Source organism: Pinus tabuliformis, chromosome 8, assembly GCF_031772625.1.
Source record: "Pinus tabuliformis cultivar Carrire ecotype Pingquan chromosome 8, CPIR1, whole genome shotgun sequence".
NCBI classification, from domain to species: domain Eukaryota; kingdom Viridiplantae; phylum Streptophyta; class Pinopsida; order Pinales; family Pinaceae; genus Pinus; species Pinus tabuliformis.
Genome location: NC_142294.1, coordinates 1,859,583,273 through 1,859,655,361, shown reverse-complemented (window position 1 = coordinate 1,859,655,361; position 72,089 = coordinate 1,859,583,273). Strand labels below are relative to the sequence as shown.

General features: G+C 38.3%; 1 protein-coding gene across 1 annotated transcript; it reads left to right on the top strand.

Moving 5' to 3' along the window:
• Nucleotides 1-35,787: 35,787 nt before the first annotated feature.
• LOC149243722 (TMV resistance protein N-like) lies at nucleotides 35,788-65,706 on the top strand. Its single transcript, XM_089371287.1, has 5 exons — nucleotides 35,788-35,932; nucleotides 36,636-36,692; nucleotides 64,302-64,545; nucleotides 64,810-64,960; nucleotides 65,167-65,706. Exons 1-5 carry the CDS (start codon nucleotides 35,788-35,790, stop codon nucleotides 65,704-65,706), a joined length of 1,137 nt encoding a protein of 378 aa, XP_089227413.1.
• Nucleotides 65,707-72,089: the final 6,383 nt, after the last annotated feature.

Below are 72,089 nucleotides of genomic sequence, written 5' to 3'. Positions count from 1 at the left end.
TAATTTCCAAGTAGATTTTTGCAAGCTGCAGATTTTGTTTGCAAGCTGAAGGACACAAATTAAATGAATTTCTAAGCAGGAGTACACATCAGACCATTCTGCAACACACATCAAGTAATTAATAAGGAATGTGTAGTTAATGAATGGAAGGAATGTGTATTTCATGAATTGTTTGTAAAAATGTATGGGCAAACATTGACTCCGCAACTATTACTTACACTCTGAAACATCTGCAAGTTCCTAAAATCATTTATTTTTTACAAGCGCCCATACTATGTCTTAATACTTTGACTTTGTCATGAATTATTGTGTTTAAATGTATGTTTTGAATATACATGTGTAGAAGTTCTTAGTTTAGTAGAAAGGGCCTAAGTCTTAGAGGTGAAGAGGAAAAAATCGTGGAGCAATTTATGGTGAGCGCGTAAAAAAATCTTAGTTACAGGTTTTACTTGGAGCTGCAGCTTCCATTTATCATGCGAATGTATTTTCATATGTTTTGATATCATAATCTAAAGTATGGTTTGTTGTGATATTGTTTTAAAATTTCACATATAGTTTTATCGCAACCACTCCTTTTTACTCTGTTCTATCATGAGTCATTTTCTGTGTTTTTAAGCCCCTGTCTAGTTGCGATTTGATTGTCAGAACTGAATATTTGATCTCCGCAAGTGATTTGTTAAGGGAAACTCCTCTTCTTTACCCCTTGTAAGATATTTCAAAACAACCAATGTCAAAGAATACATCCTTCTCTTCGGGGTTCAGGGCTTCGTAACTCACTCTTAACGACTTTATTACTTCGTGTGGCAGTGTAATAGACAACTTTTTCAACTCAAAATTCCAGTACTTTTTGCTACAGTAACAAAAAAAGAGTCCTCCCAAATCATTCAAGGACAACGGTAGTCCCCCAAAATTTTTCAAGAACCCCTTGACCAAATATTCAAATCCTTCACATGGTAAATGTTGAGAAAAAGCATGCCGACAGAAGAGCTCTCTGGCATGCCTTTTACGTAATGGATTTATATTATAAACTATATTTTTTGCTGAAGACTGCCTTAGTACTTCCTTATCATGAGATTTGATCAATATGAGACTCCCGAGTACCACGAAATCCACATATAGAAGACTCTCTATTTGATATATACTATCAATATCATCCATAGCTATAAAAACTAGAGGAAGACATTGTAAGCAATCAGTAAAATACCTCTCCCTTGGGAGGTATTGTCAATATGCCACGAATCATAATTACCCAGCAGATCATGAAGGAGCTTTTTCTACAAACATGGAAAACTACCTGTTCTGATTTCACATAAAATACTTGATCTACTAAAATCGATACATTTCAAGTTGTAGAGATGTTTAGCGAGAGTTGATTTTCCTACATCACTCATTCCTACAATCCCCACAATCATTGTAGCGTTTGAATGACCGTATTGTGAAATTTCATTTTGAAAATCTTCATCTGCTTGGTCGAGGCCGACTGGGTATCTTGCAACTTCTAAATCTTCCTGTTTATATACCTCTTTTAGCACACTCTCCATAATTTCCTCCAAAATATCCCCATAGTCACAAGAAAATCAAATGTATATATTCACACATTTAGGAGAGTTAGAATGAAATTTAATGAATCTAAGGGTGATAGATAGGTAAGGTAGGGTTCAATTTTCATCTTCCTTGAACAATAGGCCACAAGTCATGGATGCTTCAACCAGGGCTGTCTTCTGTTTCTAGATGAATTCCATGGTGACTCTGCCTTTGTTTTGGTATTCCTCAAAGGCCATCGCATAAAGGCCCCTCTCAATGTAATGTAGGTCTTTAGGATCAACACCAAAAAATAGAGGAATAATCATAGTTTTTCACTCATGACGTGATCTCAAAATCTACTCAATCTCAGGCACCAACTTGATTTAGCATAATGGTGAGAAAAGACAACAACATGAACCAAGGCACTCTGAATGGGATTGATGGTGGCAAAAGAAAGAGTACCTCTTGTGTGAATCTCCTTTTCATCGACGAAAACACACAACCTGTGACATTTAGTGATGGGATGGTAGATGAGGTTGGCGAGAGTTAGAAGAAATTATAGGGGGCATAGGAGAGGAGGTTTTCCCTCAACAAATCACTTGCAGAAATCAAATCTTCAGTTTCAGTGATCAAATCGCAACTGTATAGGAGCTTAAAAACACAAAGATTTAATGCACAGGAAACAAAGAAAAACTTTGAGCAACACAATCAAACTTTGGATTATAATTCTAATTCATGAAATCCATTCTTATAGAGGTTAAAACTCCTTCACAAGTAAAAAAAAATTATTATGGTGATTTACACTTCACCAGGGGTTACAGAGTAATAGACTGTAAAACCCAGTAACTGTTTGTTTTCACGCACCCACCAATATTTGCTCCACAATTTTCTCCTCTTGACCTCTCAGACTTACACCCTCTCGACTAAAACTTAAAACCCCTTCACATCCATATTCCAACATACATTTCAACACATAAATTTATGACAAATTCAAAGTATTAAGACATGGTATGGGTGCCTGCACAAAATAAATTATTTTCTAAACTTGCAGATGTTGGAGAGTGTAAGTAATATTTGTGGAGTGAATGTTTTCCCATACGTATGTACCAACCCCTCATTAAATTTCCATTTTCTCTTAAATTCTTGATGTGTGTTGCAGAATGGTCTGATGTGTTGTGAAATGGTGAGTTTGTACTCCTGCTCAAAACTTTTGTCCTTCAGCTTGCAAACAAAATTTGTGACCTGCAAAATATCTACCTGGCAAGTATGGTTACTTTCAGTTTAGTAAACACGGTGGTTGGGATTGATTTTTCAATACCCCCCCCTAATAAAAAAATTCGCCATTGACAATTTCCAAATAGTCTTTGAGATAAATAAAATTTTCATGTGCCAATGGCTTTGTGAAAATATCAGCAATCTGTTCCTGTGACATGTAGTGCTGCAACACAATCTCACCATTGTTAATCGACTCTCTAATAAAATGATATTTAGAATCAATGTGCTTGGTCCTCTTATGAAAAAAATAATTCTTTGATAGTGCAATTGCTAAAGTGTTGTCACAGAAAATAGTTGTTGTTCTCTCTTGGTCATGGCATAAATCCCTCAACATCCTTCTCATCCAAATTTATTGAAACATTGTTGTTGTTGTAGTGACATATTCAACTTCTGCTATTGACAATGACACTATCGGTTGCTTTTTGGAGGCCCATGAAATGGCTCCAGAACCTAAATGAAAAAAATATCCTGATGTGCTCTTTCTATCATCGACACTTCCTGCCTAGTCACTGTCAGTGTAACCAACCAGCCTAAAATCATTTGTTGTGGTGTACAAAATTCCATACTCCTTTGTCCCATTGACATACCTTAAAATCCTTTTGGCTTCTTGCCAATGTGTCTCCTTGGGTGTCTCCATGAACCTTGACACCAGGCTTATTGCATACATTATATCCAGCCTAGTTGTTGTCAAATACATCAAGTTTCCCACCATAATTTTGTATAATGTCGGATTGACATTGTTGTTGCAATTTTCTTTGCTCAACTTCAACCCCATGACAAATGCAGCTAGTGTGGGCTTGCTGTTTTTCATACAAACCTCTCCAAAATGTCCGCTACATACTTTTCTTGAGAAATAAAAATACAATTTTATGACTGCTTCACTTCTATGCCCAAAAAATACCTTCACAAACCCAAGTCAGTAATTTCAAACTCAATTTTCATGACTTCTTTGAAATGAGCGATGAGAAAATCATCACTGCCTGTAAAAATTAAATCATCTACATATAAGACAACAATCATAAGCTTACCATCACTCTCTTTGATGCAGAGAGTAGGTTCATCATCACATTTGTCAAAGCCATTGTCCATCAAGTAAGCATCTATCCTGTTATACCATGCACGCAGTTCTTGCTTTAGCCCATAAAGAGCTTTCCTTAACCTATAAACCTTGTCTTCTTGGCCCTCTACCTCATAACCATGTGGTTGAGGAACAAAGACTTCCTCTTTCAACACTCCATTCAAGAACATTGATTTTAGGTCCATTTGATACACTTTCCATTCATGTTACGCGACAATCGACACCACTGTACACACTGTCTCCATCCTCGCGATTGGTGCAAATGTCTCTGCATAATATCTTCCATGTTTATGTTTATATCCTTTGACAACTAGCCTTGTTTTATGCCTTTCAATCTTCCCCTCAACATTTCTCTTTGTCTTATAGATCCATTTCACTCCAATGACTTCTTTTCCTTGCTGAAGATAAACTAACTAGCATGTGTCATTCTTTTCTATTTGTTGGTCATCAGAATTGCCTTATTTTTAACCTCCATTTTACCCAAAACACACTACCTAAGCTCCATGTTTTACCCTTGGAACCTATTTATTCCTGCACTTCTTTTATCCCTTGCACTTATTGCTGCACTTCTTTCATGATTTTCGTTATTAAGGGTTATATGAACTTAATTAATAATTAAAAAGATTAAATAGCCTATTTGCCTTTGCAACTTACACATTTTCTTTCCTAAAGTATTTTGATAGAGAGAAAGTATTAACTGTTGTGAAACATGGGGTTGGTGCAGGAACATTCTTGTACCATCTGCACTCTTGTACACACGACGACTGGCAGCATCAACATGGTTCACCGCCAAAGGCCACTACAACATAGAAATCTGCATACATTCCTCACCAAAATATCAACATCACTCTATTGGGCTTGAAGCACTGGATAAAATACGGGATATGGAGACCAGGGTTTCGATCGAATACCCATGATTTAGTATTTTTATCAAATAGTCGAAAGCCTAAGATTATACTTATGTTTTATTTCTGTTGCGGCCATGAGCCGAATGATGTATATTTAATATTGTTTCTAGTAGAGCTAGGTAGAGATGCTCTAGAAAATTTTGGGCTTATACTATAATTTTTGTATCACCATACTTCTGGGCTGGATATAGCAATCTACGATGTACATTTGCAATTACTGAGTTTAATACAAGGAGTTATGCCAGTTATTCATTTATTTTTCTAATATTTTATGTGATACACTATTCGAGCATTTGATTTTCCCGATCTCGTAAAAGGGAAACAAGTTGGTTGGCTAGGGCCCAACCAACCCAGATCGTTCTCCTTGTTTCGTAAGGTGTGTTAGACATATTTCCTTATGCATGGTTGGAGACAGAACTATTTCATATTTTTATGTAGCTAACAGAGCTTTGTCTTCTTCATAAACTCTGTGACTCGGATCTGAGGTGTGAAGGTGTGGGTGTATTCATTTACTGAAGGTTGTGGTAGCATTCCTTTCCTTTGATGTGTAGTTTTATTTATGCAAAGGGTGTGTTTCAGTTTACTTGCACCAATGTGTTTTAATTGTACAAGTGAGGGTTGCTTCTGCAAGGGTGTTTATTTCTGCAAGTGGATCTATTTTCTTTATACAATTGTGTTCATTTCTGAGTGTGCAAGTGTGTTCTATGCAAGTGTGTTTTCTTTAACTTGGGGTTAATTTATTTATACTTCCTTGAGCATTAATGAAATGTTGTCCACATTATGAGGATCTGTGACTATGCTTATTTTCTTGTGGGAATGGTTCAGTTTAAGACTGGTATTTAGTGAACCTTTTGAACTAAAATCTCTATTCGGTAAAAGTACGGATCTAGTTAATATCACGACAGTCAACTAGGAAAGAAGGGATGCTTTGTGTTTAGAGTAGATGATCATTTTCACATGAAGAAGCTTTCTGTTGCAGTAGAGATTTCCTTTGACTTTTCAAGTACTTTTTACTTTCGAATGAATGATTAGATAAGGAGTCTTTTGATTATATGTGATTATTTTCTCTACTCTGGTTTGCCTTGAAAATTAATTTCTAGTTAGCACACTTTACATTTTATGCAAGTGGTTTGGAAGCTCAGTATAGGAATATTGATTTCTTAGTACATGAATATTTGTCTCATTACAAGAATCGATACCCTAGTACAGGAACCTAGAAATTTTGTATGAAATCCAAAATACTCAGTGTAGGAACATAACATACTTCCGGTACAGGAACATTGTTTTAGTATAGGAATATCGTTCCAGTGCAGGAACTCTGTTCCAGTACAAGAACGTTGTTGCGGTGCAGGAACGATGATTCAGACCAGGAAGGAAAACTTGTAACAAAGACAAATGCACTTCACAGCCTAATTATTTCTCTGTCTTATGACTACACTGACATTTAGTCTCAGATATCTGCTTTTCTTTCTTTCATTGATCAGGATTGTTTATGCTAATTTGAAGTTCCTTTCATTGAGTTTTTGCAAAGTATTTTCCTTTTGATTTTGGCACCAGAATTCTTTTGGTATTATTTTCTTTGTAATTATTTGATTATGCAAATGTAATTAGGGAAGATAGGAACAAATTTGGTGAAAGTTTATACCATTAATCTTGGAAATTCCTATGCTATGCCTCTAAGCTTACGTAGCCCTAGGTTGACAGTTAAGTGTTGAAGGAGTTTGGTGAACTGCAACTCCAACACCCAACATTTTGGCGTCGTTGCCAGGGAGGAATTTAAGATTGGTAAGAACTTTCTGGTTTTCTTCTATTTGCAGTAGGGGTAATTCTGCTATTATTTTTTCTGTAGTGTGCTTCTATTGTTTGAAGGATTTCTTAGTGCTGATACTTTTATTTGCAACATTTGATTTGAGATTTTTTTTGTAATTTTAAAGGTTCTATCATTCTTTTGGTTATAATTTTAAGATGAATTCCTGAAAATTGTAAGGGTCCTAAGCCCAATAAGGGCGAAAGAAACACTGATAAATCTGAATACTTTTCTCATTTTGGGCCTTCTTTTGCATGTAGAAAGTTCAAATAGACATAGACTCACCACGCAGGAACTGTCTACTTGGATTCTGGAAACAATAGTTTAGGTGTGACACAGCCCAAAAAGGGGAAGAAGGAAACTAGTGGTGATCAAAAGACTAATCTAAACCATATTCAACCTTCTGATTCTGTTGGGAGTGGTTCTATTGGAGGTACGAAAATGACAGAAAACAAGGACCATACTGAAGGGAATTATGAGAATTAGGTAAATGAGGAACAATCCACCTTTGGGTTTCCATTCATGAATTCAGAAATAGCTGTACAAATGAAGAATATTTTGCCATCATCTCTCCCTCATTTCCATGGCAAGATTACTTCGGGGAAAGCTAGTGTCTTGTCGAACGACTAGCCCTCTAGGTTTGGCAGCTGCCCTAGAAACAACAGTTTAAAGCAATTCAACGATTTCTTCTATGTGTAACAAATAAGAGAAAGACAATGGAACCAACATGGAACTTCCGCTTAATCCCTTGCTTGATCTCTCTCCCCCTTGATAGAGCTTGTAACTCCTCCCCGTACTTAACCCACTTGGAGAGTACCTACAGAAACGCATCAACAAAGAACCATCAAAGCATCTTGATCTATTACAACATAAGCATTACAGAATCAGATATATAATGAACAAATGACAATATTCACAAATGATAACATTCAAAATTGCACAATCATATGGAAGAAAACTTGAAGAATTTTATTAAATAGAAGGGAGAATTACAACCCAGTTGTCTGATCTAGCATCATCCTCCCAGCTTCAATCCCTCTTCACCTCATGAAATAGAAATATCACACCAACAATACAATTCTCTTTTCCTCAAATACAAACTATCAACACTTCCTTGCAATTCACAATATTCCAACCTCCGGATCTCTTGATGAGGGATCCATTTATAGATGTGTGCAAGGGTGTGTGTCATCTCTTGGGGTTTGATTAGTGTCATTCCACTTGTTGTAATTGGTTCCACTTGGAGATTTCTTGGATCTCTTACTCATCCCTGGGCAAATTCAGAGAGGCAAGTGGCATAGGAGAAGTTTCTAGAAGATTCCATGAGCAACCACCTAGCAAACTGTCTCGGACATTTGTCCATCCTCGCCCATCGCACCCTATAGAAGGCCTAAACAGTATGCATCACACCCTAACAGTGTACCACTTAGTATGCATCACACTCTGCCAGTGGAGCAGTCAGTATGGTTCAGTTTAGGCCATTTCTGGATGGTTTCTCAGGTGGAACTTTTGGGGAATGATGTAATCAGATGACTAAGCTCTTTTAGGGTATGAAACAACTCTTTTAGGGGTCAAAGAGCCCTAGTTTATCGACATATAAGTTTGGGGTTGATGTGCCCAAATATGTCTATAACAGTTTCCCCCTAAAGCATGAAGTCGTAAATTTTGATGTCAGGTGAAATGCTTTATCATGAGGATCCAAGGTTTTGAACTGGAAGGTGACCTGCATAAGTTACAATATAATACATCATCATAATATTATTTTCATGATCTAGCTGAGGGAGGCATTCCCATGCTCAAATTTATAAATTCATTTCATGTACATAGATCAGATAGTCGTCCGTAGATGCAGACTAGTGATTCTTTAGATGTAGAGTCATCATCCGTGGTTCGGATGACCATCTGTGCAGCGCCTTTATACATTTGATGTTTTTATATCCCTAAATATATCACAACCTGGATGGATGAAACTAGATCCGGGTATTCAAACTCATTCAATCTTCACCCGATGTACAAGTCAATCCATGTGAAGAGATGTTCTGAAGTCGAACATGGAAAGACATCACCTGATTACCAGCCAATAATGTGAGCTGTTAACAGGCGCGAGAGGAATCACCGATAATGATAATGACCCTCAAGGTACTACAGTACAATTCACGTGGTGTGAATATATGATCTGATGTCAAACACCACGCAAAATATTTCAGTCGAAGGCCATTGATGTCAACTTGTCGCCAGAAGTGAGAAACTTTCCATTGAGGCATGCAAGCTTCAAAGCACTGAAAGGGGTGTTTCTAAGTCAACTTCTTGGATAATGAGCTGATGTCAACAAGAAGTGACCTGTCGTAGGAGGGCCTTAATGTATCCCACATCTACGACATGAAATGAAGCAAATGATTTTTGGAGGTGAAAACGATCTGACGACACAAGGTATAGGAATGGCGGTCATGAAAAAATGAAGGTTGGAGGTATTGCAGTGGATGAGGCATTAACTGGATTTGTGGTTTCTCAACTGAATGACTTCTCTTGAACATGTCAGCGACACTAAGATGGATTGGTAGCATTAAACCCAAAAGATGGATGGTGTGAAAGACCAATGATGAGATGACCGGTGAACGGAATAACCCAACCCGACTCAATAATGGTGATGGAGTGAAAGTGTCATGTTCAAGAGCAACCTGGTACCATACGTTCTTCAAGTTTCTTCCCTTTTTCCCCAGTCATTGCTGACCAGTACTCTTTATTTTTGTCAAGCTTGAGGAGGATAACATATGGTTGTTCTATAATTTTCCCTTCAGGCAAACCTGTCGCAATGTTTTAATGAGTCTAGCGATAGTGAAACTCAGTCTCGTCTAGAATGGACAAGTTTGTCGCTATTGTTTAACAACATGGATAACTCGGTCCTTTTCATGTTTAGAGAGTTTGAAAAGGGACGAAAAGAAAACTCCAAGAGTTATTTTTCATAAAATAATCCCTCAAGTCCGAAAAAGTATAAAATAATACAAAAGGGATGACTTTTCCAATCACTTTAACGAGCCAAAAAAGACAAGCACTTGACATTTTTGTAGGATAATCCCTCGGGTCCGAAAAAGTATAAAATCATACAAGAGGGATGACATTTCCAATCACTTTAACGAGCTGGAAAGGCCAATTTCTCAACAATCTTTTCATATTTAACGAGTCTGAAAAGGGTTTAAAGGAGACTCGATTTTGAGGAACGAGTGGTGTCTAGGGTAGCAATTGGTTCCGGTGAATTTGGAACTTCTCAAAACATGGTGAATTCTGTGAAGAGGCTGGCTAATAAGACCACTCATCGCAACTGTTCCTCAAAAGGGGTAAAACAACCAAGTGGAAGTGTATGATCGGCCAAAGGGATGGTGGTGATGAGAGGTACACAACCAAGGTTCAAAAGGCTGATAAAATGGCAATCACAAAGGTTATTTAGTTGAAGGTGGGTTCATTTTTGACAAGCTTGAACCATGGGGGAACTATGCTTGGTGTCAGTTTCATTTTTACTCAAGCTTGAAATGACAAAACTGTGCTTGGAGTGGTGGTCAAAGATGTTCAATTCACTGTTTAGCACATCAGATTCTTTCTTCAGTCGTTCAACCTGCTCAATCACTCCATCAAATTGATTAGAAATACATATATATGTACGAAAAAGAACTAAAACTAACATTTTACTTGAAGTACATGAATAGTAAACACAAAAAGTAGTTTTACCTTTCACTTTCATCATTTCTTTTCAAATTTGGGATTTTGGAGCTCTGGAGCAGTTTTCCCCCTCAAATTTCACCAGTTGATTTCAGGAGATCCTATGGACCATTTTCCACGCCGTCAAGACTAGGTAGGAGCTATCCTTGAGCTCTTCATTTTCATTCCATCTTTTCTTGATTCTAAGCTAGTTTTTCCACTTTTTTGGGCCCCTGGGATTTGAAGATTTCGTTCCCCAATCATCGCACCTAGCCTATATCAAAAGGTGCGATGCATACTGAGTTGTACATTGGCTAGTTAGTATGCATCTCACCTTGCTCAAAGGCAGGGTGCGATGGGCGTAGAAAGGAATCTTTACACAGGGTTTGTCATCAAATTTTTTCCTGTTTTTGCTCAAATTTGGATTCTAACTCATCTTTTGTCTGCATTTCAGATATTTTTTGGATCAAGATGGTTGTCACGTGGCGCAAACAAGAACATGAAGAGGAGGATATGATTTTTTTACATGACCAGGGTACAGTTGATGCATTAAGAAACTGTGGTTTGCTGAAGTTCTTCCGAATATCCAGCATGAGGCAACAGATCAATTTGTTGCAATATTTTCTCAATGCTTGGGATCATATTGACCAGGTATTCTAGATTAGAGGTAAATCCATTCCTCTCACGGTCAAGGATATTTACTTTCTGATGGGGTTGTCGAGGCGTGGTGCCCCTCTTTCACTATCAGGATTTGCTCGTGGGGGCGAATCTGTGAAAGATTACATTCGTCAGTTCTGCAGGGATGGATCTCAACCCAATAGAGATGGTAAGATTAATATCCGGGATGTCACTGATCAACCATTGAGGACCATTTTATTTACCTTTTCTAGATTGGCTGGCAGCACAGCCTTACATTTGGCAAACAGATCTTACATGCAGTATGCCCTAGAATGCCTGGAACCGAAGGTGTTCAACTGGTGTGAGGCGATACTTCCTGTCATAAAAGAACAACTCTCCAAAGTAAAGAATGGAAGAACCAAGAATTTTGGCTATGGATCCATATTGACTACTTTTGCTTTGGAGAGGATTCCATTGATGTAGCCTCTAAACATTTCACTAGGATTGCCAACACCGAGGGAACCACGGATGCAGAGATGGGTTTATCTTATGGCCAGAAATGTCGGCCAGTCACATATTTCCTTCTCTGATGCCTTTTCCGAGTGTTTCAACCGCCAGGAGATGGTATTTGCTGAGTATCCATACGTCGGGATGGATTTCCGAAGCGACCCGGGTTTGGCGTTACCAACTAGTGAGTAGTGGAGTGCTATAGGTAAAATGATTTGACCACATATTTGTTTTTTAGTTTTTATAATGTTTTTGTGTTTTTTATGTTACCAAGACTAATCAAACTTATATGTGTGTGCAGATAGTGGACCAGTGTGACCAGTGGCACACCCACGGGCGGCAGATGACGCTCCAGCAGGAGAGGAAGTAGGGAGGGCCGTCCTTTAGGATTTGAACATATCAGAGACCCTAGCAATGTTGCAGGATCAGATTAAGGGCCTCACTCTCAGCATTCAGGATGTCAGGACCAATGAGTTACCTTTGAGGTTACATCACCATACTACTGGCATGCCAAGTCGCTGGACTAGGCTCTTGTGCATGATAGCACAGGTGGTGACATGTTATCACCAACATCACTAGTCTAGGATGTTTTTCTACATTCGCTTTGAGTTTCTTGGTCAGATAACCGATTTTGCCTTGGACAAAAAACGTTTTGTAAAAACTATAAACAATTATCTACTTTTGATTTTTGGAGTTTTATTTTGGCTAAGTGATGCAATCCTAATGCAAATGTTGATGTGAAATTCTTTCTTTACAAATGCTGCAAATTCCTATTTAACACATAGTTTGCTAATGAATCAGTCAATGTGTTTAAGTTTCTGGAAATGTGTTGATATTGAATGGAATCAAAATGTCTTTCCAAAATCTTAACTCTTAGGAACATGTGATAAATAGCTGGGTTCCGAACTGAATAAACACCAGTAAGTTGTAGAATGATGAATTGTGAATCTAGCCTGACAATGAGTTAGCGTATACCATGTGAAATAGCATCAGAGAGAAGTTCAATCAATGCGCTATACCCAGTGATGTTGTTCATTGATCGACCAGTACATATCCCCCTGAAACTCACTAACTCGCCGCTTGGAGAGAAAATGACCCAGGGCGCAGAAGATAGGTTCTGTGTACTATGACTAGCTTCGTCGGCATACCCAAAAAACAGTTCTGAAAAGTCTGACATCTGCAATAAATGTGAAGTGGATTACCTAACCAAAATGACAACTCTAAAAAGAAACACTAAAAAATGCAATAAAAGCATATGTACAATGATTTTACTACACTTAATCAGGCATAGTAACATTTAAGATACAACCCGTTTCAGGGCTGTGACAGTGGAATCCCATCATAATCGACCAACTCGTAGGCTCCTTTTGTCAATACTCATTTAACAATGTAGGGGCCCATCCATAATGGTTCGAATTTACCTGCTCCTAATTTGTCAGAGTCCTGATCGTAAAGCAAGACCAGGTCACCTTCTAAGAAGACACGAGGCTTGACATTTTTGTCATATTGCGCCTTGATGCGTTTCTTATGTGCTTCGTTAGCCAATGCGGCATCACGACGGGTTTCATCCAGATGGATTAATTCCAAGAAACGAGACTTCTTCAGAAGTTTCAGGAAGCATATCAATTGCAAGCTTGAGGGATGAGATTTCGCACTGAATTGGTAAGACAGCTTCCAGACCATACACCAATTGAAAGGGCGTAAATCCGGTCGCATTTCTCACCGAAGTCCTATATGCCCATAGAGCTGAGTACAGGATTAAATGCCAATTCCGTTTGTGGACTCCAATCATTCTTTGCAGCATGCACTTAAGGACATTGTTGATTGCCTCAACTTTTCCGTTAGCCTGCGGATAATATGGAGTAGAACTGTCATGGGACAATCCTAATTTGGGAGTCAATTAGATCATCATGTGATTGCAAAAATGAAACCCATGATCTATGACTATAGCCTGTGGTACACTAAATCTAGAAACTACATGACTAAAAAAGAAAAGAGCAGCCATTTTGCCGCTGTTGTTTAATATTGGCATCGCCTCGTCCCATTTTGTAAAATAGTCGATCACGACTATAAAATACCCATGCCCCTCGGCCGAGGTGGGGTTATATGTCATGAAATCAATGCCCCATTTAGCGAATGGCCCAACAACAAATACTGGATGCAGTGGTGCAGGTAGTAATCTGGTTTTACGATAAAAAATCTGACAAGCATGACAACTTCTGACTGCAATTATGCAATCTTTGAATATTGTGGGCCAAAAGTAACCAGCTCGTAAGATCTTTTGTGCAGTAGCATAACTAGATAGATGCCCCCCACAAGCACCTGAATGATAATCATTCAAAAAAATTTCGGCCTCCTCATGTGTGAAGCACCTTCCTAGAACTGTATCGACACCACGACGGTAAAGTGTATCACCAATGATCAGATAGTATTTGGCTTGGTATTGAGTACGTCACTGTTCCAAGCAAGAGGTGTTAGGCATAAAATATTGGGTTTGGAGATAGACCAGTATATCCCCATACCATGGATCACTTGACGATATCAGAAACAGAGTCTCATCCACGATTGATGCTTTGGATGTTAAATCGTTGGATGACGAGGGAAGGTCCCAAAGTAACTCTGCAAAGACAAGAGATTTCTTTGATTTGGATTTGGTAAATTCTAGATCAAACTCTTGCAAAATGGCTATCCATTTGGAATATTTTCCCCCAAGTAATTGGCGTGACAAAATGTAGGTCATAGGGTTGCAATCTGACATAATGGTAGTTTTGCAAAAGAGAACATAGTGTCGAAATCTTTGTATTGCTTGAATAGCTGCTAAAGGAAACTTTTAAACATAAGAGTACTTGCTTTCTGTATCATTAAGATTGTGACTTAAATAATATATAGGATGTCCAATTTCATTATCTTCTTGCACTAAAACCATGGCGATGGTTGTATTTGCAGTGACGAGCCTTTTTGATACTAAGGAGCGTACATTAATGATGCTTTTATCAGGGAATATTTTAAAGCATCAAAGGAAGCTTGCGCAACCTGATCCTAGTGGAAGGGTACTCATTTTTTCAAAAGACGTGTATAACCTTTAGCGAGCTCAACATAATGTTGAATGAACCTCTTCAGAAAGTTAGCTTTCCCTTGGAGTCTCTGAATTTGAAGCAAATTTGAAGGTGGAGGCATGTCAAGGATTGCCTGAACCTTAAAAGGGTTGAGTCAAATTCCATCCTTAGAAACTACAAAACCAAGCAATCAACCAGAACCAACACAAAACACACATTTGTGCGGATTGAGTCGTATCTTGTAGTGTCAGCAACGTAGAAATATGGCTCTCAAATGTTATGGATGATCAGTCCGTTTTTGCGAATGAGCCAGAAGATCGTCAAGATATGGTTGAATGATGTGTTTGATGTCATGGAAGGAATAATTCATTGCCCTCTGAAATGTTGCCCCTGCGTTCTTCAAACCGAAAGGTAATTTACGATATGCGAATGTGCCCCACAAACATATAAATGCAGTTTTTGACTGGTCCTGTGGGCAAATATTGATTTGATTGTATCCAGAAAATCCATCCATGAATGAAAAGATTTTGCATCCAGCACATTCATCAATAATCTGGTCGATGAAGGGTGTAGGATAGTTGTCCTTTGGACATGCTTGATTTACATCCCCATAATCGACGCACACTCTAATCGCTCCCTATTTTTCATTATAGGAACAATATTCGATACCCAATCAGTGAGAGGAACAGGGTAAATGAAGCCAGCATGCAAAAGTTTTTCAACTTCTGCTTTAATGGCAGCGACTTTCTTCGAATGGACAGGTCGAAGCCGTTATCGTACTAGTTTGACATCTAGATACATATTTATTTCATGTTCAACAATTCTTGAGTCGATGCCTGGCATTTCTTCATATGATCATGCAAAGACATCTTTGAATTCGTGAAAAAGAGCGCAAGAATTTCTAGTTCTGATGGGGAACAATATTTTCCAACGTGAATATTTTCCACAATATTAAGTTTGGTCGAAATATTAATGGTGATAATTTCTTCAATTTTGGACATATTTCACTCAGTATCTACTGTATTTAAAGAATTTAATAAAAAATAAAAAATTAATGGATGATTGAGGTCGTTTGAATAATCTTCCTTGTCATCTCGAAGGTGGGAATGATGGTGGTAATCTTCCCACAACGTCTCTCCTATCATCATTGATTGGATGATTCCTGCATCTGTAAAATGTATATGAGACCAAGGATCGGAAGAGGTACCATATTCTAAAGACCTATCTACCCAAACACTCGTCAAGTGCTGATTTGGGTTTGTCGCCCAAGCCCAAAAAATTGATTGCTACAAAGATTCGATGGGGCTTGGTGGCAACACCTCACGATGATCCTCACTATCAAAATGGTCGGAATTCTTCTTAAACTCAGATGATGTAGAAGAGATCATTTGACAGGTTTCCACTGTGGCCACTTCTACAAAACCAGATGGAGGTAGGAGGGCAAAAGTACCCATTAAGGACGAGTCTTTTAGGAGACCTACTCCAACATTTTGAAGCAATTGCGAACTTCCATGGATCAATGGAATGCTTCGAGTAGCTTGTGAAATGTTAGGAAAAAAAGGTTAGTTGGTCAACGATTGTTATTCCACCTTGGAAGGGAAATGCAATCTTTCTAAAATATGTAGACACAATGGCAGCCATAGCATAAATCCAGGGTCTTCCTAGTAAGAAATTGTAATCAAGGTTTCCATTAATGACCTCGACTTCAATTTCTACTATCTTGCCCCCCAGTTCAACTTGCAAGCTACTTAAAATCCCATACAGGGTGTATGTTCTTCCATCGAATGCTTTTAATGTTGTTGATGATCGTGACAAGGGTGGTGAACCAAGAGTTTTCCAGCAACTCATTGACATAATACAGGTAGATTCCCCCTCATCAATGATGGTTTGATGAACATTTTTATTGAGGGCTTTTACCTATATAAGGAAAGTGAGTTGGGTTGGTAACTGAGGTGTATATCCTTTATGATTAAAGGCCTCAAGATTGGAATTCGTTGGATCAATCCCACCTATTGCTGATAACAGAGCCTGCTTTTGGGAGGGACAACTTTGCAATCCCTCAAGTGTCGACATAGCGGATGGTGATTGAGCTAGATCCTCCACTATATTATAATTCTGAGTAGCTCAAGCATGAGGATTAAATTTTGATTTATGTACGACTCCCTTTGGTACCTTTATAGTTAATACAGGAATAATGGATGGAACGACTTCTAGTGAAGTTATTGTCGAACCAATAGGTTGATCTGTACCCTGGTTGTTTGACAATGATGGATTCCCATAATCTTTATTCCTTGTTGATATCAAAGCATCATTTTTCTTATTTGAGATGGATAGCATAAGAACTTGGGATGTGGAAGCATGATCAATAGAAACCAACTTAGTTTCTGGGTTTCGAAATGGATCAGTCAACATCGCTGAGGTATTCAAAGCCTTCAAAAGTTTTGAAATCTCATATCGATGTGGACAATATTTCGTATAATGCTCCTTGTTACATATCAAACATGGAAAACGAGGAGGTTCTTTGGCCCAGTAGGGTTCTCAGAAGATTTTTTAGGAGTTGAATTTTCCTGTTTCTTCTTATTATTTTTCCCTTTCTTCTTGCCCCCTGGTTTTTTTGTATTTTTGCCTTTGTCAGATGATACGACATTAATCTCCGAGGCAAGAGGTTTTTCATTTGCATTCTAACTAGAAGCAACAAGAGCTTTACCAGATGGAGCCCTTGTGGTTTGCGTACTTGAGGCACTGATCACGTCATCACCAGCATGAGAGTCCATATTCGATTTAGGAGGAGGTGGAACAAATAATTATGGTCTAGGAGCGTTAGGAATTTTGTCGTAGAGTGTGCCAGACTGAGTATATATTAAGTCTAAATATTGGGCACGAGCAATGACTTACTCTTTAGTGACAACTCCTCCTTTTGCCACATCCTCAGTGATAGATGGTAATAAGGACTTAATAAACCACTCAGCTAAAAGCTGATCAACAACATACGTCTTTACCATTCGATGATGACGCCACCACTCATGAATATGATCAGATATGTGAGTGGCTGTGGTCTGTTTAAAGTTGGTAAGGAGTCCTATTCCCGTTTTGTACTTGATGGGTAACTGAAACTGGGTTAGAAAAGTAGTGGCAAGTGTGCTGAAGTTATCAAAAGAAGCTCTAGGCAATTCAATATACCATTTCACTGCCTGATCAGTGAGTGTTCTCTGAAAAAGGAGAAACCTAATCGAATCATCATTCAAGGTGTTAGATGAGCACCACAAATGAAAAGTTATTATGTGATTCGATGGATCCTCACCTGGATTTCCATTGAATTTAGGAATATCAGAGGGAAGTGTATGAGGAATTCCTGGCCACCAAGGTGTGTATGCAATTGGATCATTCATCAACCGATTCAAATCTCGTAATTCTAGAGTTGCTACAAAAGGCAACTGTTGATTCAGGTTTGGTGAAGCATACCCAGGATAAGATGGAATTTCCTGAGCAGTAGGTCTTTGCATACAAGCATAATGTATATGATGCTGGTAACTTTGATAAGGTTGTTGGACATAACCAGTATAGTGTGGTTGTTGATAACCATTTTGAAAATGTGGCTGTCCATTACCTACAAAGCCTTGTTGCTCAGGTCCTCGGTAGGCTTGATATTGACCAAATCCAGTTTGAGCTTGTAAACCAAGCCCAAACTGAGGTTGGGTTTGCTGGAATTGTGGTTGTTGGTATTGTACCAGCCATGGTTGTTAGACCATTTGTTTTTTCCTAATACTGGAGGGTTGTCAAAGATGTAGATTGACAATACCTGTTTGTGCCTGAATTGTTCTAGATAAGGAAGCACTAACCTGAGGTTGCAATTGAGCCATAGAGACAAGTGGTTGTTGTATCACAACCTGAGAGACTTGAGGTTGAGACACAACAGGTTGTGCTTATGCTTGTGACACAGTCATAATAGTAGGTGTAGTGGGAATATTCGACACAGGTTGGATCGGTTGCGTTGTATATACAACCCTTGGTTGTTGTGGTAGTATTGGTACCCAACGCTAGATGTAATTCCAGTTTGACCTAAATTTTTTGGAAACTCTCATATGGTTGTTCCCCAGGAGGGAACAATGAAAAGGCATAATGCGCTTCATATGGCAGCAGTCTAGTGTTTAAAGGATATATCAGTCTTTGAAGACTGGTTTGCCTAAATTGATACTGGCATGTAGGATCAAATTGCTGAGTTTCAACATAAGAAATACTAGATGGGACTCCGGATGAATAAATAGGAGCAGACCATGTTGCCGAAGCAGCCCCTGAGTGGACTCCAGCTAGTGATTGATAACTAGCTGGAATAGATGGTATACCAACAAACATTGTAGGAATGGCAGCAGGAAGTTCTGCCATAACTGCATCAGATGACACATTCCTAGATGTTGATGGTTGCTCAGACATGTTTAATCTATCCAAAATATTTCCTAGCAATTTGATAGGAACTTGCGATGAAGGAGGATTAAAAGAACCAAATGCAGGAGTAGAAGGATACAAATGAATCCCAGTTCCACAATGTAACGGGGTACTAGATGGAGGATCCTCTACTAACTCCTCTATAGCAATCAGACCAGGTGGAAGAGGTAGATCGTCAAGTCCGTAAAATATTTCTGGAGTCGAAGAAGGTATAGCTTCTGTAGTGATAGATACTGGAGGGGTGACACCTTCTAAATTCTGAAACTCTACTTCTAGATGTTCAGGTAAGTGAACTTTAGTCTCAAAGGGAGGTTCTTGAACAAATACTGGTTCAAATGGAGCCTCGGTTTGAACTGAGATGGGTTCTGGATCAACTCTAGATGGAATTGTTTTAGGTATAGAAGTGTCTACCATTACAGTAGGATTAGTTCTAATGTCCTCTTGTAACTGCGAAACTTCTTCTCTAAAGGTAGATGTACCAGAAATGATCAGAGTCACTGTAATCTCTGACGATGTTGAAACAAAAGTTTCAAATAAATAAGATGAATTGGACTCAATTAAATGAGACCATTTTGCTCGGATTGGCTTTGCTTGTGGAGTCAAAGATGATTGACTCGCTAGTCTCCACGAACGACGAGGTTTTGATTGAATTTCTTCCATGATTGCAAATTACTTGATCAACTCAAAATTAAGGGGAAAAGGATGTTATTCCAAATTCAATTAATTTTAATGACGCTTTGACACACCTTTGCTTTTTTAGTTTTTAAGAGTCGAGAAGAAGCTAAAGATGACTCTAGTCTCCTTCGATTTTTAATGAGCCTAAAGTGACAAATGATCAGATGGACCTTTTCTTTTAAAGAGTTGAAAAGGAACGAAAGTGACTACTCTGGAAAATCTAGACAGAGGGATTACCAAACCAACCGTAAAACTGAAATATACACCTTGGTGATAAATTAAAGAGAAATTACCAAGGACTTATGTACGACAGTCAATCTTCCCGAATGCTGTGTTCAGTGCGTTGCGACCAATAAGGCGGTAGACTCGACTTCCTATGGATAAAGGATATAAGCCTATTGTGGTCTCCCAATATATACGCAATGGTACGGGGAGCACAATTCCGTGCTAGCACTTGTCGTATCAAGGAGGAGGAATCACCCAACCTTCAATGAAAATGATAGTTACTAGTTTTAATGATGCCAGAACACGTCTCTAGCCTAGACCTCTAGATGTGTTGCGTTAAGTTCCAAAGCATTGTTAGGTTCATTGAAATTTATTTTAGAGTTGATCTTGTTTAGAGTTTGCCTTTCAATGGTTCACCGCGTGATGATGATTTTGAAAATTCCTAAAATGCAATCTACAATGATAAACAATCTTTGTTTATTTTGAGCAATGAAAATCCTAGCTACTAGGGAAAGAAGATTACAATTCTTTCAAACAAAGAGCAAAGAGCACACACTAGTGCATTTTCCTAAATCATTTTTCGCACACAAACTACAAAATGCTAAATGCAAATGCATGTATTTGTTTTTCGTTCCCCTTAATGTGAAAAATGCCAAAAAGGAAAACTAAATGTAGCAAAGATCTGAAATATTTTACTCAAAGCGACATTTTCGACAATTTCTTTTTCAAAAGAGAAAGGAAGACTAAACAACACTTTTCAATTTTGAATAAAAATGCTTTTGACACTTCGAATAAAAACAAATAAAACCAAATACATGACGAAAAGTTCAATCGACTATCCAGGGAAGGAAGAATCCATGACACTTCTCTTTTCGACACAAAATGACAATTACGACACTTTTTGTACCAAAATGATAGATCAATTTAAACAACTTTTCAACAAAGGATTGTAAATGATGAAAAAATACAAAAAAAATTCACTAATCCTAATCTAATGGAGGCTGATCTATGTGATGCAAGTAGGCTTCAGTAAGGAGGTACTGTTCATAAGCAACAAAACAACTAAACAAAACTGAAAACAAGGTCAAAAACCCCCAATTTCTAGAATGGAAAAAGGTTCAGTCAGTCATCGCACCTGGGCTTCACAGAAACAGGGATGCATCACACTTTACACACTCAGGAGGTGCGATGCATACTGGGTTACAGTGACAGACAACGTGATGGGCCAGGGAGTGCAATTGAAATGGGTTTTGGCTTAGATGTGCAACTGCTTTCAGTGGGTTAAGCTGAGCTTTGATGGAAAATAAAGAGAAAAGTATTAAGGAATGTCTTGAGAGGTTACTGAGCTACCAAAAGGGCATCTAGAATGATTTTAAGTCAAATGTTTAATTCATAAACTAAACCAGAGATTGACTGAAGAAACATTCATCTACTATGCAATTGCAGAGCAAGAGCAGTTCGAAGGCTACCTGGCTGACTTCAGGCTCTGTCTATAGTTTATAAGACAAACAATAAAAACAAACAAACATCTATTCGATCCCCAGTGGAGTCGCCAATTTGTTTTGGGGAAAACTAGTGTCTTGTCGAATGATTAGCCCTCTAGGTTTGGCTGCTGCCCTATATACAATAGTTTAAAGCAATTCAACAATTTCTTCTATGTGTAACAGATAAGAGAAAGACAATGGAACCAACCTAGAACTTCCGCTTAATCCCTTGCTTGATCTCTCTCCCCCTTGACAGAGCCTGTAACTCCTCCCCGTACTTAACCTGCTTGGAGAGTACTTGTAGAAACACAGCAAAAAAGAACCGTCAAAGCATCTTGATCTATTACAACATAAGCATTACAGAATCAGATATATAATGAACAAATGACAACATTCACAAATGATAACATTCACAATTGCACAATCATATGGAAGAAAACTTGAAGAACTTTATTAAATAGAAGGAAGAATTACAACCCAGTTGTTTGATCCAGCATCATCCTCCCAGAGTTAATCCCTCTTCACCTCATGAAATAGCAAGATCACACCAACAATACAATGCTCTTTTCCTCAAATACAAACTATCAACACTTCCTTGCAATTCACAATATTCCAGCCTCCGGATCTCTTAGATGAGGGATCCATTTATAGATGTGTGCAAGGGTCTGTGTCATCTCTTGGGGTTTGATTAGTGTCATTCCACTTATTGCAATTGGTTCCACTTGGAGATTTCTTGGATCTCTTACTCATCCCTGGGCAACTTCATAGAGGCAAGTGGCATAGGAGAAGTTTCTAGAAGATTCCATGAGCAACCACCTAGCAAACTATCTCGAACATTTGTCCATCCTCTCCCATCGCACCCTATAGAAGGCCTAATCAGTATACATCGCACCCTGACAGTGTACCACTCAGTATGCATCGCACCTTGCCAGTGGAGCAGTTAGTATGGTTCAGTTTAGGCCATTTCTAGATGGTTTCTCAGGTGGAACTTTTGGGGAATGATGTAATTAGATGAAGAAGCTCTTTTAGGGTATGAAACAACTCTTTTAGGTGTCAAAGAACCCTATTTTATTGACATATAAGTTTGGGGTTGTTGTGCCCATATTTTTTTTTAACAAAGATACATGAGGATCCAGATTGTTTTATGTTTGAATTTGATATATTATGCAGAAGCTATGATTACTCTACAGATGCCTAGAAATTATAATTATTTCCTTCAACTTTCAAGGATTCGGCCTTCGTTGGTTCATATGATTAGGAGGAAATTCTATAAATTCTTAGGACCAAATGAAGAGAGTGTTTTTGGCCCAATATGAGGAATATTGTAAAACTAGAGAAATGCAGGATGAGATCTTCACTATTGTGCAAGGTCATGATGAGACATTGGAAGATTATTTGGAGAGATTTTTATATATCTTCCAAAGGTAAAAACTTAAATTTGACATAAGTACTATTATAACCTTGTTCTTACGTGGGCTTACTGAAGATTCTAGACATGATTTGAATTTGTTAGGACAAGGGGATACTGCTCAAAAAACTTTTGATCAAATTTGTGACTTGTGCAGGAAGTTCTCACGGAATAAATCTAGATCTAGTAGAAGAAGTCGAAGTAGAAATAATAAACTTGGACCTACATATGCTATGATCATTGGTTTGGAAAATTAAATGGACAACATGAAAATTTAAATTATGAATACTTTTAGCAAACAAATAGACTCTTTGAAATTTCAACAGAAATTGGTAGAAGAACAAGAGTCGGTGTCTATTTATTGTCCAAAGTGTATGAAAAAACATATTTTAAGAGAGTGTCTTGTTGATGCTAAGAGTGCTAATAAATATGTAATTTGTGCAGGAAAACATGCTAACAAAGAATGCCCCTCTATACCAGGATTGAAAGCAATATTTGAAGGAGAGCATTTTGAACTTGAGTCATTGCATGCTATGGGAGTGTGGAAAAATTTGTGTCAGGTAGGTACATGTATGGTTCCTGAACCTTCACAACATTTTTATGGTTATAATGCATCACCATATTCCTATCATACAAATCACTCTCAACCTTGGTAGCAGGGGAATCACTTTCAATATGGATAACCTCCTCAACCTTGCCAACAAGGATCAAGGGGGTCAAATCACTCTCACTATTCCTATCCTGCACCTATGCAATCATATCCTACTACATATACACCTTATCCCATGTCACAACCATCTTTACCCTCCTTACCCCATCAAAGTCAACCAATGCCATCATTACCTTTATCACCACCCTTTTGACCACCCCAAATACCTTCTCAACCAGTACCAAATGCTAATAATAAGGTGATACAATTGATTCATTCCATTGGAGCGCTTCCTTCTCCCATTTATCAGACCTTGTCATTGGGATCCATGAGCTTCAATTGAGATCGAGAAGGGTAGTAAAACCAGAAAAACAAAAATAATCCACTGTGATTATCGAGGAGAGAAATGAGGAGGAAACTCTTGATCGTTCGAAAGAAGATGTTACCGTTCGATGCATTCCCACACATTGGGAGTTACCATCTTCTTCAAAACAACCTCCCTATCCAGAGAGGCTAGTCATGGAGAAAAATGACCGCACTCCTGAGTTTAGTCTGGCTTGCTAGCTTAGGAATCTTTGCATAAAGGTCCCTTTGCTACAAGCTATTAAAGAGATACCCAATTGTAAAAAAATCATTAGGGAACTCTGCCTTAAGAATCCAGGAAGGAATAGAGTAGAACTCCAGACCATTCAGTTTGTTGGAAGAGAAGTCAAGTTGATGACAAGATGTGCACAAATGGAGAAATATACTGATCCTTGAAACCCGGTTGTTTCTGTCCAGATAGGTGATATCCTTGTCCCCAATGTGTTAATAGACTTGGGGGCGACCATTAATGTTATGACCAGGAAAGCCATGGATCAACTTATGTTGAACAATATTCGTCCTACCCCTATTGTGCTTGAGCTTGCAAATAGATCTAAAATGAAGGCAGAAGGTGTGTTGGATGATGTGGTTGTTTCAATTGATTCTTGGGAATACCTTGTATATTTTATTGTGCTTCAGCCAAAAAATCATGTTGGTGGACATCCCTTGATTTTTTGACAACCATGGATTGCCACATCCGATGCTCATATTGGATGTAGCTCTGGTGATATGAATATTTCCCATGGAGATGCTACGAAGAAAGTCACCTTGTATCCACCTGTTAGATCTGTTAAGGAGCTCTGAGATACCTTATGGCTAGACTATGATAGTAGTGATGAGGAGACTCGATCTGTTTATTTGATCCACCATTATACCGAGTCAACCCAGGAGGGGGAGATACAGGACTTCTTGATTAATCTAGATACAGTGACAAATTTTGACATGCTTCGTCAAATATTTAGTTTAGATTTTCAAGAGAGTTACAGTTCTCAAACTTCTTCATCACAGACTTTATCAGCACCTCCCTGTACTGTCGAGCCCGTGACCACTCTTGTTGAGATTAGTCTAGGTAAATTTTTACACATCAGCTTAGACCTAGATTCATCCCAACAAGAGCATCTTGTTAGTTTGTTGCAAAACTATCTTGATGCCTTTTCATGGAGTTACGAGGACATGAAAGGCATACCTCTTGAAACTTGTACTCACCATATTTATATTCAGGAGGGAGCCTGACTTGTTTGACAACCCCAAAGGCACATTAACCCTGCACTAAGAGAAATTGTGAAAGAAGAATTACAAAAACTCTTAGACGCTAATTTCATTTATCCTATATATGATAGCCAATGGGTCTCTCCATTGATTATAGTCCCAAAAAAATATGGGAGATGACACATTTTAATTGATTACAGAGAATTGAATAAAGCCATTCTCAAGGACTACATTCCCCTTCCTTTCAATTGATCAGGTGCTAGATACCCTTGCCAGTAAAAAGTACTTTTCATTTTTATATGGCTTCAGTGCATATAACTAAATCCAAATCGCATTCGAGGATCAAGATAAGACCACCTTCACATGCCCATGGGGGACATTCGCTTACCGAGTGCTTCCCTTTTGGCTATGTAATGCCCCAACTACCTTTCAAAGGGCAATGCTGGCTATTTTTCTGATCTCGAGTGTGTAGAAATTTATAAGGACGATTTTTCAGTATTTGGTAACTCACTTCAAGATGCCCTCAAAAACTTAGAAAAAGTTCTTTTTGTTTCCAAGAAGCCCACCTTTCTTTGAGTGATAAAAAATGCAGATTGACGTGCAAAGCATGAGTACTTCTTGATCATTTGATTTCTGATAAAGGTATCGAGGTAGACCCAGCTAAAATAGAAGTTATTTTGCGTCTTCTTGCACCCAAAACACAAATGGAAGTGAGAGGATTCTTGGGACATCCGGGCTATTACCGGAGATCATTAAGAACTTTTCTAGGATAGATACCCCCCTTTTCCGATTGTTAGCTAAGGATAGTGAGTTCTCTTGGTCCATGACTTCCCAACATTCTTTTGAAATATTAAAGGAAAAGTTAGTACATGCATCAGTTTTGAGAGGACTTAACTGGTCCCTTCCATTCCATATTTCCTTTGATGCTTTAGATACTTCCATTGGTGCAACTTTAGGATAGGAAAATAACCAGCAGTCCTATGTTAATTACTTTATCAATAAAAACTTATCACTTGCCGAACTAAACTACACAGTAACTGAGAAGGAGTTTTTAGCCATGATTTTTGTTATTAATAAATTTAGACACTATATTACAGGATATGAAGATTTTGTACATACTAATCATTCTGCTATGAAATATTTGATGAATAAACCATTGATTAGCTGTAGAGTGACCGCGTGGTTACTTTTGTTATAGGAATTTAATATTTCCATTATTGATAGACTAGGAAAACCTAATGTTGTAGCTGATTATCTTTCTAGCTTGAATAATCCTGGTGAAGTAATTCTTGTTGATGATGATTTCCCAAATGAACATCTTTTTGTTGTGTCAAAAAAATCCTCATGGTTTGCTGACATAGCTAGTTATTTAGTAACTGGGAAAATAACACCACACTTATCCGCTCGTGAAAAGCTGAATTTCATACAGAAAAGTGCTTCATATTCTTAGATCCAAGGGGACCTCTTTTACATTGGACCAAATCTCATTATTCGTACATGTGTAAGAGAGGAAGAAGTGTTTGACATTATGAAATATTCCCATCATGAACCTTATGGGGCCCATTTCGCTGATAAGAGAACTGCATATAAGATTTGAAGAGTTGGATATTTTTGGCCTTCCTTGTTTAAGGATGCCAAACAATATGTCAAGTGATGTGATAGCTGTCAGTGAATGGGTTAGCCTGTCCAAGATAATGAAATTCCTTTATTTCCTTAGGCTATGATTGAGCCCTTTGAAAAATGGGCTATTGATTTTGTAGGACCTATAGATCCAACATCTTTGAATAAAAAGCATATCTTGGTTTGTACAGATTTTTTTTGAGAAAGTGGGTAAAGGCTAAAGCTGTTTCTTTCGCTCGTAAAACATTTGTTGTTGAATTTTTGTTTGATGAAATTTTTATTAGATTTGGTCTTCCTAGAGAGATTGTTACTCATAATGGACCGCAATTTGTTTCTAATCTGGTTCAGGGTGTTATGGATCAATACAAAATTTGGCACAGGAAATCTACACCGTATCACCTGCAAGCAAATGGTCAGGTGGAGTCTACCAACAAGGTGATCGAATCCATCCTTACCAAAACACTAAATCTGCATAGAAAAGATTGGGCCAACAGGTTGCCTGAAGCATTATGGGCTTATCAAACCACTATGAGGAACAATACGGGGCATACACCATATGAGCTAGTATACGAGAAACAAATCCTTTTGCTGATTGAGTCCCTGATAAAAAAATTCGAACTGAAATCCAATTGGGGTTAGACCTCTCAGAAGAACAACAACAATGTCTATTGTAGTTAAACAAGTTGGATGAATTCCAAAGAGATGTTGTTCAACAGAATGTGTTAGTGCAACAACAACATAGGAAGTGGCACGACAATTTGATCAGAAAGAAGAAGTTCCAACCAAGTGATTGGGTACTCCTTTCTGACTCTAAATTTAAACATTTTAAAGGAAAATTCCATACATGTTGGTTTCCAGGACCTTATGAAGTGATTAAAGTTTATGAAAATGGGGTAGTGGAAGTTAAAACTATTGATGGGGGAGAACTAGTAGTCCTTGTGAACATGCATAGACTTAAGGTGTATTTTCAGCCCCTCACAAAGGAAGATTTTATGCAGTAAGTACAACAACAATATGAACTAAAGATGGTAGGTGGTTGTGCCAACCTATTGAAAATTTGATTCTTCTTTTTCTAGAAATAAAATAAAATAAAAATAAAATCCAAAAAAATGACAAAAATTAAAAAGAAAAAAATCTTTTGCCTGTGGTTGTGAAAATCAGTTTACTGACATGATCACAGAAGGATCAACCTGAAAACCAGCATGCTGGCAGGAGGATCATTTTTTAATAAAATGGGAATGTTGCTTGATCTTCATATATGTTAACTCTCATGAAGAAGAAGCTGGTTTTTAAGTTTATTTGTGCAAAAGAATGATTAAGAACCGAGCCCTTATCCAAGTTCGGGACAACTGACATGGAAAATTTTATGCAAGCAACACTCAATTCTTACTGTAGTTATTTTGGTTCGACACTATTTGGTAGAATTTGAGGTGAAACTCTGCCCTTCTTCTTATTCATTTTTTGCAAATTTCCCTCTACAATTATGTTTTTATGTCCTATTGAGATTGACCATCCCTTTCTTCAAAAGAAATTTTCCCTATCCGATTTCATTTTTTCCCTCTTTTCCATGGAAAATTTTTCCTATCCCCTCTCCTTATGTCCCTCTTAGATTGGTCTCACTCTTGAAATCCCTGATGATTTCCTTCCCATTCTGAAAATTCACCCCTATCCCACTTCTTTCTTCCCTCATGAATGTGATTGCAGGATCTGATGAAGTATCAAAGAATTCATGGATCAGACCATAAAGAGCATGATAATACTAGGAGTTGGTGAATAAAACTCATTTGAAACTCTGTAAAATTTTTAGATTCATCCTGTATATTATATTTTTATTAGATTTATTTATTTATTTTTAATTTTTAATTTATTTATTTTTTTAATTAATTAATTAATTAATTTATATTTATATTTCTTTATTTTTTATTTTTTATCTTTTAATTTTTTTTTCTAGATATGTCACAACACTTTTGAGTGTAGGAACAAAAATGTTCCGTAGTGCAGGAATGTGTATCTTGGTGCAAGGACCTCATAATTCTTGGTGCAGGAATACGTGCTATTATGCACCACTGAGCACAAGAATATGTATTTCAGTGCAAGAACAATGATATTCCTTAGTGCAGAAACAAGTATTTCAGTGCAGGAATCATAGCACTCCTTGGTACAAGAACACGTGTTGTAGTCCAAGAATGCATGCGTAGTACAAGAATGCATGCTCAGAACAAAAATATGGTCAAGGAACTGGGATTTTGTTCAGTATAGGAACATTGTTGCAAGCATAAATGGATGAATTATTTTGAATCATAACATGTAATGATGTTTTCTACATTCGACTAGACTTTTGTTTTATCATTACTTAATAGGAAATACATTTTCAATGTACAAAGGCATTTTAGATATTAAATGTGACCTTAATCTACATATTGTATACACCCTACATGAAATCATCAAGTGATTGGGGATATATGTGAAATATTTTTATAATCTACCATTCACCCCTAAACCTGTCAATAATTAATTATCGACCTGATATCGTATGACACCTTGTGTTGTTTTGATAACAAAATCCTTCCTATGACCACCGCCTTTACCAATCATCATTACCTTATATACGTCGTGATCATGCCCACATTTGCATCCTTTTCAAGATTGATTTTTTCATAATGAAGGCATGACCATTGAAGAGCGTCGATATAGGAGCATGCAATTAATTTGGTAATCATGAACTCCCTTAGACATATTCCGAAATTTCTTGTTTGGTACTCTTCAGAGTTGTAAAGGAACCAGTGTAATTTTGAACAGTTATGGCACTTGTTCGGATAGAGACTTGGTCTGTAAAGGAGCTGGAGCAGACGGTCGATTATAGGGACAGTTTATCTTTGTTACGGAAATCGGGATTTCTCCCCTTCCTACTCAAATTCGATGGTTATGAATCAGTTGTCACACTCGAATTTGCTCGCACTTTAAATGGGAGTGGTGGGCTCCAGTATTGCAGCAATAATGCTGCAACTCCTGGGACTCCCTTCTTTACTCTTATCAACCCGGTAGTTCGTAACAAACTTGGAAGCGACGGTGCTATATGCACAAGTACTAGCTCTTGCCGCAGCTGTCACTTGGTCAGCTGGCACAAGTCCACTAGGAACTCAAGCCAACTTCTATGAGCTCTGAGAAGAAGCTTTCTAACTGATGGATGGAAGCTAACTCAAAGGAGGCTAATCTACTTGCAGAAAGAAACTGAAAAGCAAAAAGGAAAAGCAAACCCTAGAAAACCCTAATTTTACCAGCTAATCCTACTGATGCGGGAAAGAGGATGAAAGCTACTGAAAGAGATGCCATTGACTTCTAAGAAGGTGAAATGCATGTGTCTAAGCTACTTCTACAGTAAAATCTGAAAAAAAAAAAAAAAAAAAAACTTCTTTTTGTATTTTTGAGTAAAGTGTCAGAATTGTCACGCATGTGCTTTAACTGGTTTTTGACTGTGCAGAGGTGGATTGGTGAGAGGAAATGCTTGCAAGAGGTTGGGAAGGTTAGAAGAGGGCCTAAGGGGTCCCTAGCACCCTTCCAAAGAGTTTCACAGAGTTTGGCTATCAAGAAACTACTTCCGTGAGCTTCTACAGGAAGTCTGTAGGGGTTCTACAGGATGTTCTGTATTTTCTAGAGGATGTTCAGAAATGGGATTTTGGAGGGCGGATGGAGAGAGAAAGGTGGAGAAGTGAGTATGGGGGTAGGATAAGGGTGTGAGGAGGTCTAGGACTTGGTGGATGGAGCTGAGGAGAGATGAGGATGGCTGGATTTGTTCAAGGAGGAGTGGAGCAATGTTGCACAAAAATATGGAAACTAGGTCAAAGTGAGGGAACGTAGCAAATGTGAGGCAAGAATCAGAGGTAGGGGATGGAGTAGATGGGATGGATGGAGTACAGGTAGATGGAGAGGTATTACAGGTGCTCTGCAAGTTATTTCTCAAACTGAACAAACAATGACTTGGAAAACCAATGACCTAGCTACTTTACTCTAATCTGGCCTAAGTAACAGCAAGGGAAATGAACAGAAGTTTATTGCAATGAAATCACGTGAAATAGCTATGAAAACTAAGCAATCATGAATCTGAATGCTTAACCACAACTGGTATCAACTTCTGCAAATGAGAATCTAACACTAATGATTGCATGGTGAGGCAAAGACAGTGTTTTTGTTGGCAGCAAGGTCACCTTTGTCCCAGCTCATGATCCCACTGAGGGAGAGGTGAGATCAGAGGTGCTTGATGGCATTTTTCTGAAGATCTTCTCTATTATTAACCTATCAAATCAATCTAAACATAAAAAGCCTTTCTAATCATCAACAATGACCTAGGTAACCAACAAGATTTTAATCTACTTAACAAAAATTATTTTGCAAAGACATAAAAGACAAATAACAGTATACAAAGGAAGCATTGGCACTTGGGTTGGGCCCAACCCCAAGAGCTATAAGCTCCTAAGAAAAACTCAGAACTGATGCCAAACAGAGATGCTTCCCATTACTCAAAAATGATCATGTCACAAGAAAGTTATACAACAGTAGCTACAAAAATGAGCTGAGAAAATGACAGCACTATAGTGCAAAACCCAACAGTTCAAAAAGTAACCTACGAAGGCTGAAGCCTTCCTATTTATGCACTACGAGGGTCCTAGCAGCCCTCCTTAACTCAAGGGGCTCGGCTGTTCAAACTGCCAGTAAACAGTCACTCTTCACAAAGCTGCTCAGCTGCCTTTAGGATTCGTTTTGGTGGCCTGCTGAGCTCCGAGTTGAGGGTGGAGATTTCGAGGAAGGGCCATTTAATGCAAGAGACACCCTTCCTACGAATCCTCACCCTTGTTCCTTCATGCTTGGCTGTCATCTGGCTCATAATTGCTTGGCCTTGTTCCAAAATTTGTCCAAAAAACCTGAAATAACCACGTATTAGCCTCCTTGGTAAAGTGACCACCCTCATTCGTTCAAATAACATAAACATACTCAAAAAACATGCATAAACTATGAAAAATGGTGGATTGATGAAGAACAGTAGGCAAAATGAGCCCAATAAGTTACCCATTTTTAGGGCTCATCAGGGAGCACAACCAGAGTAGGGTCCTTGGAATTTGAGGTGAACAAACAGTCCATCTCACAAGCTATGGGGTTATAATCTACATGAGTGTAATGGTTTAAAAAGGGAGAGCTCGAGAAGGGAGCATGGCACCATTTTGTGATTGACAAGAATCAAAAGGTGGACTGGAAGGATGGGTTGCAAAGGAATGTGATGGTAGAAAAATGGAAGCATCTATTGTACATCTTGTAGAAATTCCTCACCTACGAGGGGAGGTATTCATTAACCTTCCTGTACCATATTTGGTTGCTACTTCATTTTGAATCGGTTAAGCTGATTAACTTCCCCTATTTCATGTTGAAAAGTTTAGAGAAGATGTCGAAAAGCATTCAGAAGAGTCAAGAAAGTCAAGTCGGGCGTAAATTGTGCCATTACAGTTTGATTACAATTCTAATTAAAAAAGAGTTAGAAGGAAAGGAGACGACTTGGGAGGAGTTTCTAAAATCATTTCAAGGAGAGGGTACAGTGAAGAAATCGGGGAAGAATGGAAAAGTTACTAAGGAGAAGCCTGATCGAAAAAGGAAGTTATCAACCCCACAGACTAGTAAGGCCTCGAAGACTAAAGTAAAGAAAACCTAGTCCAAGAAGCTGGTGCTTGAGGAAGAGCAGGAACTTATAACTGAAACCCTTATTCCTTCAAGGAGACTGACCAACAGCTCTGTGAAGAAAATATGTGCAAACTCAAGAGGAGGCCACGTTGTATCAACCTCTCCAATAAACATTTATGATTCGGAGGAATATGCCCCCTCTGTAGATAACCCCCAGTCTAATTCACCAATTAAAGATACTCTCTCTCTTCTAGCAGATGTCGCAGTCCATTCTGTGTTTAGTATAGGTTATGTGGAAGAGGAAGATAACACTCCTTTGGCAACCTTAATTGAGAAAATAAATATAATGGTAATGTCTAATATACATAGTGCAAGTGTAGGAATGGAGCCAGCAGTGGATCAGACTGAGGGTATTGTTCCTCAGAGTTTCGAAACACATTGCGGGATTTCCCTTGATGACACTGGTACTTGTCATGAGTTAGTTGCTAAAGGGATTCTGATACAGGAAGAACCCAATAGGGAACACCCTTCTTTCTATATGCACAACTAGGTCGAAGAATTGAAAAAACGAATTTATGGACTTGAAGTGCTGAACCAGGTAATGAAAGATCAAAACACAATGGTGCAGAGTAGGAATGATGAATTGATGGAAGAGGTGCGAGAGAGGAAGCGACAAGAAAATGTATGGAAATTTTGAGCATCTAAGTGCTACATTCGCCTTAGGAAAGTGATGAAGCAACTTAAGAAGGCTCACAATGAAAATTCAAGGATAGTGAAGACATGGATTAGTATTCAAATTTAGGATTAAAGGGAGCCCTCCATGTTGGCTTTTTGTAGAAATTAAGTTTGTGTGAGGACACACAACGAAATGGGGATGGAAGGATGTTGGTAATCAGAATTTCCTTATTTCTAACCTCCATTTTACCCAAAACAGAATACCTAAGCCCTCTATTTTACCCTCGGAACATATTTATTCCTGCACTTGTTCTAACCCCTGCACTTATTCTTTCACTTCTTTCATGATTTTCATTATTAAGGGTTATATGAACTTAATTACTAATTAAAAATATTAAATAGCCTATTTTCCTACGAAACTTACACATTTTATTTCCTAAGGTATTCTAATAGAGTGAAAGCATTAATTGTTGTGTAAGATGGGGTCGGTGTAGGAACATTTTTGTACCATCCACATTCTTTACCCATGGCAGCTGGCAACATCAACATGGTTCACTTCCAAAGGCCACTACAACTTAGTTATCCACGCACATTCCTTGCCAAAAGATAAATAGCACTATGTTGGGCTCGGAGCATTGGAGAAAATATAGGATATGGAGACCATGTTTTCGACTGAATACCCCTGATTTAGTATTTTTGTCAAACAATTGAAAGCCTAAGATTATACTTTTGTTTGATTTCTGTTGCGGCCATGAGTCGAACGATGTATATTTAATAGGTTTTCTAGTAGAACTAGGTAGCGATACTCTGGAGAATTTTTGGCTTATACTATAATTTTTGTATCGCCATACTTTTGGGCTGGATCTAGCAATCCACAATGTACATTTGCAATTACTGATTTTAATACAAGGAGCTATGCCGGTTATTCATTTCTTATTCTAATATTTTATGTGATTCACTATTCGAGCATTTGATTTTCCAGATCTTGTAAAAGGGAAATGAGCTAGTTAGCTAGGGCCCAGCTAAGCCAGCTCGTTCTCCCTATTTCGTAAGGTGCGTTAGATATATTTCCTTATGCAGGGTTGGAGCAAGAACCATTTCATCTTTTTATGTTGATAACAAATCTTTGTCTTCTTCATAAACCGTGTGACTTAGATACGAGGTGTGAAGGTGTGGGTGTGCTCATTTACTGAAGGTTGTGGTAGCATTCCTTTCCTTTGATGTGTAGTTTTATTTCTGCAAAGGGTGTGTTTCAGTTTACTTGCACCAGTGTGTTTTAATTCTGAAAGTGAGGGTTGCTTCCGCAAGGGTGTTTATTTATGCAAGTGTGTTTCATTTCTGAGTGTGCAAGTCTGTTCTATGCAAGTGCGTTTTATTTAACTTGGGGTTAGTTTATTTATATTTCACTGAGTGTTAATGAAATGTTATCCACATTACGAGGATCTATGACTATGCTTATTTTCTTGTGGGAATAGTTTAGTTTAAGATTGGAATTTAGTGAAGGAACCTTTGAACTGAAACCTCTATTTGGTAAAAGTGCGGATCTGGTTAATATCACAACAGTCATCTAGGAAAGAAGGGATGCTTTGTATTTAGAGTAGATGATCATTTTCACATGAAGAAGCTTTTTGTTGCAGTAGAGATTTCCTTTGACTTTTGAAGTACTTTTAACTTTCGAATGAATTATTAGATAAGGAGTCTTTTGATTATATGCAAATATTTCCTCTACTCTGGTTTGCCTTGCAAATTAATTTCTAGTTAGCACACTTTACATTTTATGCAAGTGTTTTGGAAGCTAAGTACAGGAATACTGATTTCTTAGTACATGAATCTCTTTCTCGATACAGGAATCAATGCCCTGGTAAACGAACCTAGAATTATTGTATGAAAGCCAAAATACTCAGTGTAGGAACAAAACATACTTCTAGTACATGAACATCATTTTAGTACAAGAATATCATTCTAGTGCAGGAACTTTGTTCCAGTACAGGAACGCTCTTGTGGTGTAGGAACGATGAATCGTACCAGGAAGGAAAGCTTGTAACAAAGACAAATACACTTTACAACCTAATTGTTTCTCTGTCTTATGGCTCTAGTAACATTTAGTCTCAAATATCTGCTTTTGTTTCTTTCATTTATCAAGATTGTTTAGGCTGATTTGAAGTTCCTTTCATTGAGTTTTTGCAAGGTAGTTTCCTTTTGATTCCGGCACTAGAATTATTTTGGTATTATTTTCATTGTAAATTTTTGATTCTACAAATGTAATTAGGGAATATAGGAACATATTTGGTGATGTTTTATACCATTAATCTTGGCATTTCCTATGCTACGCCTCTAAGCTTACTTAGCCCCGAGTTGACAATTAAGTGTTGAAGGAGTTTCCTGAAATGCAACTCTAGCAACCAACATTTTGTCGCGATTGCCGGGGATTCATTTAAGATTGGTAAGAAATGGTTTTCGTTTCTCTGTAGTAGTGGTAAGTATGCTATTATTTTTTCTACAGTGTGCTTCTATTGTTTGAAGGGTTTCTTAGTGCTGATATTTTTATTTGTAGCATTTGATTTGAGATTTTTTTTTTGTGATTTTAAAGGTTTTGTCATCTTTTGGCTATCATTTTAATATGGATGCCTAAAATGGGTAGGGGTATGAAGCCCAATAAGGGCCAAAGAAATACTGATAAGTCTAAATATTTTTCTCATTTTGGGCCTTCTTTTGTAGGTAGAAAGTCCAAACAGAGACAGGCTCACAACAGGGGAACTATCCACTTTGATTCTGGAAACAGTAGTTCTAGTGTGACACAACCCAAAAAGGGGAAGAAGGAAACTAATGGTGATCAAAAGACTAATTTAAACCATAGTCAACCTTCTGATTCTATTTGGAGTGGTTTGATTGGAGGTACGAAAATGACAGAAAATAAGGACCATGCTGAAGGGACTGGCGAGAATAGGGTAAATGAGGAACAATCCACCTTTGTGTTTCCAATTGTGAATTCAGAAATAACTGTACAAATGAAGAATATTCCACCATCATCTCTACCTTATTTCCATGGTAAGATACATGAGGATCGAGATTCTTTTCTGTTTGAATTTAATATATTATGCAGAAGCTATGATTACTCTACAAATGCCCAGAAATTATAATTATTTCCTGAAACTCTCAAGGATTCGGATTTACGCTGGTTCATGGGATTAGGAGGAAATTCTATCAATTCTTGGGAATATTGTAAAACTAGAGAAATGCAGGATGAGATCTTCACTATTGTGCAAGGTGATGATGAGACCTTGGAAGATTATGTGGAGATATTTTTATATATCCTCCAAAGATAAAAAAATAAATTTGACATAAGTACTAATAGAACCTTATTCTTATGTGGGCTTACTGAAGATTCTAGACATAATTTGAATTTGTTAGGACAAGGGGATATTGCTAAAAAAAACTTTTGATCAAATTTGTGACTTGTGCAGGAAGTTCTCACGGAATCAATCTAGATCCGGTAGAGGAAGTTGAAGTAGAAATAATAAACTTGGATCTACAGATGCTATGATCATTGGTTTGGAAAATAAAATGGACAACATGAAAATTTAAATTATGAATATTGTTAGCAAACAAATAGACTCTTTGAAATTTTAGCAGAAATTGGTAGAAGGACAAGAGTCGCTGTCTATTTATTGTCCAAAGTGTACGAAAAAGAATATTTTAAGAGAGTGTCATGTTGATGTTAAGAGTGTTAATAAATGTGTAATTTGTGCAGGAAAACTTGCTACCGAGGAATGCCCCTCTATACCAGGATTGAAAGCAACATTTGTAGGTGAGCATTCTGAACCTGTGCCATTGCATGCTATGGGAATGTAGAAAAAATGGCCTCAAGTAGGTATAGGTATGGTTCCTGAACCTTCACCACATTTTTATGGTTATAATGCATTACCATATTCCTATCATAATGCAAATCACTCTCAACCTTGGCAGCATGGGAATCACTTTCAATATGGAAAACCTCCTCAACCTTGGCAACAAGGATGGAGGGGGTCAAATTACTCTCACTATTCCCATCTTGCACCTATGCAATCATATCCTACTACATATACACCTTATCCCATGTCACTATATCCAAAAAATATGCATCTATCCCCCTTGTTGTCCATCTTCTTCCTCAACTTATCCAGGAGGTGTGCATATGCCACACATCCAAACACTCTTGTGTGAGTGACACTATGCTTTCTTCCACTCCATGCCTCTTCAGGAACCACATTCTTAACACTTTTGGTTGGTCCACACCTCTTAATGATATATGTTGTGCAAGCGACAACTTCAGCCCGATAATCATTTGGCAAATGCTTTGCCTTCAACATAATTCTTATCATTTCCATAATGGTCTTATTTTTTCTTTCCGTGACACCATTTTTTTGAGGTGTATACCTTGTTGTAAATTTCTTGTGAATTCCATGCTCCCTACAAAAACGAAGCAAGTCATTTGAGATGTATTCACCACCTCTGTCAGTCCTGAGGAATTTGTTGTAGTGTCCACTTTTCTTCTCAACAAGAGATTTGTGTTGGCAAAAGCATTCAAACACTTCACTTTTCTATTTTAAGAAATATACCCATGTCTTTTGTAATCATCTATGAAGGTCAAAAAATAGTAGTTGCCACCAATTGATGGTGTTTTCATTGGTCCACATAAGTTTGAGTGGACAATCTCCAAAGGTGCCTTTGCCCTTATTAACTTTCCTGTTGGAAATGTCTCTCTATGTTGTTTGTCCAAGATGCATCCTTCACATAGGTTGTCTATTTTCTCTATGAGTGGCAACCCCTTCACCATGTCTTTCCCATGTAGAAAATTCAAACCTCCAAAGTTGAGATGACCAAATATCAAATGCCATAACCAAATTTCATCTTTGACCTCTTCTTGAAAGTTTACTTATGTGATAGCTGCAACTTTTCCTCCATCCTCTTGTGAATTCATTGACAGTTGTGCTTGTGCACATTCTTCCTTCAAATCTAATTTTATCTTTATGGGAAACATCCTATTGCTTGTTATCTGAAATTTTGAAATCAGTTGTCTTCTTGGAGACTTATCCAAAATTGTGCACTCATCATTTTTGAAAAAGATATTGTAGCCCTTTTTCATGCATTTTCCAATGCTTATGAGGTTATTCTTCAAACCAGGGAAAAAATAAACATATGAATGCACTTATTCTCTCCCTTATTTGTTAGAATATTGATTCTTCCTTTTCCCATGACAAATACTTTGCTATCAGTTCCTAATGTCACTTCAAATTTCACACTTTCATCTAAATTGGAAAAAAATTATATCTTCCCTGCAATGTGGTTGCTACACCCTGAATCTCAAAACCATACATCGCTTTGTTTTTATTATGCTACATTGCAAGCTAAAAAAATTGCTATCTTGGATTTACATATCCCTTGAGCTGGTTGGTAAACCCTAAAACGATCCAACTGTTAAAAACTCGAGCTCTGCTCGTATGGATGCCGGGGGGGGCCCTCATCCTCCCCTCCCTCCTGAGATCGATTCGTTCAAACATCTGGTAGCCTCCTGCAGCAAGAGGAAATCAAACTCAGATCAGCAGAAGTTTGTAAAGAAAGTTGAATCCATCCCCTCTTTGGAACTGCCCGCGGAACGCCCGTGCTAGACTACGCTGAACCTAGCAGAACACGGGCTCATTGGTCAATTTACGGGTCTCTGGCCCTCTCCCAAAGCTATTGATGGATGGCTCCAATGAAACTGGAGGCCCCTTGTCTCTGAATGAATCCGAAATCATCTAGTAGGCAAAGACTATTACATTATTGTCTTCGATTTAGTAGAAGACCAAGACCTTATTTTCCGAAACGGTCCATATTTCATGGGCCCCCAAAGGGCTCTATCTGAATAAATGGACGTCGAACTTTGATCCTTCCCAGGATATTCCTTCAGCCGTTCCTGTTTGAGTAAGGTTGCCCCACCTCCCTCTTCATTGCTGGAACCCAAAATCTATGGAAACCATTGGGAACAAACTAGGTAAATACATTGATAGGGTTGAAAGGAGAGAACAATATTCCTGTGCCAGAATATGTGTTGAAGTTGACTTGGAGATAAGGTTTCCCGAGGTGATCAAGCTAACCGTATCTGGCTGGTCTCACATATAGGAACTTGATTATGAACAACTCCCCTTAAAGTGCTGACACTGTCATGGATATGGCCATTTCGCTCAAAACTTCAAGAAGAAAACTGAGGAAGAACCTGAAAAAGAGAAGGGCGAACAGTGGACACAAGCCCGAAAATTAGGCACATCCAAGAAAACCAACAGAGTGAAAGGGAAAGGATGGAATGCAGAGACTGGAAGACCCTCTTCTGGGAAGATACTACCTGAAGTTCAAGCCATAAAAAATGCCACCACTTCAACAAATCCTTTTGTTTTTCTAAACCATCCAGAAGATCAAAACCAACCAGAACTTGAATAGGGAGAGGTGCAGCAGTATATTGAACAGATAGCAGATGCAGAAATAAACTCAGGATCTCAGGAAAAAACTAGAGTAGCCAACTCAAAAATCCCTTGTGTAGACGCAAACCTGCAGGAAACCCATGGCTCTCTAGTAGGCGCCATATCCCCACTCTCTTATGTAGAAATGATCAAAAAGAAAAAGCTCATAGACAGCCCTGGTTCTTCTGAAGAAGACTCTTTTGAGCGATCCATGAAAAAGGCAGGAAGGAGGTCTCGTAAGGAGATTAGAGAAGAAAAGGTAGAGAGATTAAAGATGCAGGGCAGTCAGTCCATAATCGAAATTTCATTAGGCAGAAAAACAAGGGCTCATCCCTACCTCCTAGTCCTTCCTTCCCTAGTAAATAACGTAGATTGTCTCTTGGAATTGCAGGGGTTTGGGGAACCCATTGAAAGCTAAAGCAGTAAAAGATCTATCAAGAATGGAACCCTCAGATATCCTCCTACTCCAAGAGAAAAATATAGAAGAGGATGCTCTTCTATCCTTAAGTCAAATAAAGTGGAATAAGAACTCAGGAAAAGCGGTCAGTGCCCGAGGTTCTTCAGGGGGTCTTGCAACCTTATGGTCAGAGGATATATTTTAGCTGAAAATCTCCTTCACAACCCAACAATGGATATACACAGAACTTCAACATCTTCCAAGTAAGATCTCTTTGGCTCTCTTCAATATTTATGTCCCTGTTAATTTCCTAGAAAAGAAGGAATGTTGGAACTCTCTCTCAGACTTCCTAGAAATCTACACTCCCCCAAACATCATACTGGCGGGGGATCTTAACATCACTTTAGATCCAAAAGAGAAAAAAGGTGGAGTTTGGGGTAAAGATCCCTTCCATGTCTCAGTGGAGTCTTTGATTCTTGCTTGGGACCTCCTTGACCTCAGACCTAAGAAAGGTTGTTATCCCTGGACCAACAATAGAGTTGGTAAAGCCAATATTGCTACTCATATAGACGAGTTTCTAGTCCAAAGTTGTTTGATGGAGGGGAAGCATTTAATCTCTTCAAAAATTCTGCCCAAGGTAACATCTGACTATAACCCAATCTCGCTACTACTAGAAAAAGAGGAAGACTTAGGCCCTATTCCCTTTAGATTCAGTCCTTTCTGGGTAGCGAGAGAGTGCTTTATGGACATAGTGGCTTAGACTTGATTACAACCAGTTGAAGGATCCCCTAGCTTTGTGTGGGAGCAGAAACTTAAGCACACTAAGTACGCCTTAAAAACCTAGGCAAAAAAAGACCCCTCTCCACTCCAACGAGCAATAGACAAAAGATTATGTAGGCTTTAACCAAGATTCAATTAGGCATGGATGAAACTGAAACCACCAAAGCTCAACTGCGCATCGAATAGAATGCCCAGTTCAACTCTTTTCTCTCCATTCACCAGGAAGAGGAGTATTGGCACCTCAAGTCTCACAGCCTCTGGCTGCAAGCTGGAGATAGAAACACATCATTCTTTCACAGACAATGCATAGCTCGTCTCTCTCGGAATCACATCTCAGAAATATCCACCAAGGAGGGGGAATTCATCAAAGGATAGCCTCTTTTAAAACAGGCCGCCACATCTCATTTTCAGCAATAGTTTCAGGAGGATGGTTCTTTTGATGACAATCTGGTTGCTGACTTTTTATCAAACATCCCTTCACTTGTCACTACAGATATAAGTGTTAGGTTATTGAAGCCTTTTAATGAAAAAGAGATAGTGGAAGTCATAAGGTCAATGGAGTTGGATAAAGCCCCTGGGCCGGATGGCTTCACCATCCATTTTTACAGAGCTTGCTCGAATGTAATAAAACTCGATCTCCTCCAAATGATAAAAGCCTTCCAAAAGAAAGCCAAAGTGAGAGGGTGCAACAAATCCACCTTCCTTGCTTTAATCCCGAAATAAGTTAACCCGGAGTCTTTCGACAAATTCCGACCTATCTCACTCTGCAATGCCTCATACAATATTCTCACCAAACTCTTAGCCAATAGACTCAAGCCTCTGTTAGGGAATCTGATCTCCCATCTTCAGGGTGGTTTTGTCAAAGGAAGGCACCTCATAGACAATGTGATCCAAGTGAAAGAAGCCCTCCACTCTAGCCATATTTGGAAGGAAAAAGGCATACTAATCAAGTTGGATATGTCAAATGCTTTTGTTCGTGTCAAACTCTCATTCCTCTATAAAATCCTTATCTCTTTTGGTTTTAGTGCTGAGTTTTTCAACTTGATAAAAGCCTGCACATATAGACCTTGGATTGTGCCCCTGGTCAATGGCAGACCTGCTGATTTCTTCCAAGCTACAAGAGGGCTCTGCTAAGGTTGTCCATTGTCACCCTTCCTTTATATCTTGTTGGCAGAATACCTAAGCAGAAAGCTAACAGTTTGAAAGGGAAGTAGGCTCTATCCCATGCGTTAAGGCAACAAGCGGTGTGGACCCTATAAATCATGCCCTCTTTGTAGATGACTCTCTCCTCTTGGGAGGGGCCTCGATTAAGATAGCAAGGGATTTCAATGAAACTCTTCAAAGCTTCTGCTTAATTACAAGAGCCTTGATCAACAAAATAAAAAGTGTGGTATATGGTTGGAATGTATATCATCCAACTATCCATCGAATCGCTTGCTCCTTGGGATTCCCTGGGTATGACAAATGGGAAAAGATCAAATACCTAGGCCTTCCCTTAACCTTGGGACCAAGCCCTCCCTCCCTCTGGATCGAAGTAATTAGCAAGATAAAAGAAAAAATAGCATATTGGGGAGGCCAATGGCTAACAAAGGCTGGGAAGTTGGTTCTGATAAAGGCAGTCCTCTCTGCCCTCCCCATCTTCTAGTCTTCCCTCCTACTAGCGCCCAAGTCTATCACAGAACAGATCTTGAAGCTCCTTCAGGATTTTCTATCGAACGGGGGTAAGGGAAATCAGAGCAAGTTACATCTACTAAGATGGGATATCCTTAAAAGACCACTCCAAGAAGGTGGGTTACAGGTTTGGGATGCAGGCCTGGAAAATTTGGTTCTTGGTGGAAAAATCATATGGAAGTTGTATGAAGACAAAAAACAACCTATCAGTAAGTTCCTCTGGATGAAATACCTAAAGGGAGGCTCCTTGAGAAACCTTACAACATCATCTACTCCAACAGGAACATCGATTTGGAATTTAAGAAAAAGATTCATCGATCACTTACAGCAGCATTTATACAGAATCTCAGGCAATGGTTAGAGAACCTTATTGTGGGAAGATACAATTCAAGGGAATCCCCCTTTGGCCTCCCTAAATTCCTGCAACGAGTTTAATATCTAGCTAGTGAACAAAGGTATTCTCTAACTTACAGACTTTTTTCTGTTGGGACAACAAAGGGAATTAGGTAGGATGGACTTTTCCAAGGGTCCCAGAACCTCTTCACACCCAAAAAAAACTTGTTGTATACAACTCTCTCTGGTCTCACCCTTGTCCACCGCTCATCCAAGGACAAATGGGGGCGGGGAAGAACACAAATTTACATAGCAGCTCAAGGTTTCTCCTCTTAACAATCTTCTCATGCCCTTTCACTGACACTGAAGTTTTAGAAATCAGTTTGGTCCCCCTTTAGCCTACCAAAGGTGAATTTCTTCACATTGTTACTCATGCATAGAAAGGCACTAACAGGAGAAAATCTGAACAAAAGAGGGTTCCATGGTCCCTTTAGATGCTGCTTATGTAGCTCTGCAGCTGAAACCTTTGATCACTTACTGGTTGACTTCAATTTCACACAAGCAGTCTGGAATTTAGTCCTTCACAGTCTTAGTGCTCCCCCCCTCCCATACATCTGTCTTTTCTCTTTACATCTCCTGTTCAGACAAAAATCCTCAGAAAAAAGCTAAAAACGCAGTCTGGAACAACATCAGGCAAGCTATCCCAAAATGCCTTTGGTGGAAAGTGTGGTTGGCTAGAAATGACAACGTTTTCAACAATAGGCTTCTGAATTCAATGGTAGTGGTGGCCAAAGTGAAAGCCCTCTTGCTGGAAATTGCAGGTAAATTAGCTCTCGCCTCCTCTTTACCTTCAGAAGCTTCTACGTGGCTGGGATCCTACGTGACAGGAGAGAGGAACGATTCAGTTAGCAAACCAATGAATGATCCTTCTTAGCGCTTGCGACTCACTGAAGGCGACTTTCACACGTGGTGGCAGGGGACCTGTTATAGACATATTTGGGCACTGCAACCCCAATCTCATATGTCCATAAACCAAGGGCTTCTAAGCCCCTAAAAGTGTTCTTTCATACCCTAAAGGAACAAGGTTAGTTGATTACATCATCTCTGAGAAGTTCTCCCTGAAAGACTACTTAGAACTGGTCAAACCTGGACCATACAGACTGCTCAGTGCTAAGGGTACGATGCATCTCACCTGCCACATCCAAAAAGTGTGATGCATACTGAAAAGCCCTTCTGTAGGGTGCGATGAGCGAGAGCAGACAAATGGTCGATGCAGTTGGCTAGGTGGAAACCCAGAGAATCTTCTAGAAACTACCCATTTGACACTTGCTTCTCTGAATTTGCCCAGGGATGAGTAAGAGATCATGAAATCTCCAAGTGGAACCAAGAACTATCAAAGAAATGACACTAATCAAAATCCCAGAAGCTGACTCACCCACCTGCAAATATCTATATATGGATCCCTCATCCTAGAGATCCAAAGGCTAGAATTTTATATTTTGTGAGGAAGTGTTGTTGGTTTCTCTGTGAAACATCATAGTGTTGGGTGATCTAGCTTTTCATGAGTTGAATAGGGCTTTTATGCTAGGAGGATGGCACTGGGTCAGACCAGTGGGTTGTAATCCTCTCTTCTACTACTTCTATCAATAAAGCTATTTGAGTTTTCCTCCATATTCTTGTATATTTCTGAATCTTGTATTGATATATGCATTTGTATGGTTAATATACATCTAATCCTATATTGTTTATGGTTATAGATCTCTATGCTTTGATGGTATTATGTTGCTTTGACTCTACAGGTGTTCTTTGAAGCAGGACAAGTAAGGAAGGAGTGGTGAAGCTCTGTCAAAGGAGGGAGGAAACAAGCAAGGAGCCAAGTGAAAGACTGAGGTTGGTACTCTCTGCTTCTCTCTCATCTATCTCTCATAAAGGAAAACACAAGTAACTTTAGTTTGTTTGTTTCTAAGATAGCTACCCGTCTTAGTGGGACTAGCAGTTCTGAATGGACACTAGTTTTCCCGATAACAAAATGGAGACTCCGCTGCGGAATGAATAGTTTTTTTGCTTGTTTCTATTTGTTTTATTTATAAACTACAGACGGAGCTTGAAGTTAAGCCAGCTAGCCTTCGAACTTCTTTTGCTATGCAACTGCAAAGTAGATCAATGATGCTTCAGTCAATCTCCTGGTTAGTTTATGAACTGAACATCTGACTTGCAAACATCCTAAGTGCCCTGGTGGTAGCTCAAGTAACCTCATTATATCAGCCCCTGTACTTTATGTTTACTACCTATCATTAGCTCAGCCTAAATCCCTGAACTAAGCTGCAAACTGTGAGCAAAAACCAAGCTCAGTCTCGTCCTTGGACCATCGCACTGTCTCTCATTGGCAGTCTAGATGCATCGCACCTCCCATGTGCTACAGGTGAGATGCATCCTTGTTTCCCTGTGTTATAGGTATGATGATTGAGTGAGACTATTTCTGCCTCCCATGTGCTGCAGGTGAGATGCATCCTTGTTTCCCTGTGTTATAGGTGCGATGATTGAGTGAGACTGTTTCTGCCTCAAGATTTTGGTTTTTTTCTTCATTGTCTTCAACTTTATTCAGTAGTTTTGTTGTCTATGATCAGTATATCACTGTTGAAACTCTCTTCCTTTGCATTATTCAGCCTCCATTGATAAATAATTGTGAATGTTTTTATGTATTTTTCATCATTTACAGTTCTCCTTTGCAAATAGTAGCTTAATCGAACTGTCGTCTTTTGATTTGAAAGTGTCGCAAGTGTCGTTTTCAGTCAAAGAAAAGAGTGTCATACAGTCTTCCTCTTTTAGATAGTCAATTACACTTTTGCTATTGTATTTGATTTGAATAATTAATTCTTTGAAGTGTCGAAAGTAGTTTTCAAGTCGAAATTGAAAGTGTTGTCTAAATCTTCCTTTCATTTTTGACAAAGAAATTGCTAAAGTGTTGCTTTGAGAAAAGATAGTTCAGATCTGCACTTAGTTTTCTTTTTGTCATTCTCACATTAAGGAAACTAAAAAACAAATACATGCATGTTCATTTGCATTTAGATTGCATGTGTAAATTGATTTAGGACAGTGCATCTTAGTGTGTGCTCTCTGCTCTATGTTGAAAGGATTTTACTTCTCTTTCCTTAGTAGATAGGATTTTCATTGCAAAAGAAAGTAAATGATTGTTTATCATCTTATATTGCATATTTAGGAATTGTATATCTACATCACGCAGTAAACCTTAAAGTCAAACTTCTTAAGAAAGATCAACTGTAAAATAAATTTCAATGAACATAAAAATGCTTTGGAACCTAACGCACATCATTTAGAAGTCTAGGCTAGAGACGTATTCTGGCGTCGTAAAGCCTGGTAACTATCGTTTTCATCGTAGGTTGGGTGATTCCTCCTCTTTGATACGACAGGTGCCAGTACGGACTTGTGCTCCCATGTACTGTCGAGTATATATTGGGAGACCATAATAGGCTATATCCTTTATCCTTAGGAAGCCGTGTCTGTTGCCTTATCAATCGTAATGCACTGAACACAACATTCGGGAAGATTGACTGTTGTACCTTAAAAAGTATTCTGCAGTTTTGCGTTTGCTTTGGCAATCCCTCTGTCTAGATTTCTAGAGTAGTCACTTTCGTTCCTTTTCAGACTCCTTAAAAGAAAAGGTCCATCTGAGCACTTGTCACTTCAGGCTCATTAAAAGTTGAAGGCGACTTGAGTCATCTTTAGCTTTTTCTTGACTCTTTAAAATTGAAAAAGCAAGTTGTGTCAAAGCGTCATAAAATTTATTTTAATCGGAATAATGTTACTGTTCCCTAGTTGGTCTTAGGTTGAGAAAATGGAGTCCACCAATCAAGGATTTCCCCTTGGGGGGAATCCTAGTCCCTTCTCCTCTTAGGGAGATGTTGGTGCACATCATATGGCTACATTGTCCCTTCCAGGACTTAGAATTGGCCTACCAATATGGCTTTTCTGGACCTCTGTCGTTCAAAACACCGTGATTTCTGAGCAATCAAATCAGCAACCAAATGATACTAGAGTTACCCCCCAACCTTCTACTTCATTTGTTTCTCCCTCTCCTTCTTCCTCTTCGCTTGGTGAAGCTAGTAAAACTAAAAACCAAGTAACTGAGAAGAAGAAGAAAGGGAAGGAGAAGAAGAAGAAGAAGCCAACAGCAAAAGGGGGAAACCATGCATCATCTGGCGAAAATCCACACACTGCACCATCCAAACCTAAATCTCCATGTGTCATTTTCAAAGGAGACCACTATCATTGAGATTGTCCTTGCATCCCATGGATCTTAAGGGACTGGTCTCCCCACTTGCACAATCTGGTGTCCTCAACCTCTGACGATCATGTTGAAAGTACACCATCAACTAGTGAAAACGAAGTCAATGGACAAAAAGGAAGATCTAAATTTCCTTGTAGACTGTGTGAAGGCGATCATGCCCTCCACCGTTGTCCCTTCCTAGATGAAGCTAAAAGAGTCTTGGATAACTGTCCTGCTTCACCGCTACGACTTCCTCCTGGATACAAGAAACTCTTGCCGAGTCCATCACTAGTTGAAAATCCAATTGACACACCTTTGTTGTCGATCGAAGCATCTATCATTGGAGATAAACCCTCTGATTCCACATAGGACCAAAGTCAACAGGTCAAGACAGCAGTCAGCCCAGTCTTGTCTTCAGAAGGTCTACCTTCAGATGATACAGTCACCAAAGAGAATGAGAATTACACCATTCAAATTATTTTTGTTAACACAGAGTTCGATGAACCTGGGGGAAATCTACCCGTTCCTTTACTGCAGGAAGGAAGTTCGTTAGAGATTCAACCGGCCATCTATTCCGTCCCTCCTCCAAGCAATCTAGTCGTTTCCTTCGATTGGAATCTACTAGGGATACCCTGCCTACCATCTAATGTACCATTCCGAATCATAGTACAAGCTTACAGAATGATCATGGTTGGTACTATCATAGATGAAGGGGCTTCCGTGAGTATCCTTTCCTCCACTGCTTGGAAAGCGCTTGGTTCGCCATCGCTTCTGCCTGAGATTCAAAATTTGTCAGGCTTCAACAAAGGAACCAGTCGACTGTTAGGGATCCTTCCAAATTTGCCTATAACTTTGAGAAGGAAAATTGTTTATCTGAATGTGATGGTAGTCCAAGGGCCATTAGATTACAATCTACTCCTTGGGCATGACTACATTTATAGCATGGGAGCTATTGTTTCCTCACTCTTTTGAGTGATGTGTTTCCCGCATGAAGGCAGAGTGGTCCAGCTTGTAGACCAGCTTTCATTCCCTGGTTCAAACACAGCTACTAGTCAAGTGCCATCCCTAACTAGTATTTTTACACAAGGAATGTCTCATCAACTTCCAGTCCGTCCACCTAATGAGTGCTAGTGATTCGGTGATTGTGACTGAAACCCAGGAGGCATGTGCCATGGTCTGCTTCGGCAGGAAAACCCCAGATATAAGGTAGGTTTCCGCGTAGGATATATGACTAGTCTGACTCCCCTGTCCATTTAGGAAAATGGAAGTAGACTGGAAAAGGATTCCTCCATCAAAAGTTATGTCTATTCCCGACAGAGCCAAGGAAGTGTTTTGTCTGCAAATGCGGATGAAACAATCTTGCTAATGCAAGAACTTCTGTATGGTAACCTGGAAGCTCTATTTCGTTATACCTGGGGGCATGCAAACCTTTTTGCATGTAAGTGAAAAGAGACCATTTATTTTCTTAGTTTGTAGGCTCTTAACCCTTTAAACTCGTAGGTTGGTCGTTCGTTGGGAAAGCTTCCTAAAAAATGAACCTATTGATGAGACATCCTTATTATACGACTAGCACGAGCAATGTTTCTGCAAAGTTCAAGCTAGTTAAAATAAACCTAGTTATGAGCATATGTTCCCCAAGAGTTTAAGCTCATTAAAAAATGAACCCACTTCCGGTAAATAACCTTTGTGATCACATTACTATCAGCTTTTGAGCCTTGGTCGTGCTCTTACCATCACCTCCACTTTTTAGCCAATCATCCGCCTCCACTTGATTGTTTACCCTTTCGAGGAACAAATGCGAAGAGTGATTCTATTAGCCACTTTCTTTACACTATCATGAATGAAAAGTTCCAAAACTTACCTAGAACCAGCTGCTACCCGAAAATATCACTCATTCCTAAAGACGAGTCTCTTTTAAACTCTTTTTAGACTTGTAAAATATAAAAATATTGACGAGAAATTAGCCTCTCCAGCTCGTTAAAGTCATTGGAAGCGCCATCCCTCCTCTAGATTTTAATCTTTTTGGACCTGAGGGATCATTACACAAAAATATCAAGCACTTGTCTTTTTCGGCTCGTTAAAGTGATTGGAAAAGTCATCCCTTTCGTACCGTTTTATACTTTCTCGGACTTAAGGGATTATCCTACAAAAAGGATTACTGGAGTTTCCTTTCTGTCTCTTTTCAGAATCTCTAAAATTGAAAACGACTAAGTTATCTTTGTCATTAAACTCATTAAAATAGTAGCGAAAAACTTGTCCATGCAGACAAGAGCGAGTTTCACTATCGCTATGCTCGCTAAAACATAGGGACAGGTTTGCCTGAAGGGAAAATTATAGAACAAGCATATGTTATCTTCCTCAAGCTTGACAAAAAGAAAGAGGTACTAGTCAGAAATGACTGGCGAAAAATTGGGAAGAAAACTTGAAGAACTTTATTGGTAGTAGGTCGCTCTTGAACATGACACTTTCACTCCATCACCATGATTGAGTCGGGTTGGGTTATTCCATTCATCGGTCATATCACCATTGGTCCTCCATACCATCCATTTTTGGGGTTAACGCTACCAATCCATTTTAGTGTCACCGATATGTTCAAGAGAAGTGACAGTCACTCAGAGAATTCACCAACCCAGCTAACATCTCATCCACTGCAATACCTTCACGCTCGATTCTTTCATGACCACCACCCTGAACCTTGTATCATCAGATCGTTTTCACCTCCACAAAATCATTTGCTCCGTTTCGTGTCATAGATGTGGGATTCATTAAGGACCTCCTACGATGGGTCACTTCTTGTCGACATCAGCTCATTATCCAAGAAGTTGACGTAGGAACAACCCTTTTAGTACTCTTAAGCTTGCATGCCTCAATGGCAAGTTTCTCACTTCCGGCGACAGGTTTACATCAATGGCCTTCGACCGGAAGATTTTGCGTGGTGTTCGACATCGACTCATGTATTCGCACCACGTGAATTGTACTGCAGTACCTTTAGGGTCATTATCATTATCAGTGATTCCTCTCGTGCCTGTTAATAGCATACATCATTGGCTGGTAATCAGGCGTTGTCTTTCCATGTTCGACATCAAAACATATTTTCACATGGATTGACTTGTACTTCTGGCGAAGATTGAACGAGTTTTAAGACCTCGGATCTAGTTTCATCCATACGGACTGCGATATATTTAGGAAAATAAAGACATCAAATGTACATCATAGCTGCACAGATAATCATCCAAGCTAAGGGATGATGGCTCTACCAGAATCATCAGTCTGTCACACAGACGGTTCTCTGTCATATGTACATGAAAATGAATTTATAAAGTTGAGCATGGGAATGCCCGCCTCAGCTAGATCATGAAAAAATTATGAAGATAATGTATTGTATTGTATCTTATTACAGGTCACCTTCCAGTTCGAAAACCTCGAATCCTCATGATAAAGCATTTCACCCGACATCAAAAGATTTATGACCTCATGCTTTAGGGGGCAAATGTTATAGACATATTTGGGCACTGCAACCCCAATCTCATATGTCCATAAACCAAGGGCTTCTAAGCCCCTAAAAGTGTTGTTTCATACCCTAAAGGAACAAGGTCAGCTGATTACATCATCTCCCAGAAGTTCTCCCTAGAAAACTACTTAGAACTGGTCAAAACTGGACCATACAGACTGCTCAGTGCTAAGGGTGTGATGCATCTCACCTGCCACATGCAAAAAGTGCGATGCATACTGAAAAGCCCTTCTGTAGGGTGCGATGAGCGAGAGCAGACAAATGGCAGAGGCAGTTGGCTAGGTGGAAACCCAGAGAATCTTCTAGAAACTGCCCATTTGACACTTGCCTCTCTAAATTCACCCAAGGATGAGTAAGAGATCATAAAATATCCAAGTGGAACCAAGAACTATAAGAGAAATGACACTAATCAAAATCCCAGAAGCTGACTCACCCACCTGCAAATATCTATATATGGATCCCTCATCCTAGAGATCCAAAGGCTGGAATTTCGTATTTTGTGAGGAAGTGTTGTTGGTTTCTCTGTGAAACATCATAGTGTTGGGTGATCTAGCTTTTCATGAGGTGAAGAGGGCTTTCATGCTGGGAGGATGGAACTGGGTCAAACCAATGGGTTGTAATCCTCTCTTCTACTACTTCTATCAATAAAGCTATTTGAGTTTTCCTCCATATTCTTGTATATTTCTAAATCTTGTATTGATATATGCATTTGTATGGTTAATATACATATGATCCTATATTGTTTATTGTTATAGATCTCTATGCTTTGATGGTATTATGCTGCTTTGACTCTACAGGTGTTCTTTGAAGCGGGACAAGTAAGGAAGGAGTGGCGAAGCTCTGTCAAAGGAGGGAGGAAACAAGCAAGGAGCCAAGCAAAAGAATGAGGTTGGTACTCTCTGCTTCTCTGTCATCTATCTCTCATAAAGGAAAACACAAATAACTTTAGTTTGTTTGTTTCTAAAATAGCTACCCGTCTTAGTGGGACTAGCAGCTCTGAATGGACACTAGTTTTCCCGATAACATGACCTCAAAAGCCACGATCTTCTTTGATGGAGCGTCCAAAGGGAACCTAGGAACTGCAGGTTCAGGGGGTTTGATTCTTTCCTTGGATAGATCGAGTGAAACCGACTACAGTTGGGGTCTAGGCACTAGCTCGAACAATCAAGCAGAGAATTACAGTCTCTTAGAAGCTTGTCAAATTACAACGGAGCTAGGTTATAAAATAATTCAAATTTTCAGAGACTCGGAGCTTTTGATTAAAATTTTAAACTCCAAAGATCATTTTTGTAATCCTGCATTAAACAAAACCCTGCAGCGAATCCAAAACACTTTGAAATAATTTGACAGAGTTGACTCTTACCACATTCTGCGAGATTTAAATAAGAAAGTAGACTCTCTGGCAAATAAAGGTTGTCTGCTACCTCAAGGAAACCTTAGCCTCAATGGAGGACCCTGCTCGCTTCACCCTCTACCTTAACCAAGCTACAACAGGCAGATCTGCATTCATTGGCCTCAACCCTCAGATTGAGCGTTGTACTCAGAATTTAGAAATAAAACCCAAACATGGAGGAGTTCTTCACTTCAGAGCTCTCTAGAGAGATGTTAAGCTTCCAGCCATCTGCATTGCTGCACAAACCTCCAACCATCAACCTCTCTCCCCCTCTAGCGACCACCTTCGCCTCTTTCCCTCCCCCCCATTAGCGCCTCTCCTCCCAATCAGTCACACTCAAGAACGCCGAGCAGCAAGCAACCGTAGCCAACAAAAGGAACAAGCAGAAGGAATGGAACAACAACAGAAGTAACAACAACAAGAAGGAACAACACAACAACAGAAGGAACAACATAATAACATAAGGAACAACAAGCAGAAGGAACAACCGCAACCAACAGAAGGAACAACGAGCAAAAGGAACAACACAGCAATAGAAGGAACAACAAGCAGAAGGAAAAGCACAACAACAGAAGGAAAATCAAGTAGAAGGAACAACCTCGGCCAATAGAAGGAACAAAACAACAACAGAAGGAACAACACAACAATAGAAGGAACAACAAGTAGAAGGAACAACACAACAACAGAAGGAACATCAAGCAGAAGGAACAACCTCAGCCAACAGAAAGAACAACAAGCAGAAGGAACAACACAACGACATAAGGAACAACAAACAAAAGGAACAACATGCAGAAGGAACAACGCAACAAGAGAAGGAGCAACAAGCAGCCCAAGGGGAAAAGAAGGAAGCAAACCAAATGGAATCCAAGACAAGAAAAATCAGCCCTCCCAGGAGTAGTCAGTCTACAAACCATGAAAAAATACCAGAGAATCCATGTTATGTAAATTTAATTTACTAGTAGGACAATATGTTAAACAGTATTCAAGAATAACTACAGAAACATATGAATTTTTGAATATAAGCACAGGAGAAGGGATTGTGTCCCCAACACATTCTCACAACTTAGTTTCCACTTATGCTACAGTTTATTGTAATAGGAGCTTGCTCCACCTCAACTTTTGGTAATATATCCACTAGCCGATCTTGTTAAAAAAAAAAAAAAAAAAATTGCTATCTTGGTTCTGATTTTCCTTTGTGAAATTTATACTTGGTTTTTTACTTATCTCATATTGCTTCTTTCTAAATTCCTTTGCATAATGAAATTTCTTCTTACAAAAATGACATTGAACTTGAGATTTATCATACCTCTGACCTTGTGCTTGATTTTGGCTTGGGCCATGACTTGAATTTTGATTGCTTCCCCTTCCACTTGAGCTCGAAAGACTGCCTCTTCTGCCTTTGTGTGGGCCTCTTCCTCCTCCTCTAGCATTTGATCTTCCTCTGCTTCTACCTTAACTAAATGAAACTTGTGTCTTGAAGGCATGCTCCAATGAGGAGTTTGTTGCTCTATTCAGTCTATGTTCATGAGAAATCAATGATGCATGAAGCTCATCCATTGAAAATTGTGAGATATCATTTGTCTCTTCTATGGCCACAACAATGGCATCAAACCTTGCTGGTAGACTTCTCAAAACTTTCTCAACTATTCTCCTTTCCTCAAGTGTCTCACCATGAGACCTGATTTGAGTAACTAGTCCAATGACATGTGTAAAGAGTGAGTCTACAGTCTTAGACTCTTTTATACAAATTTTCTCAAAGTCTCTCCTCAACATTTGTAGTTTTGTTGTCTTCACTTTTTCCATGCCTTGGTAGACTGTCTGGAGGGTGTCCCACGCTTGCTTGGACTTTGTTGTTGTTGTAATCCTTGGGAAAATACTTTCATGAACTGCTTGAAAGATGTAGTAGAGGGATTTGGAATCCTTCTTCCTGTTGTCCCTTAACAAATCCATTTCTACTCGTGACAAGGCATTGTATGTTATTGCATCTGCTAGTTCTTGGAATCCATTCTCCACCAAATCCCAAATGTCTTGAGAAGAAAACCGAACCTTCATTGTCTTAGACTAGTAATCATAATTTTTTCCATTAAATTGAGGTATCTGAGGATTATTCAATCTTGTTCTTGACGATGCTAGTTCTGACTGTAAAAAGACTCTCACTACTGGTAAATACGCTCCAAAAAAAAATCTACCTTCAAAAAACCTTTTTACTCCCAGTAAAAACACTTGTTTTTACACTAACAGAGTTTAACCTACTCTGATACCACGTGAATGAAATTACAAAGGGTATAGGAAAAGAGTTTTTCCCTCAACAAATCACTTATCTTCAGTTGTGGCAATCAAATCGTGATTGGACTGGAGCTTAAAAACACAGAGATTTAACGCACAAGAAACAGAGTAAAAGAGAGTAAAATTTGAAGCAACACAATTAAATTTTGGAATATAATTCTAATGCATGAAATAAATTCATATGGAGGTTGTGGCTCCTTCAAAACTAAAATAAAATGTCTTGTGGCGATTTACACTTCACGAGACATTGCGGAGAAACAGGCTGTAAATCACGTGCCCACCAATACTTTCTCCATGATTTTATCCTCTTGACTTCTCAGACTTACACCCCCTGGACTAAAACTAAAAACCCCTTCACATCTATATTCCAACATACATTTCAACACATAAATTTATGACAAAGTCAAAGTATTAAGACATGGTATGTGCGCTTGTACAAAATAATGATTTTCTGAACTTGCAAATGTTGTGGAGTGTAAGTAATAGTTCCGGAGTGAATGTTTTCCCATACATATTTACCAAGCCTTCATTAAATGTGTGATGTGTGTTGCGGAATGATATAATGTGTTGTTATGTTGCGGAATAGTCAGTTTGTACTACTACTCAAAACTTTTGTCCCCTGTAATTTATGAAAAATTGGAATGATGCTGCCACTAGCACTATCTTTGGTAATTTCTTCGTGGATGATATGGGATCTGATTAGAGATTAGAGGAACACTTGCCTAGTAAAGAGACAAAGATAAATGAAAAATTGGAGAATATGAGGGAAATGTGGACAGTTTTTAAAGTGGGTTTGCGCTATGTGGCCTAGATTGTGTTAGGCTCGATACATGTGGGATGGTGGATTGATGTTTCGTGGAATAGTTTTGTCACGGGAAGTGATTCTTTTTAATGGTTTATTTACTTCTTCAACAAGTTTGAAATTATGAATTTTGACACGTGTGATTTGATAAAGATTAAATATTTTCTAATTTTGAATTTGTATAAAAATTTACATCTAACAATAAGGAGAGTGAAGTAACCTTATGTTTCTCGAAAGAATAAACACAATTTCAAAGCGTAAGAACCCGGCAAGCAGATAAGATCTCTCTCTCTTGGTGCACCTAAAACTCATTACTACGTTGGCTGTTGTCCGTCCGTACCTTTTCAGATAATTTATCCATAATAATCGGTATTTCCCCAAGCATTACTGCTGCCAATCAGCTTGCGTAGTCCCAGCATACATGGCATATCTCTTTTTCCTCCTCATATACAAGGCACTGGGCACGATGCCCTAACACCACTTATAACTGTTCTCAGCGTGTGTCACATCCACCCACCCAGACGTGATTTGTTTCTTTGGTTAACTGGCAGTTACATCAAGCTCTTCATCCTGGTACCCGTTGCACCATGGCACCCATTCACCAGGAGGGTATCCATACGTCGAGTAGGCTCATGGAGACTCCGTCGTCTGCCTAAAGTACCAACTCACTACGTGCATTTTTGGTCTAGGGTGAGCTTGCCGAAATCTCGACTAAAGGCCGCCATCGCTCCAGATCTCCTTTACAATTTCGTGCAGGTAAAGCCCTTTAAATGGTAAACCAAGCCAAGCAAGCGGGTTGGGTCGGTCAAGGTATGCCCAGGAGAGCGGTTAGGGAACCGGATGCGGGTTGGGGAAAAGGATGCATGGGAACAGCTAGGTTCGGTTAGCTATAGTTCGAGTGAGTAGCCGCTTGGTAGGGTTAGCTATTGTTCCCATGGAGTAGCTTTTGTTCACCTAGTTGATGTAGTCTACAGTGTGGTGGGTCAAGCCATTGTCTGAGCTTAGGAGGTAAGAGCTAGAGCGTGATAGCTACTGAGCGTAGTAGCTGCTGACCGTAGTAGCTGCAGTAAGGTGCTAGGTCTCCAAAACCTGATGCCGTAGGTTCAAATCCTATAGAGCGTGATTCTGTTCCTATCAAATCCAACCCTCAAAATTATCGATAATTCATTCCAACTGGAACGAGCAATGGAATCTGACCTCCCAGGAAAAGTAGGAGGCCAATGAAATTGGAGGATATTCCAGGATCAAATATCCAATTGATCACCACGTCGGTATTGTGAATATGCAGTTACGAATAATCCGACCAAAGTTATAGGAATTAGACCTAACACAATTCCGGATGGCAAAGCCTCAATCAAGCAATGGGATAGCATTCTCACGTTGTTCAAATCTACGGGGATATTATCACTCGAATCCTTCTAAAAGAAAGCAAGGAAGGAAGGAACTACTTGCCCACTCTGATGAATGAGGGAGATGAAATGACATATATAATATATGCATTGTCGAAGGATTGACCGGGCTTATCAGGACCTTACTGGGTTGACCGGCGCCCCTAAGTCATATGGGCTCCTTTTGGTCGAGCGATGCAACATATATAACTTGTATTGCTCTCTCCCTTTAGGGTCGAGAGGGAGACAGATACAACTAGCGTCATATCCATATATCCTTATATCCCTTTTCGGCAGTTTCCTACAAAATGGCTTGAAACTGTCGAATGCCTCCTTCTTACCTGGGCCAATCGACTCCTTTATACCTAGGTCCATATACTAGTAATAGGTCTTAGTTCACCAGGCTTGAATGGTTTAGGCACGAATAGTCTATACATCGGCAAGAAATGGAAGGACGAGGTGCTGAGAGCCTCTAGTATTTGGGTAAGCTGACTGTTGTCAAGTTGATACTCATCCAATCTCTTCTGTTCGTTGTGAATACGATATAAGTCCTTCACTTCGGTGATAACACTGGGAGATACATTGACGAATTTGTTGGAAGACCTGGTGAAATAAAGGTCCTTATGGTCGAGCCTGCTTGCGCATCCTGAAAGGCCCTATTTGGTCCTTGCCCGATGCGGACAACCGGGTCAACCTCCTCTCCCTTATGGTCTTTAGGCCTTACGACTCCTTGCTCTCCTTTTGTCGAGCAAGCAATCAATTCCTTGCACTAGGAAGCACAAACGCCACTTTCAATGTGAAGTTGGGTTATCCCATATCACGAAGCTGCTCCAAACAAGCCAGATTGATTGGCCCAATGCATGAATGACTAACTCCCCATTTAGGTGCTTCCGCTCTACAATCCCACCTTTATTCCGCTTTTCGGCGGGAAAGAATTACCAGTCGAGCACCTAAAGGTCCTTATGGTCGAGCACCTCTCCTCTCCCTTGGGGTCGAGTACAGTAAGCAGGTAAGTGAGGGGGAAAATAGAAGGCAGTTAGTTAAGTGGGTTGATAGTGGTAAAAGTTAAGGCGAGTAGGCTTATCAAAGCGCATCACATGAGGGTAGAGGAAGCAAGCAGCATACCAATGGGCGGGTAAACGGTCGATATTGAGACCTGCAGCCCATGGAAAGCGGATGGATGGGTGGATGAAAGGGAATAAAGACTCGAGTCTATTTTGACCGGACCTTACCGAGTAGCCTGGGCCATCCAAGCGGAGTAGTCAAGCCAAGCGGCCCAAGCGAGTATCCCCGCCCAACAATCGATTCCATCCCGGGAATTTATTTTCCCTAGAATAATCACAATTTAAAAAAAGAATAATTTATTTTCCCAAACAATGAGCACCACAGAGAAATCGATTAAATTCCACTACCTAAATTTCTATCACACCTTTTATACAAACCCACCTTTTATACAAACCCCTAGACATTTCATTGGTTAACCTTTCATACAACCCATTACACTTTGATGGGTTAACCATGACTTCACCACACCATGTAACTCTCTTTCATTTAAAGGAACTCACCGGCCATATCACTCTTTTTAAACAAATGATATTTTTGATAAATTAGCTAAATCGGTTTGCACAGAGTGAAACAGGAATAACATCTGTAAGTACATTTCTTGGAAAATGCATAGGCTATTTGTGAGACCAAGATACAATTTTGGTCGAGATTCGCTTTCAACTAATCAATTTTTTACATTTTGAGAGGGACGTTGAGAACATTTTCAACGAAGAAGGACGACTTTGTTTATGGTGAGTTATCTTGACCAGCTTTTCAATGAGGAAGAATGACTTTGAATGGTTAAGTTATTAATTATATATATATATATATTTATATTTATGTAAAATAATATTAATAAAGTAGTTGATATATGTGGGCTTTGTTTACCGATGCCACAAATTCGTTCACATGGTAGTTTTTTTGCAATAAGTTGGTAAAAAAAATTCAAAAAATTTGAATGCTAGAGTATTTGAATCATTTTTTTGATGGTGGAAATGGATTCAACACTATCAACACTATCAATAAATTCTAGACAGTTGTAACCCAAAATTTCAAAATTTTCTACTGGATTTTTTCATAATCTTGCAAGTATTTGCATTATTTTCTCGTCTAATTTGTTGGTTTTTTAGACTACACTAATATATGTGGATTGTTGATATTATTAGTTTTAAAAGTAGGAAATTACATTAATTGACATATTTCATTCACTTTATTAATGTGGGGTTGTTAGTGAACAACCAACTTGAGTGGAGAGACTTAGCAGACCATGATCGATTATGGTTAATGATGGTTAACTATGGTTGACCATGGTTGATGAGTGTCAACCGTGGTTGAAAAGGTGGATAAGGATTAACCATGGTTGACTAAGGGTGGATGAGGATTTACCATTGGCGAACATGGTTGACCATGGATGACAGGTCAACCAAGGTTGATAATTGTTAATATGGTTGACAATGGATGACCATGGTAACCATGGTTGACTATGGTTGACTAGTTGTGCTTGTTGTCCATGTTGACCATCTTTGCACATGGATAAACTTGTCTGAGCATAGTTGACTATGGTCAACTATGGGTGAACATGGTGAACCATGATTCTTGACATTTAATTAAAAGTGAATATGGTTGACCATATTGACGATGGATGTCCATGGATGGCCATGTTGAACATGGTTGATCATGGATACTATGGTTGACCATTGTTGACTATGATTTAATCATCACTAAATATAGTTGACAATGGTTCACATTGGTTTGATATGGTGAATTTATAGTTGATTAATCTGTAAAATATTATGGACGTTCCATTGGATAATTTTCACAACAAATTTAATAAAAATATGTTGAAATATTAAAATCTAAACTATGAGGGTTAAATTTCCTTAGATTTTTGAATTTATTAAATTACCATTTCTACATATATTATGGTAAAATAAAAAATAGTGAAAAATGAACCCTCACAAACCATGATGAAGACAAGATATGTTATGGGAAACATTTATGAGAGAAAACCCTTGTGGAAGTTGAGGCCACTCTACTCTCTCTTTTTGTGAATGAAAATGGTGCAAATACAAAGGAGTGAGATGTGTGGCCCGTGGGATGCTACAAAGCACAAACCTTCTTTGTTTTTTCTCTCTCTCTCTCTCTTTTTCTCTCTCTCTCTCCATTCTCAGCTACTTTTCTCATTTATGGAACAAAATGAACCCAAATTGAATGGAACCACTTTTCCTCCTAGCAGCCTAGTTATAACACAACTCGATAGGCAACTAGTGGTTAAATTTGACTCCTTCAACTCTTAAATAGAGTTACAATATTGACCATTCTATAATATTCTTCATCACTGTCACATGGCTAGCCCATTTTCCATGAGTAATAGGGTTTACATGGAACCTCTTGAATCGTGGTGGACAAAATAGGAAGGTCAACTTCCGAGTGACATAAATTTTACATATTGACCCTGTTTGAGGTATTTTTTGTGTCATTATAATGGTATTTTAGTTTATAAAAACACCAGGGGGTTTAACACATGTTAGAGTTTTTAGACTCCAAAAAACTTCATTAAATTCACAAAAATTCCTTTGGAGGGTTTTAAACCCTAATTCACCAAATTGGAACCCAATGGTAAAAATGGTCCTATAAGCTAATTCTTTATTTTTTCCACTCTGAAAGCATTCATATAGATGCAGAATAATGCAATGATCCAATCCAAATCATACCTCCCATTTTGGGAGGCTTTTGGTCCCCAAAATATTTTATTGAATGAAGTGAGGAAGATTTTCCTCTACCTTCTCCCCAGAGTACCATTTAGCCTTACTTGGAAGCTGCCCTTTCAACGCAATATACCAAAGGTCATGTTGCCCCTGTCTTGTAGTTCTAGACCTCTTTTGTAAAATTATTTTTATAAACTCTGTCTGAGCATTCGGTGATAAATCCTCACAAAAGATAGGACATATTCCATTTCTTAATTTAACATGGAAGGCTCATAGAGTTTTGGATCTTCTACTTTTACCACTAAGTAAATGTGCATGTACGAGGGTAGATTAAGTTTATAGGCGTTATCTCTCACATTTTCCAATATTCCAAGGGGCCATATTACAAAGCCTTAATTTTCATACTAGGACCTTATAGTGTGACCTTGTTCAAATATAACCATATTATATCTCCCACATTGAAGAAATTTTCTATTACGTGTCGATCATGCTTGCCTTGGTACTTTTCTTTTGAATTTTCAATGTTTCCTATACTTACAGATGGATCTTCTTGATATTTTCAACAAAATGTTTTACTCTTAAGGCGCCCCCTTTGAAATCCTCCCTTAGTCCTCTTTGCTATCAATATGCAATATCTAAAGGTGAAGGTGACAAATATACAAAACAAGTTTCAAACGGAGACTTACTCGAAGAAGTGTGGATTTATATGTTATAAGATAGTTTTATATATACCAAGTTTTCATCCCAAGTCTTCAAATACTTTTAATTGTAACCCTCTAAAAGTCGCACCAAAGTTTTGTTGACACTTTTTTTTTCCATCTATCTGTGGATGGAATGTTGTGGACCTATTCACGTGGAAAACATGTGTATATTTCATATGATAAATATACATGTTCCGGTCCTATAGGGACTATTCATTTGAAAAATATTATTGTTAATCATGGTCAAATTTGTCAAATTGTGTTCACCCATGGTTAACATGTTCAAACTATGGTCATCATGCCCAACCATAGCTAACCATGGTCAGCCTTGATCAAACTTGGACAAACATGGTTAAACATATTCAATCATAATCTATCATACTCAACTATAGTTAAAAGTAGAAAAGTATTCTCATCCACAGTCAACTCTATGTTAACCATAATAAACCATACTCAACTATAGCTTGAACACATGTAGCCATAGTCAACCTTATTCAACCATAGTTTTTTAATTCTCCCCATGCACTCCAAACATCAAGTAGTACCACATCCATAACTTGAACATCTTTAACCATAGGCAACTATAGTCAACCATAGTCTATTAATTCTCCCCTGCATTCCAACTATCAAGAAGCATCACATTAATAAATTTAATTGATACACCATACATATCTTGAATAGTGTATAAAAAATAGAAAATAACATTAATATGCCTATATCATTCACATTTACTAATATAAATTTGATAATTTCTATAAATGATGTATTATGTAGACACCTAAAATTCCAATATCTTTCACTTGGATGATAGAAGAATAACCTAACTTTGTTATAAAATGTTTAATATCAAGCCAAATCCACCCACCATTCCAAGTAGGGTGATGAAACTTGAATTTGGTATTGGTTCTCTCAAGTACTTTTTGTTAGGTAGGAATATCCATCCTCAGTGCTTGTACCATGACTATTGGCAAAGACAACGATTATTTGTCATGTAGCTACTTCCTTTGATAATGAGATGTGATGATTACCATGGGGTATTATATAATTACTTAATTTCTAGTGGAGATGTGTAGGTGTTAGGCTTAATCTAAAAATAATAGTATGTCAATATTTTTTAAATGTTCACTCAATATGTTGAATTTATATTTCTTTACATGTTATTTCTATCCACTTTTTATGTAAATACTTCTTAAATTATGATGGGAAGTAATTAATGGTAAATATGTTATTTATGTGAATATGAGCTCTTTTCAAAGTTTTTATTTTTGGATTAAAATATAACTCAAATAATCATGCATGAACATTGGAACGATATTAATAAATTATGACATAAAATATTAATGTAGTTATCACATGACATTATATTATGGAAAGTTTACAATAATACCTTCAAATTATGGTCCAATCAAATGTTTGAAAAATAGTTTATGAGAAAATTAGTTGTTAGAGTCTTACTCGAGCTAATAATGATCTTGTAACCATATTTAAAGTTAATAATAAGCACATAAAAACTTAATACTTGCAATAAACTTACAATATCACAAGATTCTTAACCATGGATATTCAACCCCACTTTACCATGGACATTATTAACATTTAAATAGGATTTGTTACAATATCATGGGTCAATGCCATGGCGAATCAATGCTACATGCCCAAAAATCATAACTCATTTCATAATCAAAATATTTTATAAATATTTTATGTTAATTTAATTTTGTAATTTTTTAATTAAATCTAAAAACAAAAAAGGTTATACTTTTGATATATATCTAAATCCCTCCCTTCATTACTACTACTAAAAATAATAGTCCCATAGAAATTAAATCAAGGTTTTCATAAAACGAAAAATGAAAACATTCTTTAAATGGAAATGTGAAATTTATATAATACTAGCCTAGATCCATCTTAATTTTGGATCTACCAAAACTGGAGAGGGATCAAATCTCTTTTCACTCCAAAAGAGATTTGCACCTCAAGAGATTTGATCCCTCTTGACACTTGTAATATATGGATATACTATATTTAGAGTATTAATTTTATGAGATTTTTCATTATTTATGTTTATGTGTAATGTAAAAATTAATACAATTATGTTTTTTTAATATAAAAAATATAATTGATATATCTAATAGATTAATAAAGTTAAATTTTTACTCTTTCAAAGAGATTTTTTAAAGATTAATTATACTTTTAATTATAATTTTTTTAAGATTAATTATATTTAAAATAAAAGTTTATGATTTTTTTTTTTAAATAATTGGTTTATCAAATCATTTTTTAATTTTTTTTTTTGAGATTTTTTTGAATAAATATATTTAAAATAAAATCATTTTTTAATTTTGTTTTTTGAGATTTTTTTTGAATATATATATTTAAAATAAAATTTTTATATTAAATCAAAGATTTTTGTAATCAATGTATATAGATTAAAAAAATTATGTGAAAAATTAACTCAAAATTAAATTTAAATAATATAAAAATACGATCATATTACTTCAAAAATGCACCATCAATTTCTATATTTTAAATTACAGTTTAAACAATAAAATATTTTAATCTCCTCAAAAATTTATCGCAAAATTCCAAAGACATAAATGACCAAGAAGTAGTTAGCCGAAAGCCTTCATTTAATTCATTAGTATATTACAAGATTTCCTTGTACATATTAAGTTGAAAATCATTACCCATGGTTGCAAAAGCCTCTACCAATGGGCAAAAATATTACGTCCATAGATTATATCCACACAATGTCGTACAAGAGGATTTTGAACATCGCAAATCCCAGAGAACAAAAATACTTTTATGTAAATGGCATTACGAATTCTGTGCAAACTCCTCAAACATCGGATTTCTTATTGACCATTAATATCATGTTGAAATGCTAATTTTCACTGGCGTGGAGCGACAGCGACTGCAAACAGTTTTATCTTTGCGATGCGATGAGATCGCAGATCGTAAATCGCATGCATGCTTGGAGCCTTCGTCTGTTCACTTGATTTCTCCGATTGCGATGTTGCGATGTGATCCGATCGCATATCGCAGATCGCACCCAAATGTTAATGCTTCATTTTTCTCTTCAGCCGAATGCGATTTCGCGATGCGATCAAATCGCAAATCGCTTATTTTAATGATTGAAGTACAAACCTGCAAAATAAATTTGACGTGAAGTAAAAGTTTCATTTACTGCCAGTTTTGTCAGCAAAACAGTAAATGTAATTTACTGTGGGTTGGTAAGTTTTGGTAAGGATTTTAATTTTATAGTTTTTTATTTTCACGGGAATTTTGTCTTAGGGCATAAGTAAAACAATATGTAACTTTTATGTAGTTCAGTGTATGTAATGAAAGCAATGAAATGCACAGCAGTGCGATGAAAAAAATGGAAAGAACGCAACAGCGTAAATGAAAAAATTTACACACCATTGAATCTTTGAGAGACAGAGTTTTTATTTTGTTTTTACAGCAGTGAATGTAAAAGAGATTCTTACACACAGCAGTGTAAAATCTCAGGAGGAGACAGAGTAATTTTCTTTATTGTTAAATTTCACACGGGAGATATTTTGTCCCCTGCAATCATCAGCGCCATTCAGAGTTCCTCCGTTCATGTTTCCGTCTTTTCTCGCTGTTATGCTGAATCAGGTTGGTGCCTGGAAGAGCTCGACTGGAATTTGAAGTCACGTCATGAGCGCAACGCCATGATTATTCCTGTATTTTTTGCCTTGGAGCCTAAATACCTGCGTTACATTGAGAGGGGCCTTTACGCGATGGCCTTTGAGGAACACCGACGCAAAGGCAGAGTCGCCATGGAAGTCATCCAGAAATGGAAGGCAGACATGGTCGAAGCCTCCATGATTTCTGGCCTATTGTTCAAGACGGATGAAAGGTGAACCCTACTTTACTTATTTATCACTGAATCTGCGAGATTGGTTAAAAAAAGAAAAAAAACCACTCTTGCATTTATCAAATTCCGTTATAACTTTCCTAAATGCTAATCCTTATATGTGAATATATATGTTTTTATCAAATTCCGTTATAACTTTCCTAAATGCTAATCCTTATGTGTGAATATATATGTTTTTATCAAATTCCGTTATAACTTTCCTAAATGCTAATCCTTATGTGTGAATATATATGTTTGCTTTTCCAGTGACTATGGGGAGATTTTGGAGCAAATTGTGGATAGCGTACTAAAAGAGGTATTTAAACGGGAAGCGTCAGAAGTGGCTAAATACCTAGTCGGCCTTGATCAAGCGGCTGAAGATTTTCAAAATGAAATTCTGCAATACGCTATTCAAACGGTACAATGATTGTGGGGATTGCGGGAATGGGCAGCGTAGGAAAATCAACTCTCGCTAAACATCTCTACAACTTGAAATGCCCAGATTTTAGTAGATCAAGTATTTTATGTGAAATCAGAACAGGGGATTTGCCATGTTTGCAGCAGAAGCTTCTTCGTGATCTGCTGGGTAATTATGATTCGTGTCATATTGACATTACCTCCTAGGCAATAGGTATTTTACGAAATTGGTTACCACGTTTACCCCCAGCTTTTATCATTCTGGATGACGTTGATAGTATATATCAAATAGAGAGTCTGCTATATGTGGATGCCATGGCATCCAGTAGTCTCATATTGATCACATCTCGTGACAAGGAAGTACTCAGATGGTCTTCTGCAGAAATTGTAGTTTATGATATAAAGCCATTGCGTAAAAGGCATGCCAGAGAGCTCTTCTGCCGGCATGCTTTTTCTCAACATATACCATATGAAGGATTCGAAGATTTGGTCGAGGGGTTCTTGAAAATTTGTGGAGGACTACCTTTGTCCTTGAAAGTTTTGGGCGGACTCTTTGTTGGTCACCGTAGCAAAGAGTACTGGAAGTTCCAGCTGGAAAAATTGTCTACAACGCTGCCACAAGAGATAATAAAGTCATTAAGAGTGAGTTACGAAGCCCTGGACCCAGAGGAGAAGGAGGTATTCTTGGACATTGGTTTTTTCTTAGTTGGAGAGGAAAAGGAATTAGCGATTCGAGTGTTGGAATAATTATATGGCAACAGCAGAGTTGGGGACTATCTTGAAACTCTCCATCAAAAATGCCTCGTGGACTTTCAGAGTGACACAAAACCGGAAATACCGTCCCCTATAGACATTTTTGATGGCATGTCGAATGATAAAATTGAATACAGGAAACAGAAATATCCGATAAGACTCGTTTTAGCCTAGTAACAACAGTGTTCAGTAGCCCCTGTGGATGCTTACCTTTGTTCACCGTTTTGTTTTCTTGTTTCAGATCATCCGAAGCAATAATATCTGTATATCGATTACGATGCACGATCAACTCAGGCAATTGGCGATACATATTTCCTTAGAAGAATTTCGCTGCTTCCCAACGCATAAGCCACTGAGGCTCTGCTTATACAATATAGTCAATTTTGGCAATCCCAGGTATGAGTATTTAGTCTTTGTATTATTTTATTTTATTTTATTATTGTTTAAAAGATAGAAATTTAAACTCGTTAATCTGTTTCTCAGGCCGCATCAGGCTTACAATTACCGAGAATTAGGTTATGGAATGGTAAGAACCCATTTTATTCCTCCAGAGACATGAGACCTGAAGGTGACGTCTCCTGAAGGGATGGATATTGAGCCGTAATGTGGAGAAAGGGGGTGGATGGATATGTTGGGAATTTTTCTGCTAAAATTCCAAAAACAAAATCACAGAACAGAAAACAATGCTCTGTTTTGCACAGGGAAGCCACAAAAAGAAATTGTTTGCTGGAGAACAGAGTTTCACCACACACATAAAAGATTTCTATTCATTAATAAAACTGCTGATACAAAAATATATTCTTCCTCTTCCTGAGGGATTACACCAAGAACATTTTTTTAACAATAAAAAAAATTACTCTGTCTCCTCCTGAGATTTTACACTGCTGTGTGTAAAAATCTCTTTTACATTCACTGTTGTAAAAACAGACTTCAACTACAGAGAATTACATTCACTGCTGTAAAAACAAAATAAAAACTCTGTCTCTCAAAGATTCAATGGTGTGTAAATTTTTTCATTTACGCTGCTGCGTTCTTTCCCTTTTTTCCATCGCACTGCTGTGCATTTCATTGCTTCCATTACATACACTGAACTACATAAAAATTACATATTGTTTTACTTATGCCCTAAGACAAAACTCCCGTGAAAATAAAAAACTATAAAATTAAAATCCTTACCAAAACTTACCAACCCACAGTAAATTACATTTACTGTTTTACTGAAAAAACTGGCAGTAAATGAAACTTTTACTTCACGTCAAATTCATTTTGCAGGTCTGTACTTCAACCATTGAAATATGCGATTTGCGATTTGATCGCATCGCGAAATCGCATTCGGCAGAAGAGAAAAATGAAGCATTAACATTTGGGTGCGATCTGCGATATGCGATCGGATCGCATCGCAACATTGCAATCGGAGAAATCAAGTGAACAGACGGAGGCTCCAAGCATGCATGCGATTTGCGATCTGCGATCTCATCGCATCGCAAAGGTAAAACTGTTTGCAGTCGCTGTCGCTCCACGCCAGTTGAAATTAGCATTTCAACACTCCCCTTTAATTTCAACTGCTGGGTTTTCAGTCATACCCAGACGTTTCCTTAAAAACTCAAAACTTTTCTGTCCCAAAGGCTTGGTCAAAATGTCCGCAACCTGTTCTTGAGTGTTGCAATGTTGTAAAACAATTTCTCCGTTGTTCACCAATTCTCTGATGTAGTGTAACTTTGTATCAATATGTTTCGTTCGCTTGTGAAACACAGAATTCTTGGACAACACAATAGCTGAACTATTGTCGCAAAAAATCACCGTTGTTGTTGCCTGCTCTTGGCATAGAATTCTTAACATTCTCCTCATCCAAACTGCTTGACACACTGCTGCTGTAGCTGCCACGTACTCTGCTTCTGCTGTAGACAACGCCACAATTGGCTGTTTCTTGGAAGCCCATGAAATTGCTCCTTTAACATACCTCAGAATCCTTTTTGCTGCCTGCCAATGTGCTTCCTTTGGCCTCTCCATGAATCTGGAAATTAAGCTAACAACAAACATTATGTCCGGCCTAGTTGCAGTTAAATACATAAGGCTGCCAACTATGCTCTTGTACATGCTAGGATCAAAATCCTTGCTGCTGTCCTCTTTGCTGAGTTTTAATCCCATCACTGTGGGAGTGATTGCTACCTTGCACTCTTGCATATTAAATCTGCCCAACACTTCATTTACCTATTTTGCCTGTAAAAATCACATCATCAACATACAACACTACAATTAAAATTTTACCATCATTTTCTTTGATGTAAACGGTGGGTTCTCCCTCACACTTTGCAAATTCATTTTCCAGTAGATAGGAATCTATCCTACTGTACCATGCTCTTGGTGCTTGCTTCAGCCCATAAAGAGCTTTCTTCAATCTGCATACTTTGTGCTCTTGGCCCTTCTTTTCATAGCCTGGAGGCTGTTCAATGTAAACCTCTTCCTTTAACACTCCATTTAGGAATGCTAACTTCACGTCCATTTGGTAAACTTTCCACTTGTTTTGTGCTGCTATGGACAACACTGCTCTTACGGTTTCCATTCTAGCAACCGGTGCGAAAGTCTCCTCATAGTCTCTTCCATACTGCTGCTTGTATCCCTTGACAACAAGTCTTGCCTTGTGCCTTTCTATCTTGCCTTCAGCATTACTCTTGGTCTTATAGACCCATTTAACTCCAATGACTTCTTTACCTTTTGGTAGCTCAACCAAATCCCATGTCTTGTTTCTTTCTATGGCATTCATCTCCTCATCCATAGCTTCTATCCATTTCTTATCTTTAATTGCATCTTCGAAATGAATAGGGTCATCAACATGACAATACAAAGCAAACAAGGAATTCATTCCTTCATCATAAATATCACTTAAATTTCTGAATTTCTTACCTCTTTCATTTGGTGTGCAAGTGCTTGAAGACGCACTTGAATTTCCTCCTTGTGGTGTGCTTGGAGAAGTACTTTCATTTCTCCTCAAGGGTGTCCCCTGTTGTCCTTGTGTTGGCACTGCTGTTTGGGGATGTATTTCAGTCATCTCCTCATCATCTTCATCATGAGACAAACAGTTTTTAACATTAACTGTTTTCTCTATGCTTCCATCCCAAGCTTCCTCCTCAATGAATTGAACATCTCTGCTCACAAAAAACTTCTTGGTAGATGGGATATACAACCTGTAAGCTTTGGATTCCTCACTGTATCCAATGAAAATACATTTCTCCCCTTTGTTGTCCAACTTTCTCCTTAGCTGATCTGGAATGTGTGCATAAGCCACACATCCAAAAACTTTCATGTAGGTGACTCCTTGCTTTCTCCCACTCCATGCTTCTTCCAGCACTTTGTTCATCACTGCTTTTGTTGGGCATCTATTCAAGATATATACTGCACAGTGTACAGCTTCAGCCCAATAATCATTTGGCAAATGCTTTGCCTTTAGCATACTCCTCGCTATATCCATGATTGTTCTATTCTTCCTTTCGGCAACTCCATTTTGTTGCGGAGTGTACCTTGCTGTAAATTGCTTATGAATTCCATTTTCTATACAAAACCGTAAAAATTCTTTGGAGATATATTCACCTCCTCTGTCAGTTCTCAGAACTTTGATATGCAGCCCGTTTTAGTTTTCTACAAGTGCCTTGAAATTTCGAAATTTTTCAAACACTTCACTTTTGTTCTTTAGGAAATAAACCCAAGTTTTTCTAGTAAAATCATCAATAAATGTTAGAAAGTATTGGCTGCCTGCTAGTGATGGAGTTTGCATCAGTCCACATAAGTCTGAGTGGACAATCTCTAAGGGTGCTTTTGCCCTTATGCCTTTCCCTGATGGAAAAATTTCTCTGTGTTGTTTTCCCAAGATACAATCTTCACAAAGGCTGTCTGGTGTCTCTATCAATGGTAATCCTCTTACCATTCCTTTTCTACTTAACAAGTTTAGACCTCCAAAGTTGAGATGTCCAAATCTCAAGTGCCACAACCAATTTTCATCCTTTGGTTGGCTTTGGAAAGCCTCTTGTGTCACTGCTGCTATTACTTCTTTATTTTTCAAATCTGCCCTTACTCTGAGAGGGAACATCCTGTTCCTCGTCATCTTCACTTCAACAATGCATCTTTTGTTGGGTGCTCTATCCATGATGGTGCATACATCATTTACAAAGAAAACATTGTAACCATTTTGAACACGCTGTCCAATACTCAATAGGTTACATTTCATTCCAGAAACATAATAGACATCTGCTATGGTTTTCTTTTCACCTTTCTTTGTAAATATTTTAACTTCTCCTTTACCCATAACATAAATTTTGTTATCGGTCCCAAGTGTGACTTGTGACTGCACACTTTGATCTAAAGCAGAAAACAGGGCTATGTTTCCTGTCATATGGTTGCTACAACCGGAATCTAGAAACCATAAGTCTTCACTGTTTGTTTCAGCCAAATTACAAGCTAACAATACATTATCTTGGTTGATATTTTCTCTAGTGATATTTGCACTAGATCTATTATTCATATCATGTTGTTTCTTCCTACATTCATTTGCATAATGCCCATATTTTTTACAATAATTACATTGTACATTGGATTTTTCATACCTTTGTCTTTGAGCATGATGTTGTCCACTTTGTTGGCTGCTGCCTTGGCCTTGGTTCTGATTTGGATTGCTGCCTTTTCCTTGAGCATTTGTTGAACTGTTCCTTCCACCTCTGTTTTGGCTTCTCCCTCTTCCTCTCTTGTTTCCTCTGCCTTGACCTCTTCCTCTTCCAAAGGACATCTGGGTCTTGAAGGCTTGCTCTAGAGATGAGTTTTCATTTCTACTCAACCTCTGCTCATGTGTTATCAGTGATGCATGAAGTTCATCAACTGAAAAGTTTGAGAGATCCTTTGTCTCTTCTATGGTGGTGACAATCACATGGAACTTTGAGGGTAGGCTCCTCAATAGTTTCTCCACAATCCTCCTTTCTTCAAGAGTTTCTCCATGAGACCTTATCTGTGTGACCAGACCAATCACATGTGTGAAGAATGAGTCAATATTGTCTGACTCCTTCATGCACAGATTCTCAAAATCTCTCCTCAGCAACTATAGTTTTGTTGTCTTCACTTTCTCCATGCCTTGATAGGTTGTCTTGAGAGTTTGCCATGCTTCTTTGGATGTCTTGGCTGCTGCTATCCTTAGAAACACACTCTCATGCACTGCTTGATACAAAAATACAAGGGCTTTTGAATCCTTCTTCTTGTAGCTCTTCAACAGATCTTTCTCTACCTGAGTTAAATTATTAAACTCATTTTCATCTGCTGGTTCTTTAAAACCATCTTCAACTATTTCCCATAAGTCTTGTGAGGCAAACAGGGCTCTCATGGTTATTGCCCAATAGTCATAGTTTTTTCCATTAAACTGTGGGAGCTGAGTATTAAAAATACCCACGCTAGTGCTGGTGCTGGCCATTCTTGCAATACTTGACTATGTATTAAAAATCACTGAAAAATACCTTGGATTCTTTTGCCTGAGTCTTCACACTGTTGGAGAAGTTGCTGCAGTAAGAATCCTTCCTTCAGCTTCTTTGACACCTTCAAAGAGCCTGGAAAGCTCTGATACCACTGTTGGGAATTTTTCTGCTAAAATTCCAAAAACAAAATCATAGAACAGAAAACAATGCTCTGTTTTGCACAGGGAAGCCACAAAAAAAAATGTTTGCTGGAGAACAGAGTTTCACCACACACATAAAAGATTTCTATTCATTAATAAAACTGCTGATACAAAAATATATTCTTCCTCTTCTTGAGAGATTACACCAAGAACATTTTTGGGTCGTAGCGTAGGTAGAGGCTCTCCATTTGAGTGGGAAGAGGCTTAGAAGTCTGCAGTTGAGTGCGCGGACCCCTACAATGGAATGCACAGAGCGGGTTGAGTTTGTAATTGTTCAGAATTATCAATAAAGAGAAGTATTCTACAATTTCTGCGTCTTTATTTCCTATTTATGCATCTGTTATATTGGGTATAAATTTCACTTATAATGCTTATATGATGCGTGAATGTATGTAATTATGTTAGATAAATGAACGTAAGTAGGAACATATGTTTACGCGAAGCTCACTAAGATCTGATAATAAAACACTTAGTCTAGTTAGGAAGATATCGCAGTTTCAGCCCCTGATTAGGGCTGCGCGGAAGACGATTGTACCCTTTCGCGAAGGTACTGAAGGGTGGAACAGAGGGTTAAGAAACCTGCGTGAAGGCAGGTATAGCTGGAATAAAACGACATCACATCCATCTCAAGGGTGCGGAAACTTGGTTCCAACATCCCCCCATACTGCTTCAGGTGAGACTTTAGTCCGCGCTCCGCGGGCTGATGCCAAAAGGGCCAGTAGTGTAG

Excerpts from the sequence above, each read along its gene's own strand:
- LOC149243722 (XM_089371287.1), top strand. The coding sequence starts at position 35,788 with ATGACAGAAAATAAGGACCATGCTGAAGGGACTGGCGAGAATAGGGTA. Across the intron at positions 36,693-64,301 it reads ATTGAAAGCAACATTTGTAG|GTTGGTGCCTGGAAGAGCTC; the intron begins GTGAGCATTCTG and ends ATGCTGAATCAG. Across the intron at positions 64,961-65,166 it reads TGCAATACGCTATTCAAACG|GCAATAGGTATTTTACGAAA; the intron begins GTACAATGATTG and ends ATTACCTCCTAG.